At 35.2% G+C, this 72089-nt stretch overlaps 4 protein-coding genes and 2 long non-coding RNA genes across 11 annotated transcripts; 4 read left to right on the top strand and 2 right to left on the bottom strand.

Moving 5' to 3' along the window:
• The first annotated feature begins 3756 nt into the window (after nt 1–3756).
• LOC147077515 (uncharacterized) lies at nt 3757–12370 on the top strand. The gene is made up of 3 exons (XM_085940845.1): nt 3757–4595; nt 5861–5995; nt 11942–12370. The coding sequence occupies exons 1-3, from the start codon at nt 4458–4460 to the stop codon at nt 12017–12019; spliced, it is 351 nt and encodes a 116-aa protein (XP_085796971.1). The 5' UTR covers nt 3757–4457; the 3' UTR covers nt 12020–12370.
• On the top strand, nt 12102–14390 carry LOC147077514 (uncharacterized; the record flags this gene model as incomplete). The annotated part of the gene is made up of 1 exon (XM_085941108.1): nt 12102–14390. A coding segment is annotated over one exon (1761 nt), but the record flags the coding sequence as incomplete, so codon positions are not given.
• Nucleotides 14391–29744: 15354 nt separating this feature from the next.
• Nucleotides 29745–41083, bottom strand: LOC147077513 (uncharacterized). The gene is made up of 3 exons (XR_015069473.1): nt 40831–41083; nt 35010–35162; nt 29745–30953 (listed from the first exon to the last, which is right to left on the bottom strand). It is a non-coding gene; the product is annotated as an uncharacterized LOC147077513 (long non-coding RNA).
• A 620-nt stretch (nt 41084–41703) lies between these two features.
• LOC147077512 (uncharacterized) lies at nt 41704–43522 on the bottom strand. Its single transcript, XR_015069472.1, has 4 exons — nt 43349–43522; nt 42748–42931; nt 42159–42272; nt 41704–41937 (listed from the first exon to the last, which is right to left on the bottom strand). It is a non-coding gene; the product is annotated as an uncharacterized LOC147077512 (long non-coding RNA).
• Nucleotides 43523–48032: 4510 nt separating this feature from the next.
• On the top strand, nt 48033–49499 carry LOC147077511 (uncharacterized). 6 transcript variants are annotated; one of them, XM_085940843.1, is made up of 4 exons: nt 48033–48183; nt 48643–48760; nt 48849–48992; nt 49228–49499. In XM_085940843.1, the coding sequence occupies exons 1-4, from the start codon at nt 48173–48175 to the stop codon at nt 49273–49275; spliced, it is 321 nt and encodes a 106-aa protein (XP_085796969.1). In that variant the 5' UTR covers nt 48033–48172; the 3' UTR covers nt 49276–49499. The 6 variants fall into 6 exon arrangements, 2 of the variants coding, with proteins under 2 accessions (XP_085796969.1, XP_085796970.1); XM_085940844.1 differs by having other exon boundaries at nt 48035–48183; nt 48643–48754; XR_015069468.1 differs by having other exon boundaries at nt 48116–48262; nt 48643–48754.
• A 3688-nt stretch (nt 49500–53187) lies between these two features.
• LOC147077510 (uncharacterized) lies at nt 53188–65272 on the top strand. The gene is made up of 2 exons (XM_085941107.1): nt 53188–53332; nt 63584–65272. Exon 2 carries the CDS (start codon nt 63944–63946, stop codon nt 65270–65272), a length of 1329 nt encoding a protein of 442 aa, XP_085797233.1. The 5' UTR covers nt 53188–53332; nt 63584–63943.
• Nucleotides 65273–72089: the final 6817 nt, after the last annotated feature.

Here is a 72089-nt window from a genome sequence, read left to right as displayed (position 1 = left end):
ACATCTAACAAGCCTGCTTAAAACGCATTCACTGCGGACCTGTTAATTACTAATTAATTTTCGACCATGTCCGATCCTAATCGGATCATATGGGCCTCCACAGAGTAGAGGTTTACTACTACTAAAATTATTATTATATTATTATTTAAATCTACTAAAATTACCACATTTAAATAACATGCTAATTATATCTAATGGCCAGGTAATGGTCTAGCGTTGGACGCACGTAATGAGTTTTAAACATATTAATTTATTTAATAATTACTATTATTATACCGCGGACACCCACGGTGGCCGCGTGGCTTAAGCGTTAGACTATCACGCCGTGAGTCTCAGGTTCGAATCCTAGGTCTGGCAAGTACACAATACATATTGTTTTTCAATTTATGTGCGAGTCAGGGTATGGACCTAATAGATTGAGCAAGTGGCTGACATCCATTTCTCGTAAAAACAAAAAATCTGTTAATACAAACCTCTACCCTATGAGGCCCATATGATCTTATTAGGATCGGACATGGTCGAAAATATTATAGACTTACCATTATCGGTTTTGAACAACGACATCTAGTGAGCGTTTATACTCACCTAGGGGTTATTTGATTTAATGCCCAGTATGTGTATACTAACGCTAATGCATTCACATTTTTTGTAGAACGAAAATTGTACCGCAAAGACGGAATGGGACTGAGTAACCCCGGTCATTGAAAAATAGACGCTAATCCTTTCTTAATTTGTACATAGGTGCCACCATGAAATAGGGCGAATTCAATTAATGATTACTTTAATTCCGCGTAATCATCATTATGTTATTAACTTCTAATGGATTCAAGCTCTGTACTATTCCATTTAAGTCGTTTTTTTGCGACTCGGGTTTCGCCTTTCGGCATCTTCAGGCGCCGTGTACACTCACCAAAGGTAAACACACACTGACAACGAACTCTCTTTACTCTAGCTGATATGATAAATCAATACAATAAAGTAGGTAAAAACTCCATTACCTACCTATCATGTCAAAGGTTACAAAAAATACAATAAACAACTTATGAATGGTTGAAGTGTCAGTAAAAAACCTAATTAGTAAACACCCTATCTTATTTATAACAATACCCTCGATTTTCCCCTCCTTTGGTGAATATACACGGCGCCTGAAGATGCCGAAAGGCGAAACCCGGGTCGCAAAAAACAACTTAAATGGAATAGTATAGAGCTTGAATCCATTAGAATTTAAATTCAAATTCCATCAAGTACCTTCAGTCGATAGTATTAATATTATGTTATTACATAATTTACTATTCTTGCTTTATTTATTTGTATAATAATAAATATCCGTAAAATTGCAACGGGGTTAGATGTATAAAATAAATTAAATAGTTCATTTAATCATCTAATTAAGTGAGTACTAGGTATATTATAACAATGATAAAAATATCGACCATGACCGATCCTAATAGAATCATATGGGCCTCCACAGAGTAGAAGTTTGTATTAACAGATTTTGTTTAAAAAAAATAAAATCGGACGTATATTTTTGAAATGATAATGACGTGGGGATGGTCCCTACGAACCTTATTATTACGAACGAAATGATAATCTTCTTTCTTCTCCTTCGGCCATATCAGCCTGTTAGCTGGAGCATATGGACACCGCGCAGCGCCTCCAAGAGCCATTCTGATTGAGTCGTTCCAGGTCATATGAACATCCCGTAGCTCCGCCATATACACTATACTGCCAACTAAGGCAGTAATTGACTCTCACACACTTTAAAAATACTGACATAATGTTTTTTTGAAAAATTTTAGTACTGTGAATTAATAAAAACGGTGATAATAATAAATAAATACAAACAAGCAGTAACTGCAATAATTAAGTGCAATTAATGCCTTTTTACTAAGAAATGTGTATTATTTTAGCAGACGTCCATTATTTCACTAAGGATTTTAACGGTATTTTAGTGATAATACCTACTGATTTTAAAGTGAACAGAATAGGTATACAGCTTTCAAAATTACCTAACGAATGGCATTTATAACTCAATTTAACAAATTTTGCGAGTTACTGCCTTCTTCCTTGGAAGGGCAGTATATTGATAGTATTAATGGCTTACCAAGACGCTGGAGTCCGGTTGGCTTGAAGAACAGGCAAGTCAGATTGCTGTTCTCTTCAGGCATCTGCAGCACTCGGCCGAGCCAGGTCCAACGTCGCCTATTCACTCTTCTCCGTTCTCTTATCACCTCGTTACTCCTGAGATCATACCACCACACACCCAGTATGCGTCGCAAACATATTCTGTTCTCATATTATATCAGCATACGGTTGCTCTGAGCCTTTGGCAGGTGCCATGACTCGCTACCGTAAAACAGAGTTGAATACTCGGCATTTGGTTTTCACCGAGTACAGTCGTGCGTTCCAGATACTCCGCATCGAGTTGCATGTTCCTCCAGCCTTTCCCATTCGGATAGCGAGCTCTTACTGCAAAATACCATCTCCCGTAATGTGTACCCCTAGGTCTTTGAAGCTGTCGACGCTCTCGATATTTTGCCCGTCACTAATCACAGGGAAATCTGGATCAGGACAAGTGCTACAGCGGTGGCAAATAATGGCATGCGGGCCATAAATGGTTTACTATATCAACACTATGTTGTAACCACTAGCGTACCTATACTACAATAATTAATTATTTGCCTATATTGTGGTTTTGTATTATATGAATAAGTATGTTTTAAAATAAGGTTTTTACCCTTTAATTAAAAATTAAAATAAATGTCAGGTCATGTCAGGTCATGTTGAGGGATGACAGGGCTATAGACTGGGGGCACAGGCTCAGGGGGAGCCCGGCGTGGCATGTCAGTCAGATAAGTGAGATAAACACTACAAAATTGCTCTAACAGTAAAAAAAAAATCGGTGTGTGTACCTACTTATGTACGCGCGTTAGAAGTTACACTTTAGCGTAACAAAACAAAAACAAAACTTGTGATAACCTAGATTCTTCGATTATCTCTTAATTATATTGTTGAATTACACACTCAAGAAAAAGGACCGCTTATTGGAACACCGTTGGTTAATTTCTGTATACGTTAACTTATATAATTAAATTATAATAGTGGTTTCTTGTTATTCAATAGTTTCTTTACGTAAGGAAGGTGTACATTACAAATGGCCGACAGTAAGAAATTCGTTTCCGAGGCAACGGGACAATTCTTTGTACATATAATAATAAATTCGCTGCCTAGGCAACGGAATAAACTATAATATTATACTCTATAATCGTCACGATTGCATTATCATACTGTGGCGTAAAGGCAGTGCGTTTGGCTGATAACCGAACAATCGTGGTTCGAATCCAATCGAGTGCGATGTTTTTCGTGTGAAAAAATAAATTATGTGTTACATGCCACACGCTAAAAATACACTCTGATCTGATTTTCCAAACGCACCTAAAGAAGTACCTGTAACTTCAAAAAATGAGCCAAAGGTGGTGCACTTGCACCACGCTGCCGGCACAGGTTACTCAATGGAATAGCACACAACTTAAATCCAGTAGAATTCAAATTCCATCAAGTACGAACATACCTACCATCGGTCGATAGTAATAATATTAGACACATAATAGTCGTAATAAGTCGTGACAATGTAAAAATCGTGTACTTTCAGTTATTTTAAAAATAATTATGAGAAAGTCCGCGTGACCTTGTATCACTTGATTGCATTACTTGATGGCATATCATATACCAGCGCTCCGTTGGCGAGCCAAAAGTCCGAGGACAATAAATCGTCTGATTTGTCTATGCTCTGCTACTGATCAACGAACGAATAACAAAGTCGAGCTGTCAAACGTTGCGATTATCAAAAAAATCGTAATGTCTTCCGATAATTCTATAATTTTGTGTTATTTATATGACGTAGACCTGCATAAAATAATATAGCAGTGAAAACAACACAAGTTTTACGTTTACTTTTATGAATTTCATAAATACAAATAAAAAAATAATTGATAAATCTCTGTCATTTTGTAATGAGTAAATTAACAAATTAATCAATGAAAATGTTTAAAACAATCACAGATTTTTTTCGGTCCGAATGATTGCATATTACTTAATGTCTAATCGAATTTTCACAGTTATCGACGGACGAAGTCAGGCAACTCGGAGAGTAAAATATCAAACATGTTTGAAATCCAACGAACCTGGATCCGTTTTCGGATTTCGAAAAAAAAGTACGAAGACTGTAAATCGTCTGACTTGCGTGCCAATGGAGCGCCGTCATTTCATTGCGCAGTAGGCTCTTTGCACAATTAAATAATAATTTGAGAGGAATCGCTGTGTATCAAAATTTGTCTATGGATATGGAAACTAATTTTTATTACACTGGCAATGAAACGAACGAAAAAGGCATTTGCGAATCTTCGTTCCATGGCGCAGGTTGTTAGAATAGTATTTCGCAAAAATAAAACACAAAAATGGATATAAAAGTCGAGCAGGAAGAATTTGAAATCGACATAGAAGAACACAAACCTCTTTTAGACGAGAATTTCGTGCTTATTAACCAGCTACAATGTTCAGAAACTGACGTCGGGAATGCAGTTTTTGATTTCGAGGTTAGTTTTGAAGTCCATTGATAATCTGTCAGTGAGCGCAGTGCTGCCAGAAATTTTGAAAAATGGAATTAATTGAATTCGCTGATTAGCATTTTTCGGTCGTAAGAGGTGTTTAAATAAAGCAGAGCATCGGAATTTCTCGAATTCTCCGTTATGTTTATGTGACAAACAAAAAACTTACATTTTCAACACGTCCTATAATTTTTGCCGAAATACTAAGAAGATAGCTGAATTCCAAAATGGCGACTGACAGCTAAAGACGGCGGAGGACCAGTCACAACCACCAACATCAAACTCGCCAGACACCATCGCAGACAGACAAGAATCATTTTCGTGAAGAATGTCTTATCTGTCGTCTATGCTGAAACGTGGCTGTTTTTGTATTTATATTCGGCGCCAATTACGCCGTCACGTGGTTGTTTTTTATGTTTTTATATCGGTGTGTGTACTTATGTCCGCGCGTTAGAAGTTACACTTCTTTGGCATAACAAAACAAAAACATAACTTGTGATAACCTAGATTCTTCGACTAGCTCTTAATTATCTTGTTAAATTACACACTCAAGAAAAAAACCGCTTATTGGAACGCCGTTGGTTTATTTCTATACACTTTAACTTGTATTACAAAATTATATAATGGTTTCTCGTTGTTTTTATTTTTAATGTACCGACTGTCACTGACGTTTAATCGTTTGTTTACGTAATGAATTGCAAATGGCCGAAAATAATAAATTCGTTTCCTAGGCAACAGAACAATTCTAAACTATAATATTTATTAAACGATTGATATTAACCTGTATTTTACATCGTTTTTCTTAGCTCGTATTCTTATTTGTCCGGTGGTTGTTTATTCAGTACAAATCTTGCAATCTTTTTTAAACTAACTTCCCGACTAGCTAGACATTTGAAACTTTTAGAATGTATCAGAACACGATGCCAATGCATTTTTATAATACTTTTAGCCATCTTTAAGAAGAATTTAAAATTCATTTTCAGTTAATTCTGTTTTGTATGAAAAGTTATTTAGATATCATTATTGGTTGCTAGGGGGTCCTAGCAACTAAATTATTAATATATACGTGCGTTACTTTGGAAATCAATTTGAAATGATATTTCATTTTTCAGTATTTCTATCAAGTACTTACAATTTTTTTGATCGTTTATGCTAGTCAAGTCAAGTTTATATGATTCAACAGAAAAGTTAAAAACGTTGAATATAAAAAGTTCTTTTTATCTTGTAATTAATTATTTTATTTACTATTTCAGAATTTGCTTTTACCAAAAGATGAAATAAAATCAGAACCGAACACTCTCGAATGTCAGTCAAAAGATAACTTTATTGAGGGTGGCTCCAATCCTTATGAAGGATGCTCATCCACGACCAGCATGATGTCACAAACGGTAATGTTCACATTGGCTATATTATTATAATATTCAAACTTGTACACTTCCGCGTGGATCGTTATTTGGGAACCATACAGTAGAGGTGAGTTGGAAATACGGTCACCAGTTTCCCAGTTTGTGTACTCAAGTTTCGGATGAAACTACTGTTATGTATACGCCCTTTTATACTATATTTTATTCCTTGTTATATTATTCTTTGTTACCCCTGTATAATATTGAGAAGCCCTGATGTATAATTATCAATACTTATCGTATTTACTCGTCGCGACATTATTTAAACTAACTAAGTGCTTTCCATTGTAATGTAAACAAACAATACTAAATTTCTAGCTAAATTACTTACTATCATAAACATACATCCCTGCATAATAAGTGCAACGTCCAAAACTTTCCTTTGTCTCATTCCATTATAAATTGCTAGATACTCACAAGTATCGACACCTCAGAGGCCAGTAATAATCCTAAGTTCCGACTGTCCAGGTCTATCCAGACTTCTCCGTATTCTGACTTGTAAGTAATGTAAGTGAAAATTATTATAACTGTACGTGTGATTTGTGTTGTGAATTGAATAAATAAACATAAAATAAATTATTAGTGTTTAATTATATTAAATCCATAACATAAAATTTGGTGTCAGTCGTGGGATTTAGCTTAAATAACGTGAAGTGTATTAATTAATATTACTAAACGGTGAATTTTATTCTTTAAAACCAAGCAAGAATCCATTAAAAATAAAAATAAAACACGTAACTATACATAATAATAAATTTTAAAAGTACATCGATTTAGAATCGAACGGAAATTAATCTTACACATTACTCAAGTTTTCAAGTCTTCTTCATTTATAAATAAAACTGCAAGTCTCCAAGAAGCTTCCAAGTCTCCAAATCTCTACATCTTCAATCTTCAAGTCTCCAAGTCTCTGCAAATCTCCAAGAGGTCTCCAAGTCTCCAAATCTACAAGTGTCTGTGTCTCAATCTCTCGTGTCTCCAAATCTCCAAGTGTCTGTGTCTCAATCTCTCGTGTCTCCAAATCTCCAAGTGTCTGTGTCTCAATCTCTCGTGTCTCCAAATCTCCAAGTGTCTGTGTCTCTAGCTCTTGTGTCTCCTAATCTCCAAGAAAGCTCAAACCTCCAAGTCCGGAATCACCTACTCAACAAGATCTACAATGAATCTTTTCCTTATAATCTGTTTGTAAGTAATAATATCTGTTATTATTATAAGTATTATTTTTGTCATAATCTTACTCTCGTTACACAGTGAAAACACACACATAAAATGTCTACACTTACCATTGACACTCTCATGAAATTCATTTCAACTTTTGACGGAGAAAGAAAAAATCTTTATCCATTTTTAAAAGATTGCGACTCTGCATTTGAATTATGTTCCGAACCATTAAAAAATACATTATTAAAATACATGATTCATAGAATAGAAGGTAAAGCCAAATATACTATTGCTAACTTTGCATTCGAAACATACTCAGAATTCAAATCATTTTTAATATCTACATACGGTGACAACAAACATACCTCACAATTAGAATTAGAATTAAGAAATTGTAAACAAAATTATAATGAACCTATAATTAATTTCATTCAACGAGTAGAAGCATGTACTAATAACTTGATAGGCGCAACGCGATTCTCAACTAGTGATGATAATGAGTTGAAAGGTCGAATTAAACAAATAGAAGATAGCGCATTAAATACATTTATTCTAGGTGCAAATACACAAATATCAATGGCGGTCAGACTTTCTAAGCCAAAGACTTTAGTTGAAGCTACAAATATAGCGATAGAAGAGGAAAAAGTATTAAGTGCCATTAAGGAAATGAACATTAATAATTCTAGAAACAATAACTATCATTCTAGACAGCCCAACGTAAATCCTTTTAGAAATTCTCAAATAAAACGGGAACATAACATTAATCAATTTATAGCTGACAACAGCACACCTCGTAATTACGCAAATAATGTAAAATTCTGTAGATATTGTAAAAAATCAGGTCACATATTAGAAGAGTGTAGAAAACGCCAATTCAATAATAAAAATCAAAATTCGCGAAACTTTTCTCCGAACGTTCAGAACAGTCATAACGGTCAAACATCTCAAACCCCGCGAAGTCAGTTTCAAAATCGTCAATCTCCACACAATACACAGAATAATCCTCAAAATAATTTAAACTCCCAGCACTCCCGGAATCCTGCCAATTCCAGGAACGTGCGAAACATTCAGGCAGAATATTCTCACTAGAACCTATTACGGCATATGTGGAATTACCATATGATAGTATAATAAGGAAATCCCTTAGGCTATTGCTTGATACTGGTGCAGATATTTCATTAGTAAAGATGAATTCCCTTAATGAGGAAGAATTGGTCAATGAAACCGAAATAATCACACTTAAAGGTATCGATAACTCTCCAAATCCTGTGAAAACTCTTGGCATAGTTAATTTGTTATTTCCATTGAAATATAAGCAATTAGAGCATACTTTCCATATGATTCCAAATGATGTCACCAATGTTCCATTAGACGGACTATTAGGTCATGATTTTTTCCTAAATAACCACGCGAAAATCGATTATGAAACGAATACGTTGATCATCCACAACAAAATCATTCCTATTTTTAATAATAATACTAATCCTATCTTTTCTCTTAATCCTAGATCCGAAACCCTTATAGAATTAATTGTCCAAAATCCAGAAATCAAACATGGTATAATACCAGATGTCCAAATCCTTCCAGACGTATATCTATCACGAGCTCTTACTACAGTACGTCCAGGAAATAAAGTCTATGCAACTATTCTTAATAATAGTGAAAGGTCAGTTAATATTTTATCGAACGAAATAACTCTTGAACCATTTGACGAGCGTGAAAGTTTTCTATTTTTTACAAACACATCTAGTAAAGATTCCTCTCGCAATCAACGGGTTGAGAAAGAATTACGGCTATCTCATCTGAACAATGAGGAAGCTGATTCAATTATATCATTATGCCACGAGTATAATAATATATTTCATTTAGATGGTGATCTATTAACCCATACCAACTCAACTCATCATAAGATACCTGTTACATCTCAAGTTCCAATATACACTAAATCATATAGGTATCCAGAAGTACATAAAATTGAAGTCCAAGACCAAATAGATAAAATGCTTTCTCAAAATATAATAGAGCATTCTACTTCACCATGGTCCTCACCACTTTGGGTCGTGCCTAAAAAGGACGATGCCTCTGGTAAAAAGAAATGGAGGGTAGTAATAGATTATAGAAAACTCAATGACGTCACTATCAATGATAGCTATCCAATACCTAATATTTCAGACATCTTAGATCAATTAGGTCATTCAAAATATTTTACAACGCTTGACTTAGCCTCCGGTTTTCATCAAATCCCTATGTCACCTGAAGACGCAGATAAAACCGCTTTCTCCACAAATCAAGGACATTATCAATTTTCAAAAATGAGTTTTGGTTTAAAAAATGCACCATCTTGTTTCCAAAGGCTAATGAACAATGTTTTATCCGGTTTACAAGGAATTAAATGCTTTGTGTATTTAGACGATATAGTTATATATGCAGATTCAATCGAATCTCATTCTCGAAAACTGCGCGAGATATTTCAGCGTCTCGATCAACACAACCTAAAGCTACAGCCAGACAAATGCGAATTTATGCGTCACGAAGTCGCATACTTAGGTCATATTATTTCCGAAGAAGGAGTTAAACCAAATCCCTCAAAAATCAATTCTGTTACCAATTTCCCTAGACCTAAGAATCCTAAAGATATCAAATCTTTCCTCGGAATGGTAGGATATTATAGAAAGTTCATTCCTAATTTTTCTAAAATCTCTCAAAATCTCACATGTTTGTTGAAAAAGGATGTAGTTTTCAATTGGACTAAGCTGCAGGAAGATGCTTTCCAATCATTAAAAACCAAATTAACAACAGAACCTATACTTCAATATCCCGATTTCACGCAACCGTTTAACCTCACAACGGATGCTTCTAACTTTGCTATAGGTGCTGTATTATCTCAAGGATCATTAGCAAAAGATTTACCAATTGCATATGCATCTCGTACATTGAATAGAGCTGAATCTAATTACTCCACGACAGAACGAGAACTATTAGCGATCGTATGGGCATGTAAACACTTTAGACCTTATCTATACGGTAGAAAATTTAAAATATTTACTGATCATCGCCCCCTTTCTTGGCTTTTTAACGTAAAAGACCCAGGTTCTAGACTCGTAAGATGGAGATTAAAATTAGAAGAGTATGACTATGAAATTATTTATAAACCAGGTAAACTGAACTCTAATGCTGATGCTCTATCACGAATCGAAAATCAAGGTGTAATCTTAATAAATAACCCTTCTACCTCCACTAGTATTCAATCATACAATGACTTTCTTGAAAAACAAAATGAATCTTTTAATACTAATTTAATTGAAATAGATGAATCAATTCTTAATCAAAAGCAATCCATCGCACACTGTATCTCTAATGATAAGTCTATGTCCAAAGGTCTTGCTCTCGAAATTAGTACCATGATCAATAATTACGATGAATTGTTAGATACACACTCTCAAATAGGTGATGTACTCAAATCAATAGTATCTAAAAACAACATTTACCATTTGATTACGAAACAAAATTTTTGGGAAAAACCAAGTTATATTTCTATTTTTCAAGCAATCTCTAATCTTAAAACTATCCTAATAAATAATAACGAACCATGTATCTCTTTTCCACAACTTGGGTGCGGTTTAGATAATCTTAATTGGGAAAAAATAAAAAAAATTATTCAGTATATTTTCCATAATGTAAATATAGATATCACGATATGTAATAACAAAATAATTAACCCTAAGCATGATGAAATACCCTCAATATTAAAGGAATATCATGACTCTCCTCTTAGCGGACATTCAGGATATCATAGAACTTTAAATCGTGTAAAACTAAAATATAAATGGACCAATATGCAAAAAGATATTAAAACATACATTAAACAATGCGAATCTTGCCAGAAAAATAAAATATCTCGTCAAAATCTTAAACAACCGATAGAAATAACTACAACTAGCCAAAAACCTTTCGAACGTATTGCTTTAGATATAGTAGGTCCCCTTCCTTTAACAGAAAATGGTAATAAGTACATATTAACTCTTCAAGATGACTTAACCAAATATTCTCAATGTTATCCTATTCCTAATCATGAAGCCGTTACTATTGCAACTCAATTGACTTCAAAGTTTATTTGTCAATTTGGAATTCCAGAAAAAATACTTACAGATCAAGGAAAGGATTTTACCTCTAATATTCTTAAGGAAGTAGCCAAACTTTTTAAAATAGAACAAATACAAACAAGCGCATATACTCCTCAAAGCAACGGTTCTTTAGAACGCAGTCATGCTACTTTAGCTGATTATCTAAAACACTATATCTCTCCTAGCCAGACTGATTGGGATGAATGGTTACCCTTTGCTATGTTCAGTTACAACACTACTCCACATACTGCTACAAAATTTACACCATTTGAACTTGTTTATGGAAATCAACCTAAGTTACCAACAGCTATTAAAACATCCGAATTTAAGTACACATACGATTCATTTTTAGACAATCTTAAACTCAAACTTACAAAATCACATGAAATAGCAAGAAAAAATTTAATAAGAGAAAAAGAAAAAACACAAATTAGGCATAATAAAGACAAAACCCTACGAACATTCGAAATTGGCGATAAAATATATCTTACGAATAATGCTTCTAATTTAAATAAATCTAAAAAACTGTCCCCTAATTTCCAAGGACCTTACGAAATCATAAAGGTCAATGGTCCTCTAAATGTTACGATTAAGATAAAAAATAAATTAATTAAGGTACATACTAACCGAGTGAAACATGCTGTTTCAGATCCATCACAGTAAACACATACGCATTAGATTACGACAACCAAAATATCAACAAATCTCCTGGTCTTCTCTACGATAATTTGGGAAAACTTACATTCTACGACTCCAGCTGGAAGCTCATCACACATTACAACATAACCTTTTTAAATGATAAAATCAACCTAGCTGAACAGATCTATATCAAAACGTCTCACATTTGTCATTTCATATCTAGAAAAACCGAAAATAATATTTGCTCTTCTAAACTAGAATACTTAAAAAATAAAATTCCTGTTCTAATCAAACTGGAAAATACTATATCTCAATTGGTAGGACATTCTCAGAACCACACGCGATCAAAACGCGGACTCATAAACGTCATTGGTAGCATTAGTAAAACTCTCTTTGGAACGTTAGATTCTCAAGATGCCAGTTACTATGATGAAGCTATAAAAAAAATATCTAAAGAAGATATCGAAATCTTGCATTTGCTTAAAGATCAAACTCAAGTTATAACAACCACTATCAATAATTTTAATCAAACTATTTCTAATCTTAATGATAATGAAAAAATATTCAATGCTAACATACGAAATTTTAACAAACACATACATACTATTCAATCAACTCAAGATGAAATAAAAACAATAGAATTAGTTTTATCACACTATACCTCATTAACATGTTTTATTAACGAATTGGAAATCGAATTGAATACCATTATATCATTTATCCTTTTTGCTAGATCAAATCAAATCCATCCATCTATTATCTCCCCAAACCAATTACTAGAAGAACTACGTAAAACTCAATCGCTTTTACCAGAAGGTTTTAGCTACCCCGTGTCATTAGATATCGAAAACATTCACTATCTATTAACCATTATTAATATAAAATTATATTATATCAATAAAAACATAATCTACAAAATTTCTATACCATACACTAATAACAATGTCTATGACTTATATCATTTAATTTCTTTACCTGTTTACACTCCAAATGGTTTCATATCTGTTCATCCATCTCAAAAATACCTAGCTTACTCCACAACAAAAATTCAATATACTCTATTACAAACACTAGAAAATTGTTATGAATTATCTAATCAAAATTTTATTTGTAAACAAATGAATGTAATACATACTAGCAATTCCAGACCTATTTGCGAAACAGAGTTAATAAATTCCAATATATTACCTAAATCTTGCATAGTTCAACAAACTTTTGAAAAATTAGACATTTGGTATAAACTATCAACAAATAACCAATGGGTATATGTCTTCTCAGAACCATCTACAATTACTTTAAGTTGTAACTCTAAAATAACCGATGTAACTTTATATAATGTAGGAATACTATCGTTGAAACCTGGATGTAAAGGTTATACAAAAAATGTCATGTTAACCACTGAAATTGTACAAACATATTCTAATTATAATGCTTTTATTCCTAATATAAATATACTAGATGATGATTGTTGTAAAGAAGAAATAAATAAAACAATCCCTTTTCCTCCCTTACAGCCATTACACTATGCTAACGCAGGATTAGAAAATCTGCACTTAATCTCACACAAAATAAACTCTATCTCAGATAATATAGACAATCTGTTAGATCAACCTAAATTCAAACAACAAATGAATACATACCAATATTTCATGTATATTATCTCTATATGTATTGTTATTTACCTCTTGTATAAACTGTATAATTTATGTAATAAGAAATGCTCTAAAATACTATCTATAGAAGGTGCCGATGACACCAATAGACCTGTCAATAATATATTCAATGTCTGCTTCAATAATCAAAATCCTCCAGATGATGTTGAACTAAGTGAAATAACAAATTTAAACCTAACTCAACCAAATGAAGTAAATGTTCACCCATCCACATCAACTGTTAGGAGAAGCGCAAGATTAATAAATAAAATTAATTAATATTATCTAACATAAACTCATGGCAAAATTGTCAACCATAAGTTTATTCTTTTAGGAGGGAGTTGTTATGTATACGCCCTTTTATACTATATTTTATTCCTTGTTATATTATTCTTTGTTACCCCTGTATAATATTGAGAAGCCCTGATGTATAATTATCAATACTTATCGTATTTACTCGTCGCGACATTATTTAAACTAACTAAGTGCTTTCCATTGTAATGTAAACAAACAATACTAAATTTCTAGCTAAATTACTTACTATCATAAACATACATCCCTGCATAATAAGTGCAACGTCCAAAACTTTCCTTTGTCTCATTCCATTATAAATTGCTAGATACTCACAAGTATCGACACCTCAGAGGCCAGTAATAATCCTAAGTTCCGACTGTCCAGGTCTATCCAGACTTCTCCGTATTCTGACTTGTAAGTAATGTAAGTGAAAATTATTATAACTGTACGTGTGATTTGTGTTGTGAATTGAATAAATAAACATAAAATAAATTATTAGTGTTTAATTATATTAAATCCATAACACTACCCATACTAAGTATTTGTGGCCCAATAAACTTATTCCAAAAAACTTGTGAATAAATCATCGCGAGTCGCTGTTCTGTGCACTAGCCAGTTGGCAGACTTTCAATGCGCTCGAACAAAATAGCACTTGAATATAGGTATATTTTAATTTATTAGTCTATTGCGTTCGAATGTATGAATAATAGGTCATACATTTTGTGTCGCAGTACAGTGGTGAGATGACGCATAGGCTTAGGCTTGTTATATACCGCTGAAAACATGTTTAAAATTAAAAAAAATCACTGTTATTCATTTTTGTTAACAATAATATTGTAACCTAACAGGAAAACTACTCATAAATTAAAAAAAATATATAATAAATGGAACTTTTCGACAAGCGGAGCTCAGCGTATTTTTAGCGATTATATTGAAGCCGATACACAGTCTGAGTTCCCTGAGCCGATACGCATTTCAAAATACTAATAATATGGAGTTGGTTTTAGTTTCAGTTGATTATGACACTTTTGTTGCATACGCACGCCAAACGATCTATATAGTATACCAAATACTATTTTGGAGCAAGTTTATATACTAAGTATTTTTTTCATACTGGTAGTAAGTATACTTAGTCTTCAAAATCGACCAGTTTTCCCATCTCTAGTCCTCAGGCTTATGCTAATTAACAAAATGGTTTACGATAATAGGGCAACTGACTCGACTCACATTTTAATTTAAAATTACTAAAACATAATATTCTCTACGGTATTGAAGAAAATGAATACACTGATTCTCCGAGGCGAGACAGCCCTGACGTGGCTTCACTGATTCGTGCTGAACATGTCGTAAGAATTGATGGCTTCGACCAGCGCAATCTTTAGATGAATAAAGCCTGAACATAACTTTTTGCACAAGCAATGAGTGGTCCACTCTTCAGCTTTCAAAATCAGATCCCAGATTGCTTGACATATTGATTCGCCCTTGCTCGTTTCAAATTGAATTCTCAAATAAAATATATCAACTATCAGTGTTATTTATAAATAATTAACATTCCTTTTATTCATCAGCTGTCAAAGTCAGACTAGTCCTTCACAAAAAAACCGGTGGGAATATTGATTTCAAAAAAATATGTAGCATTGATCTATCACTCGACTTAATTAGTCGACCAGTCCGAACCGGCCTTTATTGCTATTAGGTACAGTATTTATATAACATAAATGGGAACTACAGAATAAAAATGAACCACGAGTTGGAAGAGCTGATTGAACAGCAAACAATCATAAGGTACTGTAAGTCCCAAAGACTACGATGGGCGGGACATGTGGAGAGAATGCGTTAAAAGTTAGAGCGCCAAGGATCATGACGAAGTGGCTACCACAACGGAAGAGACCCAGATGCTGTCCAAGAAGGAGATGGGCTGACGCCGTAGATGTGGACTGGCTTCATATAGGAAGACCCGGTAACTGGAGAAGTGTGGCGAGAGACCGGAATGAGTGGAGAGCGGTTGTGGAGGAGGCCAAATCCCACCCCAGGATGTAGCGCCGTGGAAGAAGATTTATATAACATCTTTACCTAAAAATCTTATTCTAATATACAATAAATTTAGGTATGTTAATTTTCACTTTTAACAACCAAAATTATATAAAACTCATGCCATTTGTACTAATTGTTCAGCCAACTCTGATGATATTGGCTATAAAGTACCTCGATACTGGTTCAGGACTTTGGGTACTATGTGAACTAAGTCCCTAAGGCCTATGACGTTACAAAATAATAATTTTGTATTAAATATCTAACATTGAATATACCTACACAAGATATAATAATGCAAGATTGTTTTTATTAAAATACGCAATTTTGAAATAACTCTGAAACATACGACGACGACCAACCGATGCAATGGCCCATAAATGGCCGGTCGATGGATTAACTCATTGCCGACTCAAGTAGAAAGCCGATACATTCACAACGACTAGTCCTACTTTTACCGCCCCTCTCGTTGTTGACTATGGATGACTTGTCATTGTTCTATAGAGTGCTCGTACTGGCGTCTATCGTGTTCACATAGGGAATGGTTTGATTTGGATGGATGAGTTACATGATAAATAATACACTAGTATTGACACACCTCCTACAAATGTAATGCATAGATCAATGCTACATATTTTTTTGGAAATCGATATTACCACCGGTTTTTGTATGAAGGACTAGTATGACTTTGACAGCTGATGAATAAAAGGAATATATATTATGTATAAATAACACTGATAGTTATTATATTTGATTTGAGAAGTTTTTATACTTCAATTTGAAACGAGAAAGGGCGAATATGTCAAGCAATCTGGGATATGATTTTGACAGCTGAACAGTGGACCACTCGGTGCTTGTGCAACAAGATATGCTCAGGCTTTATTAATCTAAAGATGGCGCTGATTAACTACACGACGTTGCGATTCACAGTGACCCCTTCTTGCATCAGTGCGTACGGTACCTCGCCTTTTCGCGAATAAATGTTTACTAGGGACAGATTCTACATAAATATTGGACACTTAACTTTGTCAGTGATACTTATTTATTTTGAACTAAGAATACAAATTGCAGATGTTGCTGTTTAGTCGTTAAATTCAATTACACCCTGCCTAAACCAAACCGTAATAGTTTAGGTATGCTATGGGCGATCTGACAAAATGGTGCACACTTTTCACTCCTACTTATATGTTTACATTGAATTAAGATTATTATAGATGGTGTTTGGATAAAAACCATTATTTTATCTATAAAATGACCAAAATTATGTATGTTTAATTGATTTTTAAAATCTAACTAACATTATCTGCACTTTGTTGCATTTTTTTAAATTTTCCTAATATAAAAATAATTGTCGATACTATACACATCCACGTTGGCCGCGTGGCTTAAAGTGATACAACAGTGAAACGGCAAATAATTTTCAACTATAGGCGCGACTAAATTTTGGACTCGCTCGCATTGTGAGAGAGAACGTCGAGCTGGAAACACGTCACTTTGTTTCGCGATGGCGACGGGCGTATTAATTCTTAAATCGTGTAAAGATGACTAAAAACGTTACTCATTTACTTTAAAAAGAAAACATGTCAATGAATATATTAGTATTGTTACTAATAGAACAATAAACAGAACATAAAATGAACGTATGTTGGATTTATATGACAAATTATATTTCGTTTGGCATGCGTCATTTGCACCCGCGACCTGCAATCTGCGCATCGCCTAGCCACGATCTTTTTAGACCATGCCTCAACTGAGGTATAGCCTTAACCCATTCGTTTCTCTTACGGTCCTTTCGCGTGATGCCTAGCATACACCTCTCCATGCCTCGCTGTGCACTGTACACAGGACGTATGTGTGATGTGAAAACTTCTCCAAATATTTTTAACTTACATATTATCTTCTTCTTATTGTGCCATTCCCTAGCGGAGGTCGGCCACCATCAAGGCGATCTTATCTTTGTCGCCTGCTACCCGGAACAGTTCAGTGGAGCTGCACTCGTATCAATCACGGAGGTTCTTAAGCCACGAAATGCGGCGCCATCCTCTGCTACGCTTCCCATTGATCTTTCCTTTAATGACAAGTTGGGGAATGCCGTATTTTTGTCCTCTCATAATGTGGCCGAGGTACTGTAGAATCCTGGTTTTGATACTACTTAGAACCTCTCGGTCCTTCCCCATTCGATTGAGAACTTCAAAATTTGTCACCCGGTCAGTCCAATGAATTTTGAGGATGCGTCTATACAGCCACATCTCGAAAGCTTCAAGTCTCCGTGACATAATTTACTAATACATTATTTTTTCCTTTTTTACAGGGAGTTTCTGCAAAAAAATACATCGTAAAACCTTCAAAAATAAAAAGTTTTCCGATCCATCGCTCATACGGATCACATATTTATATAAAAAATCCTTCAACTCAAGTTATGCTAAATATAAACACTGATCTATCACCCTTGTTGAAGTGTCCTAGTTGCGACTTCATTTTTCTGTGGGATGATTTATTAAAAAAACATATGAAATCACACATAAGGTCTTTCAAATGTGAATTGTGCAGCTACACAAGCAAATTAGAGTTGAGTCTGAAACGACACATGCTGTCGCATAGCAACGCTATAGATTTCGCGTGTCATATTTGCGAACACAAATCCGACACTAGAGACGATCTCAAGAAACATAAGCTGACGCATGCGTCAAAGTGTAAGTTTACGTGCGACGTGTGCGAACATAATTACACATCAAAAGCCAGTCTAAAAAAGCATAAAGAAACTCATGCGAGTGAGAATAATTACACATGTGATGTGTGCCAATCAAAATTCAAAACTCGCATTTCGATCGTAACGCATATGAAGCGTCATGATCCCAAAAATATCATTAAATGTGAGCAATGTCCATACACTTGTTCGCAAAAATACTATTTAAATAAACACATGGTAATACACACAAGAGAATATAAATACAGATGCGATATGTGTAATTTTTCAACGACTCGCAGCAGCGTCCTAAAGACACACAAAACTGGACATACAAAAAAACTAAAGTGCGACGTTTGTGATTATACATGTAAATATCCGCAGTATATGAGGATGCATGTTGTAAAAAATCACGGCGAAGGTTCCCCATTATTGTGTGATGTATGCTCATTCATGTGTGTAGCCCCTTGCGATATGAAAGAACACAAAATGATCCATACTGGTGAGAAACCGTTTCTTTGTGATATATGTGACTTTAAAGCGAGACGGAAGACCCAGTTGAGATATCATATGATGAAACACACAGGGGAAAAACCTTTTAAATGTAAAATGTGCGACTACAAATGCAGATACTCTTCTAATTTGAGTAAGCATTTGTTGTGTCACAGTGGAGTCACTCCGTATCAATGTAAAGTTTGTCTTAAAAAGTTTAAACGGGCTCATCATCTAAAAGGTCACCTGTTGACACATTCTATAATTTAAAAGTATGAAACCAAGAGTTTACCACGTTTTTATTAGCTCGTATTCTTGTTTGTCCGGTACAAGTCATGCAATCGATTTTTAACTAACATCCCGACCAGCTAGACATTTCAAACTTTTAGAATATATCAGAACACGATGCTAATGCATTCTTTTAATACTTTTGGCCATCTTTAATTGGCAGCAGCGTGCGTGTTGTCAGTTTTTGTACAAAACAACTAACTGATGGTCCCGTTTGTCAGTTTGAGGTTATGTGATTATTATTTCAAGTAGGTTTCAGTAGCGCCGTTTGCGAAGCATCACATTGGTTAGTTTTGAGTTCCATCACCAACCAGTTCCGTCAGATTTCAGTTGCGCCGTGGGAGGAGGGCCTAAGTCCCATGCCTTATGCTTTCGAAGCTGTAAATGTAAGGCATGGATGAAAAAGCTTGTCAGGTGGTATGAATGATGACAGTGGCGCACCCAGGATTTAATATTGGGGGGGGGGGGGGGGCAAGGAGTAGAAGGTAAAAATATTTTGTTTAAAGTATAATTCAGAATAGAGAAAGATTATCCTACGACAAAAAAGTACCTATATGCATTTGAATCCGTAAGTTGAAATATTTAGTTTTAACTGCCTTTTAAACACTTAGGTTAAACTGACTTACGATATGTTAGAATTAAGCCGAGGATTCACAACGCGACTGGATAAAGCTGCGAGGCAGTCAAGATCGGTTGCTCGCTACGGGAGTCGTCATTCGTCTGCCATCGGGAGTAGTCGAAAAATTTCAAAAGCCCACGTCTGGCATCAATATAAACATACAGTATACTCTCAGTAATCCGCCGCTCGATTATTTGACAACTACTATAATCCGCCGTTTTTTTTACTAGTTAAAAGCACAAAATCAAGCTCTATAATTTGCCGGTATTCGATCGTCAAATTTAGTAGTCCGCCGCGTACAAGTATACAACGCAGATGAGACGGGTTTATTTTGGAATCTTCTCCTTCGTAAAACGTACGTTCATCGCAAAGAAAGTAATGTACCAGGGAGGAAAGTGCCCAAAGACCGCATCACAATTATGCCGTGCTCCAATGCTACCGGGACACAAAATGAAGCTTTTGGTCATAGGGAAAGTCAGGTATCCTTAGCCATTCAAGAATATCTAACTGAACTCTGGTTGTTTCAAGTGAGTTACTGTTTAATATTTAGTTAATAAATATGTTTAACTATGATTATAAATAAAACCGTAATTTGCTAGTAAAAAATTCTCAAAAAATAAACTATTTTTACGAAATACCTACCTGTTTTAATTTTTACCATATTTTGTATGTATGCACTATAATCCGCCGATTTCACTAATTGGACACTTGTCTGGTTTTTGGGGTGGCGGATTACTGAGAGAGAATGCGCCGGGTACACGGTAGCGACTTGCCTGCGTGGTTTTGCCTGTGCAAAAAAAAAACGGAACACTCGAATGCCCACATGGCACAAGTAAAACTGCGAAAACCTCATTACGTTACGACAGAAGTCGTCGTCGTGAAAACACTGTTTTTCGGAAACGCAGCAATGTCGTCAAGTGACGATTTGTTTTTGTCACAAGCGTTTTTCTATTGTTTATTGGTTAATAAAAGAGAAATAAATCCTCCAGATCCAAGTGGACCAAACAATGGCTATTGAGAAGAAACATACACTCGCATTTAAATCAGCATTTTTTGCTTAAATATAATATATACTAGTGGCGAAGGGTGGAGATACGCTGTTAAGATCCGCCATAAATGGTGCACACTAAACTTTGTCAGTCATACGTATTTGTTTTCATTGAAATAAGACTACAATTTACAGATGGCGTTGGTTAGTTTTTAAAATAGTTTTGAAAACCAAGCCAAAATAGATAATAGTCAAAAAATACTAGTCTATCTATAAAATATCTAAAATTATGCAATTAAATCATACATAAATATGAATATTTTATAGATATAATATTTTTTTTATCTATTGTGATTTTGTTTAGGCAGAGATTAATGAATTTAAAAAAATGTACCAACAATAATAAATGTGCGATTTTTTGTATTCTTAATTCAACGAAAACAAATAAATATGAATGAAAAAAGACCGTAACCTTCGATGAACTGAGCGCGGCTTGTAAAACTCGGTTTGCGCAGTTAAAATTTCAAGCAAGTTGAATTTTACGCAGGCCGCACTTTTTGGTTTACGCGGTGAACAGTTTTGCCGTCCACACGCCTAACCGATTTTTTTAAACGGTAGGTACATGTTCAATCATGCGCGTTAACATAATTTTACTCCCCACTTCAATTATGGTTTGTCAATTTATGGCTACGGCCGCGTGTTATAGCTTAACCACCGGGGAATGCCAAAAGAAATGGCGTATTTCAAAAAAACACTACCTTATTCTTAGGTCAATAATTATTATAAAGCAATCATTATTCGAAGGATGTTTATCACACTTGAATGGTCAAAGACATAGCTTATAATGAGTATCTTTAGAATTATCTTCAAATGTGTTAATCTTGCCCATTTTTTGAATAATAAAATGCCTGATTCTTGTCAAATTTGGGATCACAGAGATTATCAATATAATTTTTTATCGTAAATATTTCACTGTAATAATGTTGATATAAATAAAATTATACTGATGGTTTTATAAATGCGTTTTAAAATCTTAACACCACTGCACATTTATGTACCGAAATATTGCTATATTCTAAAACGAGCGAGAGGTTTAAAAGAATACTATTTTATGTAATAAAAATACTTTATTCAGTCATTAAATGTTTAAAATAAATATAAAGGATAATAAGGCTTCAAAATTATATAAATTGATTATTTACAACGTTTAAGGTATGTCCAGGATCATGCTTTGAAAATAGAACAAAAGCTCAATTTTGACCTACGCTGAGCATGTCCCCCCTCAAGAATAACTTTTATACTAAACTCGCGTCGACTCTCTCCCCATTTCATATAAAAATAATACTCTAGTAATATAATTGTAAATAAACAAGAAGTACGTAATAGAAATGCTCGCTAGTGCACATCGTCGTCTTTTTTATTTACTGCTATAATACCTGTGTTATCCACTCCAATCCTGGGAAGAACTTAATAATACAGACATTTTTTTGAAGTTATCAGGGCTCGAAATGGACCGGAGCGCCGTTCCTGTTCATTAAATTCCCAAAACTATCGCTTCGTCTCGTGGAACAATTTATTTCACCGTCTGCGCTAGATAGGCCATATAACAAAAAATCTAACTCACTATATCGTCACTGTTCTGGCAGAAGACACTAATTCGAAAAAATGACATATTGAGTTAGTTATACCAAAATGTTCCTTATTTCAAACTTCACCGTCTGGAAACATTCTTAATAAATAAACAGTCTTTATTTTAAAGTCATCCTTTTTATGATTACCTAATAAACTCACATGATAGACCATTTCAAACATTTTAACAACTTCAAAGTCAAATTACCTACTCAAAACTAGTATTCTCCAATTAGTGTGTTCTGCCAGAACAGTGACGATATTTTCATAAAATACATATAAAATTAAATAACTAGGTATGTTAATATTTTCGTAAAATTATCACGCGCTCCGGTTCGTACAATTTTCCATTTCGAGCGCTGGAAGTTATACTTCTTTAGGCGCGTTTGGAAAATCAGAGTGTATTTTCTGCGTGACATGTAACACATAGTTTAGTTTTTCACGCGAAATAATTACAAGATAAAAAGAACTTTTCATATACTTACCACGTTATTACATTTTCTGTTGAATCATATGAACTTGACAATTCTATGTACCTATTACTAAATATAGAATACTGATTTGCATAGTAACGCACGTATATATTAAGGCTATGCCTCAGTTGAGGCATGGTCTAAAAAGATCGTGGCTAGGCGTTGCGCGGCTTGTGCAAATGACGCGTGCCGAACGAAATATAATTTGTCATATAAATCACACATGCGTCCATTTAATGTTCTGTTTATTGTTCTATTAGTAACAATAATAATATATTGACATGTTTTCTTTTTTAAGTAAATGGGTAAGGTTTTTTAGTCATCTTTACACGATTTAAGAATTAATACCCCCGTCGCCATCACGAAACAAATTGACGTGTTCACAGCTCGACTTTGAGAGCGAGTTCAAATTTTCGTCGCACCTATAGTTGAAAATTATTTGCTGTTTCATTGAAGTACCGTCTTAATAATTTAGTTGCTAGGAGTCGCTTAGCAACGAATTTTTTCCGAAATAACTTTCCATAAAAAATAGAATTAACTGAAAATGAATTCAATTCTGTTTAAAGATGGCTAAAAGTATTAAAAGAAGGCAATGATCATATATTTGTACATATTATATTAGTTTCAAATATCTAGCTAGTCGGGAAGTTAGTTAAAAATCGATTGCAAGATTGGAAAAAAATTATACTGGACACAAACAAAAATACGAGCTAATAAAAACGTGATAAAAAATCGCACTCGATTGGATTCGTACCACGATTGTTCGGTTATCAGCCGAACGCACTGCTTTTACGCCACGGTATGATAATGCAATCGTGATGATTAGACAGTATAATATTATTATAGTTTAGAATTGTTCCGTTGCTAGGTAGCGAATTTATTATTGTCGGCCATTTGCAATTCCTTACGTAAACAAACTATTAAACGTCACAGCGGCAGTTGTTAGGTACTTCAAAAATGGGGTAAAAGCTGGGTGTGCATCTGAAGATTTTCAAACTCTTTCAGGTGTTCCCCAAAGATCAAATCTTGGACCAATTATGTTCCTCATATTAATAATTTGTCAATGGTGTTAAAGCCATGGATGTAGTAGATTTTTTTGATAAATGTTTTTGTATTACTTTTTCTAGGTCAACAACCCCGATTAAATACTTACAATTATTAGATTATGTCAAAAAGTTCATTACAGCGTCAATCTGAAGCAAAAGATCTTGGGATAATTTTCGATTCTTCATTATATTTGTTATTAGATTAATTTTAATTTAGATTGTATGATTTAGTTTCAAATAAGCAATTGCAAAATCATAAGGTGTAAATATTATTTTTTAGCACTTAATAAGTACTACACAATGAAATATTACTTTTGTATTTTTGCCTTACTTATTTTTGATTTCAAAAATGTCCCTTTGACGAAAAAGTTTGTGAACCCCCGGCAGCCCGAATTCGTAGCTATCGACTCGTGACAAGTTATTATCGCCCGTTTCATGTCGTATACTATAATAGCTAAGGAAATTACGTATAAATAGTGCATCACTGAGTGAAAAAGCATTTTGTCATAACGTCGGTGTTTTGTAAAAAGGGCGAATTAACCAAAATGCTACTTTACAGGAGGAGGATTTTTAACTTTTAACATTTATTTGTTTTTTACCTGTAGATGATTATAAATATCTAACAAGTTTATAATAAAGCTTAGAAAGAATACTGTAATTATAATAGGTATAATCCAAAGAGATTGGTATTATCATATAATATTTTAAAAGGCCCAATATGTCACATTTGCTTTTTATTTCGTAATTTAAATTATTTTAATTTTAGTCGATTATCGTTTTTAAGTACTTTCCTGTGGAGATAAAAATTCGCCGTTTTTACACAACAAAGCTAGTGGGGTACATATTGTATTTTCATTAAAATCTCGATTTCGCCAAAATGGTTGATTCGCCCTTTTTACAAAACAACGACGATAAGTTAGCATAATTATTTGATCTGTTTGGCGGATGATTACGTGATCCTAAAAGTGCGGCAAAAGTAACTATTTCTGGGATTGACATATTGTACAATAATTGGGTGAACGATACAGATATATAGCAATGCTTTGGCAAAATATAAAATAATAATATGTAATTATTCTCGCGAGCCCAATAATAAAATAGTATCTTTTCGCAGCCTAGCCTTTCACTTTTGACAGCTCAAAACTAAACTACGTTATTGGCGCGAGGCATAAATGCGCATGCCTACAGACTCAAGTCGTATGGGCGACTCTGGTCACGAGTGCCCTTTGGTATGGGCAATAATGTCGACACGGATTATGACTAATTCAGATAGTGATAAAGTTACAACATACCATATTTCGATAACCTACGTCACGTTAGCGAATAACTACGATGTCCCACACGAATCGTTGGTTACGGAATCGGACTGCGGGTCAGTGATGGGAAGTCACCAACCATAGGTACGCCACTGCTTAGATGCGTTAATGATCCGCACACAGAATAGAAAAATTAGAGGGAACGTTGATCAGGAATAATTATCTGCTGTTTGAAGGTTTGCAAAATCGGGAACTAACTTAGACTACATAATGTGAAATTATATACTGTAAAAACGTCGATGGGTAAAAAGTAATTCAATGGTCTTCAAATTACGATCCAAGATCTCGGAATTATGAAATCGGTTATTAATTAATAGAGGGTTACATAAATAAAAGAGAAACGACGGAACAATAGACAATGTACTATATCTATTTAAACAATAAAACATTTTTACTTACAAAGTTAACAAAGCGAACAAAACGAACGTTCCTTTTATAAGCATAATGCTTCATTACTTTTGCTCTAGGATAAAAACTTATTCGTGCGCCGCAGTACGTGAAACATGAGTTCGTATAACATTTTATCAAATAACGAGTTCTTCGTTGAACATTTCACCGTGGAATACATTTGTACGTATCTTACAAAATGCGGCGATAGTAAGTTCGCAAATAGTACTGTTCCAATTAGATTAACACTAAAGACATCTCATAAAATTCGCCACATGTTTTAGCATACGTACGAATATACTCCACGGTGAATTGTTCAACGAAGAACTCGTCATTTGATTAAATGTTACACGAACTCATGTTTCACGTACTGCGGCGCACGAATAAGTGTCCTGCGGTGAACTGTTTACGTGAAAATTTCCGAATACGACATATATTATTACAAGTAAATATAATTTTGATTTAATTTTATGCGTGGTTATCAGGCAAAAAGGCACTAGGTTTAGTAAGGTGTGCAAAAAAGTGCAAAGTTATAAAACGTATACTCTATGAATTCAACGGTTTCGGTTAATTGGTAAACATAAGAATTGAATACAAAATAGAAGCGAGGTAGCATTCCAAACAAAAACTGATATAATTGAAAATTATAAATAAAAAAGACGAGACAATCTTGCAACAATATGGCGTTGATATTCCTCTGGCGTCTGAAGATAGCTGAAGGACGTTTTTTTCTCGCGATGTTACAATGCCAAAAGAATGAATACCGTCACGTTCAAACTTCAATTCCGCCACAGTCTCCAACTTCTCTCAAAATCTATCGCCTGGTACTCAGTGACGTCCCGTGTGGGTATGCAGATTAAGCGTCGCTTTGGGGCGGCAGTTTGTCGAAGGACGGCAAATCGAGGAGAAATAGCTACCTAAACTTAGTAATAACGAAAATATCTTTCCATTAAAAATTCAACACTGGAAATATAATGTATTAATTCGAGGGCTTAGTGTCAAACAACACTATCTACAAAAGTGCAACTTTACAGGAGAGCCAAAAATCGTTATTTTAGATTCTTGTAACTCAACAAGGGAAATGTTTATTTAAAACCTAATGTTAATATTTTATAATTTATTATGTATTGTACATTTATCTTGCTTATGATGATGTTAAAAATTATAGGGATAGTTTTTAAAAAATATGAAAACAAGGGTAACTTGTGTAGTTAGCGTTAAACTTTACTGACGATTTAATAAGAAATTAGAAAAGATTGACATAACGTTGTTTGACTATCATGTAGCCATAAATGTAAAATAACGTTATCTAAAAAAAAAAAAAACACTTTTTTGTAGATAACGTTGTCTGACTTTAAGCACTCGAATTAACATAAAAGGTTTAATAGGATTATATTTTTGTTGGGTTCGCGATGTCTAGTTTACTTCCGTTCCCCTTCGGCGTCCTTGGTGACCAGAAATTACACGGAGCAGATTCGCGAGTAATTATATTATATATTTTGTTAGTAATGTATCAATACAACATATTTCTTAGATATTGAAGTCATGGAAGGATGATAAAAAATACTGTATGAAGATTGAGGTGGCATTTTGGCGCAGCCTAGGGGCGGCCTTCTGTCTAGAGATGCCACTGCTGACACTACAACAGGTCATGAGGCTTGAAAACAGAAGTGTGGTCATACATAGAAGCGAAACAATCACAAACACCCAGGCATTAAGAAAACCACTTAAATAATATTGTGACCTCACTTGGAAACGAACTCAGCGTTCTCGGATTATAAATTAAATAAAAAACTTTCCAGATAAAAGATTAGCACTGAACTACGAAGGCTGCCGAGTTGTTTCTCTCGAAACGGAATGGTCTGTTTGTGGATGTTTTAAAAATTAGATTCAAAACTTAATCAATGAACAATGATTAGGAAACAGTTTATTTAATATCGCATTTTTAAGCGTAAAGCCGCGTATTCATTTGCGAGCCGAAACTGTAACTGTTTATTTCAGATATTGAAACCATCTCTAGATGCAAACTAATTATTTGTCGTCCATAGGTACTGGTTACTGTAACCTCATCGGTCACAGTCACGACTCGTAAATTGGTACATGGCGTAAAATGTTTAAAACAGTTTGTAGCCAAATATTTTTTTAAATTATGAAAATCAATTAATACAGTAAAAACAAATTACATACTATAATACTTAGTCACTAATAAAATTTCAAGAAAATTAAAATTATGCCACATACAGGTTTAAGGCTTTATCATAACTTATTATTAAATAATTACAAGATAAAAAGAAATTTTTATATACAACGTTTTTAAATTTTCTGTTGAATTATTATGCTCAATATGCTCAAACTTGTACTTGATATGAAGAAAATAAAAAGCAAACAAACAAAATATAGAATACTGAAATGTTATTTTGATTTCCATAGTAACGCACGTATATATTAATAATTTAGTTGCTAGAATCCACTTAGTAACCAATAATAGTCTTTTACTTTTTACGGATTTTTCTGAAATAACTTTCCATACAAAACAGAATTAACTGAAAATGAATTCAATTCAGCTTAAAGATGGCTAAAAGTATTAAAAAATGCATTGGCATGTTCTGATATATTCTAAAAGTTTCAAATGTCTATCTAGTCGGGAAGTTAGTTAAAAATCGATTGCATGATTTGTACTGGACAAACAACCACCGGACAAACAAGAAAACGAGCAAATAAAAACGTTGTAATATCAGAGTAGTAGTATAAGATTATTATAAAATATCATTAAAATTAAAGCAAGGGTGGCCAAGTTGTTTCTAGTTGCGATATTTATTAAATGTTAGAAATTAATGGCAAACTAGATTCCTTGTATGTATATCTCAATTTATGTATTTTGAGAAAACACACCACATTTTTAAAAACACACCACATTGGTGTCGTTTTTACCTATTTTGTCAATTCATGTTTTTAAATAACCAATTTGCAGATATTTTTTAAAACGCAACATCGCATTATTGTTGAAAACCAGTATGAGTCATTTTATGCATTTTAAGATTACAACTTCATGTGATTTTTTTAAAATATACATCGCATTGATGTGGTCTTTCACCAGTGTGTGTCATTTTATGTTTCTTCAGTTTACCGATTTTTAGAATTTTTTTAGAACACACATCGCATTAGTGTCATTTTTCACCAGTGTGTGTCATTCTATGTATTTTGATATGACTGATTTGTTTGAACGATTTAAAACAGACCGCATTTATGTGGTTTTTCGCCAGTGTGTATCATTTTATGTTTTTTGAGTTGAGCATTTGCTACGAACTTTTTAAAACACACATCGCATTGATGAGGTTTTTCAGCATTGTGTGTTATTTCGTGTCTTTTGAGATGAGCATTTGACTGAAATTTTTTGAAACATACTTTGCATTGATGTGGTTTTTGAGCGTTGTGTTTCATTTTATGTGTTTTGAGATTACCAATTTCTAGAAATCTTTTAGAACACACATCGCACTGATGTGGTTTTTCCCCGGTATGTGTCATTTTATGTCTTTTGAGATGAGTAATTTGCAGAAAGTTTTTTAAACACACATCGCATTGATATGGTTTTTCACCAGTATGTGTCATTTTATGTATATTGAGATGACCAATTCGAGAGAATATTTTAAAACACACATTTTTTTAGAACACACATCGCATTAGTGTCATTTTTCACCAGTGTGTGTCATTCTATGTATTTTGATATGACTGATTTGTTTGAACGATTTAAAACAGACCGCATTTATGTGGTTTTTCGCCAGTGTGTATCATTCTATGTTTTTTGAGATGAGCATTTGTTGTGAACTTTTTAAAACATAAATCGCATTGATGAGGTTTTTCAGTACCATGTGTTATTTCGTGTCTTTTTAAATAACCAATTAACTGAAATTTTTTGAAACATAATTTGCATTGATGTGGTTTTTGAGCAGTGTGTTTCATTTTATGTCTTTTGAGATTACCAATTTCTAGAAATTTTTTGGAACACATATCGCATTGATGTGGTTTTTCCCCGGTATGTGTCATTTTATGTTTCTTCAGTTTACCGATTTCTAGAAATTTTTTAGAACACACTTCGCATTGGTGTGGTTTTTCACCAGTATGTATCATTCTATGTATTTTGATATGACTGATTTGTCTGAATGATTTAAAACAGACATCGCATTTATGTGGTTTTTCGCCAGTGTGTATCATTTTATGTTTTTTGAGATGAGCATTTGCTATGAACTTTTTAAAACACACATCGCATTGATGAGGTTTTTCAGCACCATGTGTTATTTCGTGTCTTTTGAAATGTCCAATTGACTGAAATTTTTTGAAACATACTTTGCATTGATGTGGTTTTTGAGCAGTGTGTTTCATTTTATGTCTTTTGAGATTCCCAATTTCTAGAAATTTTTTAGAACACATATCGCACTGATGTGGTTTTTTCCCGGTGTGTGTCATTTTATGTCTTTTGAGATTAGTAATTTGCAGAAATTTTTTAAAACACACATCGCATTGATGTGGTTTTTCACCAGTATGTGTCATTTTATGTAATTTGAGATCATTATTTTTGATGAACTTTTTCAAACACACATCGCATTGATGTGGTTTTTCATCAGTATGCGTAGTTTTATGTCGTTTGAGACTTCCAATCAGCCGAAATTTTTTAAAACACACATCGCACTTATGTGGTTTTTCACCAATAAATACCTTGGTTCTACCACGCTGGGAGATTTTATTCGAGCGAACATTACATTCGTATTGTTTTTCACCAGTATGTGTCTTGTATGACTGAATATGCTGAGACTTTTTGCATGAAACATAGTGACTATTCAGATGATTTACAGATTCAAACACTCCGCAACAATCATTGCAAATAAAGTTACGTGGAAAATATGTAACTCTTCTCAACACAATTCGAACCTCCTTTGGCAAGCATAGTTTCTGAACTTCCTGTTTAATATTTTGTTTATTTATAGTTATCTCTGAATGCTGTATCATATTTTCCATTTTGTTGGTTGCATCTGCTATGTTGTGATTGGCCAGGATATTGTCAACTACTGTCTCTTTTTTAAATATGTCCAGTGGTTTATAAGTGAAACATTGCCGAGAAGAAATCTACAAACAGAATAGAGTGGTACATTCAGTTCAACGATATTGTAGTCTATAAAATCTATAAAAACAAATGCCGCCAATTCGACGCTTGCATTCTGACGGTGCTGCTTAACGGTAGCGAATAGGCACCTTATGAAGGTTCAAAACAACCGTATACTGAGCTTCGAAAACAGTTGTTTGTGACTGATACTGGGTGTGCGGTGGTATAACATTAGGAGCAACGAGGAGATAATAGGCTCTCATCATACTGAGAGTGAAGAGGCGAAATTCGAGCTGGCTGGCCACGTGTGGCAGACGCCAGAAGAAAATTTCAACCTGCTTGCCTGTTCTTAAAGCCAACCGGATTTTGGTGTCCCGGAAGGCCGATAAATACTATCTATAGAGTCTATGCGGCGGAGCTACGGGATGCTGGTTTGATATCGAATGATGCAAGAAGACTGGTGAGTGACAGGAATCTTTGGAGGCGCTTCGTGGTATCTATATGCTTTAACTTAGGGGCGGATATGGCCGAAGTAGTGTACGCTCAGCATCTATAAAATCAGTTTTGAGAACATAAGCATGGATACATCCAAACCAATCCGACCCAGACCACACTCGATTTAAATCGAGCGTATCACGATGGCCTACGTTTGGTGTGAAGCATCAGCAGTTTTCCGCATTGGTAATGTATCTAGAGTAGATATCCAAGACCACGGTCGCCACGCTCTCAAGTGATCTTTGGCTAATTTTAATAATTTTACTCTATTATAAAGTGCTTCGGTAGAGAAAGGTACGGATAATTAAAAAAAAAGAAAAGGAATTTATAAACATATATACCAATAAATGAAGCTAATCAATACGGATAGCAAAATTTCTGTGAAGAGATCTTCACGTCCGCAATTTTTTTTTAAATTAAATATAATTGGTCTTTGTTGCGACCAGGTCAGACGGCCCGATGTTCCCAACAGCTGGTTAGACCAACGTAAGCATATCTTCCCTCTCGGAGCACATCCTCGACATTTTGAGAGGATGTAGTTTGCATCCTGTAGTTCTCCGCCATATGAACAAGTCCAACCAGAGGATATAGTTTGCATCCTGTAGGTCTCCGCCACCTGAACAAGTCCAAGCTCAAATAGCTTGGCAATGAATCTACCATGGCCTGTCTAAACTCACTGGTGTAGTGGTCAGAAGTCAATTTGGTTATCTCCAATCGCCATCGTATATTCGGAAAGAACAAAGATGTGTGCCTGCACTTGATCGAAGCATCCCACTTTCACTGCCAGAAGGGCAATTCACGAACGAAGCAGTGAAAAACACCATTGAAGCACGTAGAGTTTTTAGTTTTACAGGAGATATTGTGTGTATAGAGCTTCGAACGACATGGATACGTGCGAGTGAGAAAGGATTCAGCATGCTTATACCTCATGCCCATGCGTTCGAGTAAGATAGAAAGTAAACATGCCAAAACGGATCGTTTGTGAATTTCATAGAAATTAAATAACATTTTTATCCATTTTGGTAATGACTTCATATTTAATCAGTACTTACCGTTAACGTTGCATGATTAAATCATTCATTGTTGAAGTACGTAGCCAATTAATCTTTAAACAAGGTAGTTACGTCTACAATATAACAATATTACAACACGGAATTTCCGTTGTATTCTGCAAACAAACATGTGTGTTTCTGTATTACAAAATCAAAATACATATTTAAGTGAGAATTTTAACACAAACTAATACTTTCAGCGGTAATAGTTATGTAAAAGATAGAAAAAAATAGAATAACAGCCTGTTCACTACGTACGAATTTTTTACGTTTAATAATATGTTGCTAGCGCCTCTACCGGCAAAGCGTGTATAGTTAAATTGCATACTGTACACGACACCACCGGTCGACTTTTGATATACTTCGTTGTAGTAGGTTTGCGCTTAGGTTGCGCAACCGGTAATACTGCTTCATTCGTGAATCGCCCTCCAGGTCTTCGATGCCGCATGTGATTTGACAGTTAAATAGCATAAAGATTCAGTGTTTATTTCTTAGATAGAACTTACGAAAGGGTTAACTGTCAAACCGATCTGTAATACTGCGATGACTTTTAGACATTTATCATAGTATAGTTTGGCAAAGCAACATGTCACATATTATATCATACGTTATTTGACATAATCAATAACAGTCGTCGATTCGTGAAAGTTAAAATTGCATTATAACGCGAAATTGCATTTAGCGATTTGGCTCATGTTTGCTTATCGGGTATGTCGGTATGGAAAATTGCCGCATGTGATGTGATACCAATATTGACGAGGCCCTAGACTTCATTACATCCACAAAATAGCAGTCTTTGGTTCGGTTTACACGTTGGTGGCATCATCGGACAATATTTCTTCGAAAATGAGGCTGGAGCTCGCGTTAGCGAATCATGTTTAATAATTTTTATTTGAAAATTTGGATGACATTCATCCGGACGAGATGATGGTTTAAACAGGATAGCGCTTGTACTATCGACTTACAAGATGTGACGTTGTAGACGTCACCAACGGGCTAATTAACAATTGTAATAAGTGGAGAGGTTTTTCTCTCGCGGGCAACACAAAAATCCTGCGGTTGGCACTTTAAGCTTCCGGGTTTGATAAGTGGTGGGGGGAATCGATGTCAGGCGATCGAATTTCGTTCGAATCTATTCCTTTTCTGGTTGACCCTTGGGTACGAGAGTACGTGGGAGGAGCGAGTCCCGCTTGACAATCGCCAAGCGGCTGTAAATACATTTCAATTTCATTTTTTAGTATTAATTAATTTTAAGTATTTGTTTTAATTATAACCTCACTCACATGTGGATATTTTGGTTTAAGCTAGGTTAAGTTGCTGAGGACTTATTGTATTAATATCTTAGTTTGCAGACGATAATACGTCTTATGTGTAACGTAAATGTTCGTTTATGTATTATAACATCGTCGTTTATGAACGATGGTGATTTCACTTCGGCGTTATATCGCCATTTTTATACCTTCGTAATTAATTGTTATTACGATTTCGTACCATTGACTTTTAATTACAATGTCATTAAATACAGTGAGGTTAAATTATCACGGTGTTTCATTTAATTTAATTGTATCCTATAATAGTATTATGTTCTTTTACGTTCTTTTCTTTCACAGAAAAGGCTTTGGCGTCCAATTCGAGTTTAGTTTTCAATGCTCGCAATTAACCGCTGCAGCGGTATGGTGGAAATGTCCATCGGATACCAATTGATTCCGATGATCCTTTCCGTAACAGGATTGGAATTCATCAGAGAGATAGTGCGAAAACCCAGTACCCTGAGCTAGCGGTGCCTGTTATCCACATAGCTTGGATAACAGTGTTGGATGAATCGTAGGTTTTATGTGGCCTAGAAGTTATAATTCATTTAACAAAGATGATTTCTTTAGATGAATCTATCAAATAATGGCCTCCAAGGTCAAGCAATTTGACACATCTGAAATATTTCCTTTGGGGCTCTTGAAGTCACTGATGTTGATAAACTAGCATCAATTGGCATATTGAAAGCTAAAATTATTCGTAATATTAAACTCATGACCCCTCTAGCCTGGGGCCCGGGCTCAGGAAGGGCCCGGCGTCACGAGTCGACCAGATAACTGAGATAAACACAAATCAGAAATTTGCTCAAAACATCTGATTTTTAATTGTGTGCTGATACTCGACAACTCCATAATTCAAATGGATTTACATGGGTATTAAAAATACAAAAAATCTCTAAAAATACACCTTAATTTTACCGCGTACAACATTTGGAAAACTTTACTACAGTGCGTCACACTGCCTTTATTCTGAGCGATAGGTAGGGGGGCCACCAAACATCTTAGCCTGAGCAAATAATAAATATATAATAATAAATTGGACGCCCAGATTTTTTTTCGTTTAAAGCAGCTGCGGTGGTTATAGATTGTACGAAAAAATTTTAAATAGTTAATGTCATGTATATTTATATATCTTTCAAATAAAAAATATCTAGAGTTAACATGTGTTATTTTGTACAAGTTCCATCGGTCTTAAAAAAACAGCCTTTGTTATTAAACGTACCTGGTCTAATGGCTTGTATTGTAGATCAGAGCAGCCAGGTTGAGTTAATTCATCATAAATTTGGTGGATTGCATTTTCAACAAATTCTTCTTTCATGAGAACTCCCTCATCATTTTTCTCATGCTTAATATTGATCACAACGTTTTCACTCTCCTGAAAATAAAATCATTATTAATAATAATATTATGTAATAGTATCACCATTAGGCGGCCATATACGTACAGTTTTCGTAAGAGGTTGAACATGCCAGTTAATACGTAATGGCGGCCGTACAGTTATCTTTGGTAGCTAATGCTGCGCCCATAGACGGACAGTTTTCGACCTGTCAGATGTGTGCCATGTTCAAACAGCCAGCGACCCCCCACTCCCGTGTTTTTGTAAAACTGTTGGAATTTCAACTCACCGAAAGTTTTCGGGTGACGTTAGCTAGCTGTGTCATAAAGTAGGAGTAGCTGGCGCGATTTGGCGGCAAATTTTGACAGTTCTGTCATAATCTTCTAAGTTCGGTCGATAAGAAGTATATTATTTTTGTTGCGTATTCTTTTGCTACTCATATTATATAATTACGAATATTGTGAAGTGTCAACTAGGTACGGCAAACAATATTTTCCACTACTTAAATACAAAAATATGTCTAGGTATCATGGAAACAGACGCCAACTTGCAATTGCATGTTGTGCAATGTATGTCCATGACAGGGCGATGATGGCTAATACTATGACTAATTTATTCAAAATAAAAGAATCTGGACATATATTTACACAAACAATAAATTGTAATCATAATAAATCTAACAAAATCAATATCGTTCAACATACCCTACATAAAACTAGTTTAACACTAGGTAGGTACCCATGTGTATGATCTCCGCGAACATAACTTCCACAGTTTTTGACACTTGATCTGCCACAGACAATAACTGCACGTACGTCTGTTGACAGTTCGACAGATTTAAATGGGGTAGTTAAACTGATCTGTGGTGTGGCCACTAACGTACAGTTATTGAACAGTTATTGTCTGTGCCATGTTCAACCTGTTACGAGAACTGTCCGTTTATGGCCGCCTATTATGATCAGCAAGAGCCGAGCCAACTGCTGGAGAAGGCCTACAAAAGCTTTTTCTTCTGCAATCAGTGGCAGCCAGTGAATGACTGCATTCGGCAAGTGATTTCATACTATCGTAATAGATTTTTGGGTTTCCATCGCGTGTTTTTCTTCATTCTTTCCTCGACATTTCGGGCTCGTTGCAGAGGCCATTATCAAGAGAAAATCTATCTTAGAGAACTGCTAAAATCTCGAAAAGAGAAGGAAGAACACGCGGTGGCAACCAAAAATCTGGTTAATATACAGATTGTCGCGATACCAATGGTTATACGTGTTCAAACCCGTCGAGTTTCGTATTTTTTTCCATGATTTTTTCTAGTGGGTATATATAAATCTGAGGTGTTTCTATGTGATGTATGTTCAATATATGGAATGTTACATTCTCAAAATATTGTGAATTGAGGCGTCTAATTTCAAAAAGCGATAAATCCACATTTGGTCAAATCGAGAAAAAAATACGCACGTATTCTTTGTATAATTTTACACAATTGAATGAGTATTGATCTATAAATTCCAAAACGCGACATAACCCTACGAATAAAAAATTAAGTCTCGATTTATTACAAAAAGCGCCAAGTTCGTGTATCATATTATTTAAAGCTTGGTTGATTTCGCGCGTGTTTAAGTCAACCAATAAGAGAACGTTCAATATTGAAAAGAGCGTATTCCATGCTGTAGCATCTGGTAAACTCATGACAGTGCCATGGAAATATGTACCTTATGCGGCATAAATTAAAAAGTGAGGTACAAGTAGCGCCATGTCCAATTTTATTTTGCCTATATTTATTACATTTAAGAGTTTATCGGCTGAAATAAATTGCTATTTGGTTCTAATTTCGACATGGAATACAACGGAAAAAATAATCTCACGTTAAAACAAATAATTGAAGCTTGAAACATAAAAACGTTCTTTCCCGAAAATATTGAATTGTGGACTTGTCGCTTTTTGTAATTAGACGCCTCAATTATTCATGGAATAAAAGAAATGGTTTACTAAGAAGAAATCAAATCAAGCATCAACAAGATCGAGTTGGTAACCGAACCATTCCGTTTAATTGCTATAATTTATTGACGATGATAGCTCGCCACGATCATTGAATCTGGTTGGATCTGCGAGTCTGATGGTGTAATCAGGCCTTTGCAACACAACGATCGTCGCCGAATTCAGCGGTGATAAAATCATTTGTATTCGCTACTAAATAACAAACAGATACAGATAGCATTTTCAAAACCCAATGTCCTTATTCGTTGATAAAAAAATAATACTAAAATGATGAAGGACAATATTTTGATATAAGTACTTACGAATTCCATAAGCTCGCGGAATCGTAGTGAAAGTAGCAAGTATTGGGATTTTTATTGTGCTATTGTTAGGCCACCCGCTCGCGTGAATACTCAAAAAAGACGAGAGTGAAACTCCAGTATCTAGATAATGTAGGTATTTCAATGGAGGCTCGCTAACGGAAAGACTGGAATCTCGCGACCGAAATCGAAGAAGCGCGACAAATGCTAGCCTCAGTCTCTCAGTTTCGAGTTACCAATAACACAGTGGTAGGTATAGGTAAATCATTCTACAGTGGCACCATAGGCGATTTGCGCGTGTATTGAATTGCTTGCGACAATGCCTGTTTCAATGCTAGCAAACAATACCACTACAACTGCAAACCGCATTTGCCGTACCCATGGTGCCACTGTAAAACGATTTACCTATACCAATATCAGTGGATTCGATGACAAAACATATTTTCTTTTCTTACCAAAATTGGTAGCACTGAACTGAACAAGAAATAACAAGCCATGACGTCATAAGTTAAGACCATACTTCACCGGGGCTCTGTCTAAAACGATGATACTCAACCTTTTTTTTCTTCGGGCCAAATACATTTACTTGTAAAGTAACGTGGGCCGCATCACTACTGGTGTGACGACAAAAATCATGAAAGCCCCCTTTTTTTACAAAACATTTTTGAGATTTAAAAAATTATGCGTGTTTTTTAAATTAATCGTGTGCAATAGCAACACTCTTATACCAGATCTGATGTGGACCATAATGACAATCCTCTTCGGGTGTCGAAAAAGTCGAAACGAATCTCAAGATATACGAAATTCCTGATAATAAATGTGTTTCGGGCCGCACATAAAAGCTTAAAGAGCCGCATGTGGCCCGCGGGCCGCAGGTTGAGTATCGCTGGTCTAAAAAGATCGTGACTGCGCGACGCGAAGATTGTGCAAACGACGCGTGCAGAACAAAACATAATTTGTCATAAAAATACAACATGCGTCCATTTAGTGTTATGTTTGTTGTTCTATTTGTAATAATAATTATATATTCATTGATATGTTTTCTTTTTCAAGTAAATGGGTAACGTTTTCTAGTCATATTTACACGATTTAAAAATTAATTTACCCGACGCCATCACATGTTGACAGCTCGACTTTCGCTCTTTGATTGGCAGCCAGTCCGAAATTTCGTCGCACCTATAGTGGAAAATTATTTGCCGTTTCACTGGAGTATGCTCTTAAAGATGGGCGAACCGATTTTCAATTTAAAATATATGGCAGATGTTGAAAAATACTTCTTCCACGGCGCTACATCCTGGGGTGGGATTTCGCGAGTGGAGAACTACAAGGTTCTAAGTGTTTGTCCTTGGAGAAACAAAAGTAACAATGAGGCAGCTTAGAATACTACTTCATTGTTGGGTTTGCTTTTTTAAGGACGAACACTTAGAACCTTGTAGTATTCGGTTCGCGATTTGGCCTCCTCCACAACCGCTCTCCACTCACTCCGGTCTCTCACACTTCTCCAGTTACCGGGTTTTCCTATATGAAGCCAGTCCACTTCTACGGCGTCAGCCCATCTCCTTCTTGGACGGCCTCTGGGACTCTTCCGTTGGGGTAGCCACTTTGTCATGATCCTTGGCGCTCTAACTTCAGGCATTCTCTCCACATGTCCCGCCCATCGTAGTCTTTGGGACTTACAGTATCTTATGATTGTTTGTCAGTATAATTACAGGCTGTCAGAATATTCCCGTAAAGATATTACGGAAAAACTTAGAATGAAGTAGGTAAGACAATGGGTTTGACAGTTTGTATCTAGGGGCGGCATGGTATATGAAAGTATGGTGAAGCCGGCATGTATGGTGAAAAAGTATGGTGAAACAGGTTGGTAATCAATTTGCGGGAAATTTCCACGTTAACATTATGTTATATGGGTACGTTACAGTGACCAAAGTAAATCCTCCGTGATGCCCTGCATTTTTTTATCACGTCGCCATTTCTCGTGAGTTATCGGCTGTGGTAGGCATGCTTCATTCAGTTGTATGAGGAAGCCAAATCGTTGCCTATCTTTACTTTTAATACATATATGGTTTGTATTTATGAGATAATTAGTTTTCGGTATCGCCGTGTGCGAAGCATGTCACTGGCCAGTTTGTCAGATTTTAGTTCGTGCGTGAGCAGATGGCTTTTTTATGTAAGTATACTCTCGTGCAATGTCAACTTGATTGTTCTATTAAATTGCTTCCAATCTTAATTCTATGATGATTATTTAAAAAAAATGTCACGTATTGAGCTCCGTGTAGTAATTAAATTCCTCACAAAATAGGGAAAAAGTGTGGAAAGTAGCCAACATGAAATGAAATTGGTTTATTGCACTATGTTGTGGTAAAACCGTGATTTACAAATGGTCACGTTTATTTAGAAGGTTGAAGTTGAATCCTGGGACTGGCAAGTACACATATTGTTTTTCAATATGTAGGTAGTATGTCAGGAATGGCGCCCTCAAATTACAATTATTGAATTCACGAGTGCACGAATTGTACCAAGGCATACCGCGTAGAGATCAGATTTTCACGCCCTATTATTCAGTTACTCTTTATGTCTCATTTTTGCTCTATTCTTTACCCAGGACTTGAGTTTAGTCGTTTGTAAAGGTGGATGTGGGTAGTACTTTATTACAAACTTGCGGGGTAAAAGCGAGTGAGTGTATACTTTGACTATTACTTTTACTATTATTTCATCATATTACATTATACCCAGTTTACCTTACAATTGTGCAAACGACGCGTGCAGAACAAAACATAATTTGTCATCAAAATCCATTTCTCCTAAAAAACAAAATCTGTTAATACAAACCTCTAGTGGAGACCCATATGATCCTATTAGGATCGGACATGGTATCTAGGAAAGAAGTTGGTGACCGCTGTGGAAGGTCAAGTGACGTCACTACACATGAAATGGTACTAAAAAACGACGTGGTTTTTCAGTTCCAACACAAAACAGAACAGTGACAAAACAGAATGTGACAAAACAGAACATGACATGACACCTCTCCATACCGCATTGTGCTACTCTAAGTTTCTGAATCTCTCTTTTACTTAGCCCCATGCTTCACACGCATATGTGATTACGGGAAGCACACACTGGTTGAACACTTCGCGCTTTAGGCACAGTGGAAGGTCACTTTTGAAGACATTATTCAGGCGGCCAAAAGCACTACAGCCTAGCTTTACTCTGCGAACAATTTCATCAAATATACATCCATCTATAGACACTTGTTGTCCCAGATAGATGTAGGTTCTCACCTGTTCGAGCTGAATGTTATTGAATATAACATTAGTAATTGTTGTTCATTTAGAAGAATAGTCGTGCTTACTTCCGTTTAGAATTCGACTTCGCATTTGCCAACAACCTAAAGAAATTATTAGGAATCTACTTACCTCTTTGAAGTGGATAATATTGCTGTCATCCTCGATATTTTCCTGTTTGACTGACACGTCAAATCGACTTTCGCTCTTGAAGTGATTTGGGTCAATTCTTTGACATTTGCTATCGCTGATTAACTCCGCGGTTTCTTCAGGCAATATTTCATCGATTGTTTCGGTTTTTACTTCCATTTTATGCGACATTTTACATCAAAATCTGTCAATACCTTCACAACACCGTCGCATGTCACTGTCTATGCCATAGACTAATAAGCTATTGCAGTCTACCATAGACATTAAGATATGGACTAAGTGTTGGCATTTTTTATAACCACGCAGACCAAATAAATTATAGAATTCCTGTAAATATTATTATAGCAGCTATCAATGACATTATTAATGGACAAGTACAGTAGCCAGCAAGCAAGTTCGCGCACAGCGACATTCGCACATGTATAGGTTGACGTCACGCAATTATCTCCATTATGCGATATCACCATAGATAAGATACTTATAGATTCGCAAGAGTCGAACAAAATTATTCCCGCTAAACAGCGCCATCTCTGAGCTGTACCTGAACTACGATCGAAAAAGCCCGCCAATTTTGAAAATATATTTTAATTAAAAATTGGATTATAAAATAACATACACTCAATTATTATCGAAGTTATATATTTTTATTTTTCGTACTTATTTCTACAGTCATATTTAAATTGAGTATGTCATAAAGACAAACCCGATATTAAATATAATTGTGGAAATAAGTAAGAAAATTTAAAATATATAATTACATAATAATTAAGTGTATGTTATTTTATAATTCAAAGTCTTCAAGTAAATAATAGCAGTGAAAATAATAAAAGACGATTATTTAAATTACTTCATAAATATTATATTCTTCACATACATAAATTGGAACATCTCAGACACAAACCTATTGAAAACATATTCATAATATTATGTAGGTATTATACAAATAATATGGATAGTATTTATGTCGGGTTGAACAGGCAAACAGCTTGTAACTCTTTTGATGCATCAGCTGTAGCGCGTAGTCGAGTCAGGTCCATTTGGATGTGATGAGAAGATGCATGAACGGTCGCATTCTTGAACTCCTTGTTACTAGAAAAAAATGTAAACAAATAATAATAACTCACTTCGTAAGAAAGGTGATCATGGTAAATACTAAGAGAAGAAAAAGCGAGACTTGAAAACGCAAGTACTAAACGATTAAAGAATACGTAAAAACTATTCGCCGGTACGTACGTATTACATTAAATAAAATGCACAAATTAATGATGCAATCGCTAAACCGTAGACATTATAAAAAAGGCCATCTTTACCTATCTTAATGTTTTTGAAATTCCACAGCTTAGTGGCCAAAACCGGCCAATGCCGCCCCTCTGAATTGGATCTGACTAAAGGCTGCCCGGACCATTTTCTTGAACTCCTTGTTACTAGAAAAATATGTAAACAAATAATAATAACTCACTTCGTAAGAAAGTTGATCATGGTAAATACTAAGAGAAGAAAAAGCGAGACTTGAAAACGCAAGTACTAAACGATTAATGAATACGTAAATACTAATCGCCAGTACGTACGTATTACATTAAATTCTTTTTTCTTTTTCTTTCGACCACGTCCGATCTTAATAGGATCATATGGGCCTCCACAGAGTGGAGGTTTGTATTGACAGATTACGAGAAATGGATGTCAGTCATTTGCTCAACCTATTAGGTCCATACCCTGACACACACACAAATTGAAAAACAATATGTGTACTTGCCAGACCCAGGATTCCAACTTGGGACCCATGGCGTTATAGTCCAACGGTTAAGCCTCTCGGCCACCGTGGGCGTTACATTAAATAAAATGTACAAATTAATAATTCTAACGCTAAAACGTAAACATTATAAAAAAGGCCATCTTTACTTATCTTAATGTTTTTGAAATTCCACAGCTTAGTGTTGACCGTTGACGGTGGTTTGCCTAAAAGTTTAAGTTTTCTATTCGCGATTAAACGGATCCATTGCCGTCGTTCATAATCTGCCTTCGGTAGGATGTAACAAGGCACACCCTTCACCTCACAGCCAGGCACCCAACAACTTCGAGGCACCTGGAATTTTTTGAATGACAATAGGATCATCATGTAGGTAACCTATAATTGGTTTGAAGTACACTTTTCATGGACTATTTTTTTATGACATAACATAACGAATAAAAGAGAATGATTACATAATTTATTAACATGCTTCAAACGACAGTTACGTGTGATAACGCAATGAATTTTTTTGGTTTAGTGAACTCTAATGACTCTAATGCTTGATTGAATTCTTAATATTAAGATAACAGTTACTGGCTATCGTTTTTATATCAGGATAAAATTAATGCATATAAGACGATGTTTCGTATTTTTAAGAATAGAATATCAGTCTGGAAGTCTATTGGTTTATATTCGTAAAATTATTACAATAGTCAGTATGCCAAATGGTTTGTCATGTAAGTATAATAAACACAATGCCAAAATACATACCGATATAATATTAATTCAGGGCAGTCGAATACTATAATCACAGATAACTATAATAACACAATTTAATTGATTGTATTGATAAGTAATATGTAGATATCATAAGATTTTTTAGAGCTGAAATAGTGAAAACGTATATCTTTGAGTGAAATGACAGTTTGACGTTTGACAGTTATTTTTAAATAACTTCAGTAGCTAGAGTATGGTATTTGCAAAGACTTCATACTAATCAAATCCGTTAATTTGATTGGCTTTCACTAATCTGAGTATCGTACTAGCAAATCATAGGGATGGGCGAAAATAGAGATGGGCGAACGATTTTTTGTTAATTTACGGCCGTCATACAGCCATCTATGAGCTGTACATGGTACTATAGACTGATCAGCGGGTATAATTTTTGTATGGCTCTTTCGCCCCCCTGGATATCACGCATCGGGAATTTATAGCAATATCACTTTTAATGTAATGGCTTTAGAACAGTGTGTCTAGTGTCAATGTTCGCTATTTTAAAGTCGACAATTGCTCACAACGATCGTCGAATCTGGTTGGGACTTGGGAAATCATCAGCCGGAGTCAATCCACTGCTGGATGAAGGCCTTCCCAAGTTTCCTCCAACTCTCTCGGTCCTGTGTCGTTCGAAGCCACGCATTTCCGCCAAACTTTTAGGGCGACCGTGTGGCCGTTTCGTGCCCATTTGGTACCATTGGATGACGGCAGTCAAGCGGCCGTCCTTTCGTGCATCTACATCGTCCCGCCCATCTCCATTTCGGCTCTTTGGCAACGTCTATTACATCGCGTACACCTGTCTGCTTCCTAACCCATTCGTTTCTCTTACGGTCCTTTCGCATGATTCTCAACATACACCTCTCCATGTCTCGCTGTGCGACTCTTAAGCCGGCGCTCCATTGGCACGCAAGTCAGACAATTTACAGTCTTCGGACTTTTTTTTCGCGTGGAGCACCCCAGGTCTGCGGACTTTTTAATCCGCAGACCAGGCTCGTTGGATTTCAAACATGTTTGATATTTTACTCGCCGAGCCGCTGAAATTCGTACGTTCACCACGCTTTACCGTCACATTATTTATATCTATGCCGACGGACGACAGCGCCATCAACTGTCATTCAAAGTGTTCGGACATCTCACATCGATAACAACAATGGTAGATCTACGAGTGCATTCGAAAAGTTTCTTGGAAGATTTTATTAGTTGTTTTAAAGACAACCCATCGTTGTGGAAGACGACCAGCCCACTATACAAGAATCGTGATGCCAAGTCCTTGGCGTATGCGGAACTTTTGGAGATTTTAATCAAGGTGGAGCCGCAGGCAAGGGTCGACGATGTTAAAAAGAAAATACAGACATTGAGGTCGGGTTACAGAAAGGAGAGAAATAAAGTAAGGACATCATATCGAAGCGGAGCCGGCACAGACGCAGTTTATCTACCCAAACTGTGGTACTATAAAAATTTGGAGTTCTTGAACGACCAAATGGAAGGTACGTAGGAATGCTTTAAAGCTATTTATTATACACGTGCAGATTTTGAAATTGTCGTACCTAGCTCTGAAAGTGACATCGCATTAGATTAGCTACTATTAAGCAATTAAAACATACAGCTATGAATCATTTCTAGTCACAATAAAATTTCTTATTCTTTGCCGAGGTAGGTAATAAATAATAATAATATATAGGTACGAGGGAATGCTTTAAAGCTATTTATTATACACGTGCAGACTATGACATTGTCGTATCTCTGAAAGTGACATCGCATTAGATTAGCTACTATTAAGCAATTAAAACATACAGCTATGAATCATTTCTAGTCACAATAAAATTATTTATTCTTTGCTGAGGTAGGTAAGAAATAATAATATATAGGTACGATCATGGCGGTGGAAGCGCGGCTTATTGAGTCGTGGTCGGGTCCCAGGTTCAAATCCTGGGTCTGACAAGTACACATTGAATTTCAATTTGTGTATGAGTCAGAGTATGGACCTAATATGTTGAGCAAGTGGCTGACATCCATTTCTCGTAAAAACAAAATCTGTCAATACAAACCTCCACTCCGTGGAGGTCCATATTATGATCGGACATGGTCGAAAGAAGAAGAAAAGAAATGATCATAAAATCAAAAATCGCTCGAGTTAGGTTCCTTCAGAGACAATCAATAAATCGTCAATCATCAATCAAAACTAATGGTACAGTTTGGTTATGAGGAATACAGCGGAAAACACATTTTGAAAATACCCGATATACTGGATTACACCAATTATACCAATATCAATATTAACCGTATGAAGGAATGGGTACTTAGGGGAGAGATAATAAAAAACAAGTTTGAGTATTATGTTGTATTTTAACAATTTACATTTTGTTTTACAGAATCGAGCTCAATATCCAGCATGGTGGACGATTTGGAAAACATGTCTCCTGATGAGAGTTACTCCAACTCGTTAAACAACGAATATTGTATTGAGGTAAAACATTTTAACTAAATTGTTACATTGGTTTAATTTATCTATTGCTTATCATACTTTCTTGCCATGTGACAGCCCCGATAGTATTAAAATATTTTTTTGGTGCAGGTATTTTTAATCTGCCTTCGTCTAAACGTTTGAAAAAATCAGATTTTCTCAGTACGCCTCCATCAGAAATACGTCCATTTGTTCCAACATCAACATAAATAAATTCATAATTAGCATTTGCAATCGCCATCAAAACAATGCTGTGGAAATGTTTGTAATTATAAAAGTGGGAGCCGGCGCCTGCAGGTGGCACGATTGCAATGTGTTTCCCATCAACTGCGCCCAGGCAATTTGGAAATTGCCATTTACTATTAAATTCTTCTGCAATCGTCTCCATTTCTTCGTGCGTATCAGGGAACTGCAACAAAAAATAATCAACATTTTATTTACAGATAGAATATTCGCCTTCAACATCCACGTTGTCGACTACTCCAAGGTCGAATCTCAATAGAGCACCAGAACCCCCATCGTTCAAACGAAAAAAATCGAATGATAGCGCCAACAAAGTGTTAGAATTAATCACCGACAAACTAAGCAAGACTGAAGATGAATTTGATGTTTTTGGCAAAATGATGGCCATGAAACTACGATCGATGTCACAGGGACAAAGATTGCTGGCCGAGAAGCTGATGCATGAAGTTGCCTTTATGGGACAAAGTGACAAAATAATGCCAGCAACTACTGTTCATACTCAACCAGTTTATCGTATATTAAGCAAAAATGTACAAAAGCCGGTATAATAAATTAATGTTTTTTGTATGAATAAATATCTTGTAAAAATATTTGTTTTTTTGTTTGTTTTTATGCCTATAAACCTTAGCTTAAGCGATACAACAAATGGTAAGTATTTGAGCTATGTTAGCAAACCTATATTATTATGTGGCCTCATTTAGAAATCAAATTCCATGCTTGCTTTTCGAAGAATATGACTAGTATTACAATACATTCAACAGGAATAATTAAGCAGCTTGCTTACAGCCTATATGGAGAGTCCTGGCTAGGTACAGCATTCTAATGGTCTATTGAATATTTAGCATGTCAACGATGGCCTTATTTGTGACTATATATATACCTATCTCAAATGCATATTGTCTGCCATTCTTATGATGTTGCCGTCTATGATTTATATAGGTAAAACAATCCACTAAACGTTCACTTTATAAGACCAACCAATGTCTACTTGTTAATGATATATTTGTAAATTTGCCCAACTTTATTAGATGACGTATAATATAATACACACCTTGAAATATTCTCCTTTCAAAACGTCAATGATGACTTGGCAAGTTTCGGGAATTATCTTGCCCAGAGTTTGTCTTCCAATCGCAGTTCTATAATGCAAGTCAGTGAATGTTCCGCCGGCAGCCAAAAATCGCAGGGTTGCACATAATCTATCATGAGGAGAAATAGCTTCCCTCATCATAGTATTTTTTTTTTTAATAAATGGGGAGACCAAATTATACAGTTCTGTGTATACATCCTCCGACATTCGCAAATAATTGCGGAAATCGCTCGGTTGCAAACGCAATTCTCGTATTAAATTTGTGTGGGATAATGTCGTTCGTTTCCTTATCCAATGTTTCACCCAGTATTTGTGTACCCTTTGCTTCGTTATTACATTATCTGCCACCCAATAACCCAAAAAACATAAAACGTCGGTATCATTTAACGCCATCACGATTTAACTGTCAGATATACGTATATTATCTATGCTGTCAAAGTCGACTGTTTTACTCGTCAAATTAATTATATACTCGTTTCGTTGAACGTCTGTTGGCCAGTAGCAGAACGTAGAAAAATCTGAAGACTTAAGCCTCCCCCAAACCAAAGCGAATATTCGCAGCGAATTCGCAACGCCCTCGCTGTCGCTGTCGCTACCGCTTGGATTTGATGCGAATTTCGCGCTTGGCCCCACACCAAAGCGTCAGCGACGCAGCCATAGACTAAATAATTTTATTTACGCGCCAGATTTAAAAATTGTAAATAATATTAATATTTTACGCCAAATATTCTATAATTTTTATGAATTAAATATGAAAAATATACGTACACTATAGCGCTTTCAGAATTGCTACAACTTTTACCCACTTTGCGTAAAGTGTATTTTAATTATCTGAAACAAGGTGGCAGCATTGGATGCAGCCATAGACTAAATACATATACGAATGTCAAAGTGACAGTTGTGTGTTGACAAAATGTACACGTCTTCTGAATGCTTATTACACGCTGAAGATATAATGAGATGGCGTGCGACAAATTACATAGACATTTAATATAACCTTACTTTATGACAGGGCAAGATTGCCATGGCTCATAGGTAAGATAGATTTACTCAGTTTCATAACTGCACATATTATAAATAAGCATTTACCATGAAGGGTTAACAGGATTTGAAGGTAATATGCTATTGAAATAACATGTCTCCGTTATTTGAATTGTAGGTTTTGACTATTTTGCGTTTCTACGCAGAGGGAGCGTACCAAAAACGGGTAGGCCAAGTCTTCTGCGCAATGAGCCAGGCATCAGTAAGCAGATGCATAGGAAACGTGTCCGATGCTATAATAGCAGTGCTTAGTAATACTTACATACAGTCGCCATACAGCGCTGACAGTCTTTAGTGTTGTGTTGATACCCTCTGATCAATTTATACAATATTACAATGTACATGTCATGTAACTAGAGTAACTGCGCATAGACACAACAAGTAAATTACCTACTCAATAAGAATTTAACGGGAATATTATTTTGTGTCGGTAAAAATATTTTTTAATTTCAGACTTCAAGAAAGGGCAGGTTTCCCGAAAATCATTGGGTGCATTAACTGCACCCATGTGCGAATATACCCGTCATACTTGGAGACTTTCAAAAATGAGCGCAGGAAATTTTCTGTAAATGTAAAATTCGTAATAAAATCTATGTTGTTTCTGATACATTCATATTCATTACGTATAATATCATAACATGACATTTATTTTTATGCAGGTATCTGACATGGACATTCTGGCAGTGAGTGCCAGATTTCCTTTGAGTGTTTATGACCAATTCATATTTAATGGATCGTTGGTAAAAACTGAAATGAAACATCTACAGAACGACAAGAATTGGGAATTTTGTTCTATTAGGGAAGTATGTTAAACTTTACTTTACTATGGCAGTACCAGTAACAAATATTTTTGTTTGGTTTATATTCATCCGTATTTTGTATAGGTACTTCAAAGGAATCAAAATTTTGCATAGGTATGAATATGATATTTAATGAAACAGTTTTTTAATTATTTAAATCCTGATTTCTAATATTTTTACAACTTTCAGTCGAAAACATATTCAAATTAACAGACTGTGTATATTGAAATCATTCTAGTGCCACCATAGGCCAGCCAGACTCACTACACGGCTGCCCGCTGTTTGACCAGGGATGTGATTGAGTGTTTTTGGATAATGGACCACACCAGATCGCATAGCTACAGCAACAAGTGCAAGACCAACCGTGGCTATACATACAGTATACATGTATATATTAAATATAATTTATGTATATTTATTTATGGCTTATACACCGAAACAAAATATGTCACTTAACTGTACTTGAATATTTTTGCAGGATCATTCAATAAAAAATACTTGGTTTAGGTTAAGAAAGTTTTAATAATCATTTTTGCACAGAATACAAGAAAAATATTTATATAATTATTAGAATTACAATGAGCTTTAAAAGTAACACGATATTGTAATAAAATGGACAAATATGAAAAAAAATAACAATAAATTGTATATAGATAGGTAGACAGGGTTCAGATGATTCTGGCAGTGCAGGCGACTCATTTAGGTGTCAGTATTGTTACTTTCAAATGACAATAACACCGTTCCAATGTGATTCGGTCGTGCCAGAAGACTCTGTCCTTCCTCTATTTAGTAACCGGGCGTTTTACAACTTTAAATGAAAATTAAGTGGGTATATAGATAGTATATTTTTTCTAGTATAATATTATTTAATTAGGTGACTTTTTATTTCTTTATTACTTGAAATGGTGTTTACATGGTAGATGGATTATAATGGTTTTGAAATATAGTTATTTTTGTTAATTCTACTTTAACTGAGTCATTTACCTTGACAGCTGTTTCGGCACATAAACTCATTTTCGGAACATTCAACAATAATTTGTGATTATAAAAGAGCTACAGGTCACGTAGCAAATTAAATACGCTTAGTTAAATAATAAATACATACCAAATATTTTACAAAATACACCACATACATCCATCGAATATGGTATATAAAATACAGATTCAAGTATCAAATAATTCTTGGATAAATAGATGTTTATGTAAGTATATGTTTTTTTAAATACTTACATGATACTGTGTTGTATAACATTTAAATTTATATTTTTGATTTTGATTTACATACTTAAATGTACCTACATAAATTTGTAATGTACAGTAGGTACTTAATTACATTTTTAACATTAGGAAATTACCATTATTCGATTCTATCCACCCGCCATGTCTATAATCACCCCAACGCTGGATAGAAAGAGACATCACACAAAATTGGCTGTTTGATAATAAATGGTAGTTGAAAAATATTTTAGAGTATGATTATGTCCATAGAAACAGGTTTTAAGTCATTCATATTTGTCCGAATAATGTGTAGCAGAAAAATAGAAATTTTAAAAAGGGTCTATTCAGTATTCACCCCATTCTACGGCAAACATTTTTCTTAATAAAAATAGGTACATCAATAGAGGAATCATAAAATGGACCTTGGCCCTCGCCCACGCCTTATTCATCCTTGTATATTATATTATCACACTTAATGTTTTGGAAAATTCATTAACATTGTGCACAAATGCCACTTTTGTTGATTGACACTTCACTTAGTTGATCTCTTTGTTCACGTGAAGTACAATAAAAGTATGTAGCAGCGAAGAACTAGAGACCGAAAATAGTAGAAGGAGCTAGAAGAGGCTTTCATCTAGCAGTGGAATGACCCCGACTGATGTTGATGATGAAATATTATTTTATTCCTGTTAATGCCGGGGATTTCATTTTTAATTTCTTCTGGTGCTTTGTACCTACGTTGAAAGGTTGAAGATCTTTGCTAAAATTAAATTCATCACAAAGCATTAGTATATCTCCAACATCATTCAGGTAGGTATCCATGATGATAATATAATATTATGTACTTAGAGGAGGTACCTGACCTTTATATTTACATGCACATAAAATTATTAATCTTATTGCCTAATGCAGACCAAGATATACCTACCTACATAATGTTACATGAACAGAAGTTTAAGAACATCTCAATTAAGTTTAAAATGTTTGTAGGTAGGTATACAAATTAATGTGAAACAGAAAACATTGGTTATGTTAGGTAGGTACATGGAACATGTAGATATTATCTTGGTTCGCGGTCGGCACTGGGCAAAACCAGTTTATTAGCTCAATATACCTATACATAATGAAGGAAATATATACCTAGTAGGTATATAGGTACATAATATCGTTTTTGTGATTGAGGTCTCTTGAGATCAAAAAACAAACAACCTAGGTACCTATGTCCTACTGTAAATAACCCGATAGTAAGTAGTATGTAAGGTTTTTGGTCTAAAACCTTACAAAATACCACAATGACGACATGGAGTACCTACTTATCTACCTATATGTATATTATATCTTTAGCTACAATAGAAATGCTATGCTGCATAATGTTAGATGCAAAAAAATAATCTTAAAGACTACCTATCTAACCTAAAAAAATATTATCAACGAATATAAAATGGGTATTTACGTGACCGATACCGAATATGATTGAAGTAGGTATTGTAAATGATACCTAATTATAACATTATTGATATGACTGCTCGAAAGTCGAAACCAAAACGTCAAACGATCGCAATAAGTTAGAACTGTCAGTGCCCTAACAATCAAAGTTATAAAGTTTCTGTTATTAAAGGCTGTGCATGACGCAAATTAATAATATGTATTTTTTAAATATCGGGACCTTAGATTAAAGTTATTTATTTATAATAGCGTATTCATCCTGTCAAAAAACTTTACATACTTTGGTTAGACAAAGATAAAAGATATTATTATGACGACCTTCATACCATTTTCAACAATTTCCCTGCCAATTTCATCCCATATCTTATCTTTCTTTCTCATGTTTTGTAGTCACTGTCAGAGAAATTATAAAGGATTGGATATTTCCGGACCAACTCGATCAGCTGCTCAATGTCTTCGCCATTTTGATTTTACTAATTCCCTTGGCGAAATTGTCCGCCGCGAATAAATTCGCTGTCGACAGAGTTCCCGAAAATCGCAGCGAATATTCGCTGCAAATTCGCACTCAAGACGCAAGGCGGTCGCGCAAGCGTGCTTTGTCCCGTAAGCCAATACGAGCTTGATTGGCGAATAATTCGCTGCGAATATTCGCCGCGAATATTCGCTTTGGTTTGGGGGAGGCTTTATTGTCGTCGGACTTTTGGCTCGCCAATGGAGCGCTGGCATTAGCCTTTGGACATCTCTCGTGTTGAGGGTCCACGTCTCGCAGCCATACGTTAGCACGAGCAGCACACGTCGGTTGAACAATTTGGTGTTATTAACAATAAAGTATATCAATAATATTATAGGTACATATCGATTGAGATATTTTATTTCACCGGATAAAAAATATTATAACGAAATAGGATTTTAATTTTCGATGATGGTATTATCGGATTCGTCTTTTATTATCTATGGTCGCAAACAGCTGGAGCAGTGTTGCTAACTGTACTATAATTAAATTACAATAATATAATTTTGATTCGGCGAAAAATGTAAAATACTATAATTTTACGCCAAATATGCCAAAATACTATAATTTCAAGGGATTAAATCTAGGGGTGCAGGTTATATGAAAGTATGGTGAGGCGGGCTGGTAATCAATTTGTGGCAAAATTTCCACGTTAACATTATATTATATGGGTACGTTATAATGACCAAAGTAAATCCTCTGTGATGCCCTGAATTTTTGTTATCGCGTCGCTATTTCTCGTAAGTTGTCAGCTATTGTTGGCCTGCTTCATTAACTTGTATGAGAAAGCTGATTTCTTACCCCTGTTTTTATTTAATACCTCTATGGAGTCAATCGAAAAATGTTCCTGTCTATAATTATTGTTATCAGAAAAACTATAATTTTTACGCCTTTATACACTATAATCAGCATCGAAAAAGATGGCAGCACTGAGCTGGAGAATAATAATACTATTATTATCACGCCAGCTGTCATTCTGACATCTCGTACACGTATGTTTACAGCTTTTAAAAGAAAAATGGATATAAAACGCGAGCCGGAAAATGACGATTCTAATGTAGACAGAAAACCAAGTCCCGTTTGGTTTGATGTACCATTAAAGGTGTCAAACGGCCCAGATCACCATGCTCATATAAAAGAAGAATTAGCTGATGATACACTTGTGGAGGTAAGTCATATTATAACAATAATTAGTTATATAGTTGAGAATTTACCGATAAAATGTTAAGTACAGTCGAACTCGGTTATTACGATCACGCATATAGCGAGATCTCGGATGTAACTAGGAGACATTCGTTGAGATTTTAGTTTATGATTTTCTCCATACAATTATTCACTTTTATAACGAGCTACTTATCGGTTATACCGAACTAAAATGTGGTCAAACTTTTCCTAAAACTGTTCATGTGTCAATCGTTTAAAAATACTTCGACCCAAAGCAATAAAATCCCACCAGAATCGGATTACGTTTATGACACTAGTTAAGTGTTAACCTAACTAATTGGTGGTTTTCGCCGACAATATTGAAAAAGTATACACGCATATAGTTGAAATTGCATGTTAAAAATCCAAGGTTTGTGAAGTCACTAGGTACCTACCAGCGTTCATTACAATAAACAACTTATTTTGAAGTTTAAGAATGCCATGCTTGTTTCGGAGAAAAATTCTATTTGTGTATTTTTGTTTGAATTGTGACTTTTTGTGTTATGTGACCGCTCATTTAAAAATACCTATATTCTGATATTACGAGTAACGGTTATAACGAGCAAATTCAGTCGGTCCATTGCCCACTGAAGAAGGAAGCCGATACATTACACGACTGGTCCTTCATTTCGCCACTCCCGTCAACAAGTAATGTCCTGTCATTGTCTATAGAGTGCTCATACTGACGCGTCTGTTCATTTGTCGGAGTATTCTTAGTTTTAGATTATTTTAACGTATCTTGGAAACCTTGGAGTTCATCTGATTTAGTTGTTCTGTGTTATTAATAATTGGAAGTGACGATCAAACTACATAAACTTCTGTGTATAATAATTTATCATAATACACTAGCACGTTTGTCAATGTGACAGTCGATTCTAAACGATAATAACTTATAACTTGTTTATACTCTTCAGTCATTATAGAATACCAAACTCTGCTTGCAAGTACGTTATAAATAAATAGTATGGCAGTGGACCACTCGTTGCTTGTGCAAAAAGTTATGCTCAGGCTTTATTATTCTAAAGATAGTGGTGGGTATACCCAACGCGCATGTGGGAATCAGTCAGCTGTATACAAACGCAAGGTACCCAGCATAACATGTGGTTATTTTTAAAATCCATAGTGAAGCAATTCATGTATTAATTTTATTCGTATTTATTAATTGTCAATAATTATCTATATACTCATATATATATATATATATATATATATATATATATATATATTATTAAGTATTGAAGTTATACTTCTTTTAAAGCGTTTGGTAGAGAGTGAAATTGAGAGCTGCGCGCGCACACCGACTCCGACCCATCTAACAAAAATTTCCAATCTTGGGACCCACCTCTTAGCTGTCTTCCCTAGTGGCGAGTCGTGGAACTATTTAATGCTGTCTTATTTGTTCTAATTGATTGTTACCAATATGAATGAAAAACTGTTGAAATAAGAAATACAACTTAAATAAAGAAAATATATTACTTAAATACCTACACCTGCAAGGTTTTTTTACAAAAGTTATTTCAATGGGAAAGGATGTATTTGTTTCTTATTTTCTTCATTACAGTTTTAGCATCAACTTCAACTTTAGTTACTTTTAATCGCAGTGAGTTTGATATATCCAATTTATTTCGGCATTAGTTTTAATCTTAACCATAGCCGAAAATCCGACCTCACATAGATATGTGGTAGTAAAGAGGAGGAGGACTTTCATAGCTTCATCGAACAGGCAAGGATAATTATCAGCAACTGAGAGCCAGAATTTCGTTAACTGTTTACGATTGAGACTACTTTCAGTAACGTATCTTCTGATAAATCAATGAGTTCTTCACTTGCTTTTGTTGACATACTAGTTGGTAAGTCGTCTTGAAATGGGTTACAAATCCAACGCAACGAATCAAACTTTTTCATCTCTTCCCCAAAATAGTCGTCAAAGTTATTTATAAACAGCGATAAATGACTGGAAATTTCAGACAGTGCGTTCATCTTAGGCTGCACTTGGTTTTCAATAATAAAAGTATTATTTTTTATATTTCATGTATACAGTGGCGAGGGCCCACTCAATATTTGCTCGCGACCCATAGTTTGGGAAACCATGCATTAGTCGGTTCCACAATACATAATTGTCGGGCGGAGAGTAAAGGTTAGGTAGGTAATTTTAAGTGACGTGTAAGTAAAATCAAAGCCATTGAAAGTCGACATGCGCATCAATTCTATACAAAAGACTGCTTTCGGCCGCTATGGCAGTTATCTAGGGCAGGCTTGTATCGAACCATTAGCACTTATTGTAACAATTACTATAAGTTAGCCGTCTAAACTGTCTATCTCGCTCTAAAATTTACCACATCCAAAAGAGGTGCTGTTGAAACATAGCACTTATTGTAACAATAAATTATTACTACTAATTTATTGTAATTGTTACAATGACACGCTAGATTTAAAATAACCATGCTGAATTGTTGAAATGAGCGTCTGGAAACATGTAGGTATGCAGTTCACCGTATCACACTTAATCGTGAAATGCCCTATCGGAAATAATATATGGCCGTATATTAAAAACCGTCCAACCTCTTTGGGTTGTATAGTACTGAGATAAAATTCCTGTCTAAATAAAACACGGTTCTTGTCGGTTTGCACTTTACAGTAAGCCAGCAGCAAACAAAATTTGAATATTGCCTATATACTGGATTATTACAGCGTTTTTATTAGCTCGTATTCTTATATGTCTGGTGGTTGTTTATCCAGTAAAAATCTTGTAATCGATTTTTAACTAACTTCCCGACTAGCTAGACATTTGAAACTTTTAGAATATATCAGAACACGATGCCAATGCATTTAAGCCAAGTAGAATTGAATTCATTTTCATTTAATTCTGTTTTGTATAAAAAGTTATTTCGGAAGAAATCCGTAATCCAATCCACTATTATTGGTTTCTAAGTGGGTGGTCCTAGCAACCAAATTATTAATATATACGTGCGTTTTATATATTTGTTTGTTTGTTTTTTATTTACTTCATATCAAGTACAAGTTTGAGCATATTGAGCATAATAATCGGACAGAAAATTTAAAAACGTTGTATATATAAAGTTCTTTTTATCTTGTAATTATTCGTTAGTTTAGATTAGGTTTTTATTCTTGAATTCGTGAATTATGCCAAAATCGGCTATGAAAATTGAATTAATGTTCATATTGAATCTAATAAAATTGTAGACCGTATAGTGTACGGTCGTCTCTTTCCGATAAGAATGCTCACGGCGAACTGTACCACGGTGAAATGTTTCACGTACAATTTACATGCAACTGTTGAAATGTACTTCGTTACTGAACATACATATTTTTGAAAAACACTTTTTGAGAAAATATATTATAACCAATAGAAAAAATCTTTTTGACAAAAGTAAGCCACCCCGGCAGGGGATCGAACCCTGCATCTTCGGAGTTTACGTCCCATACCCGCATTACCTATATGCTACGCAGTGCTAATTGTCGCAATTAGTACATACTAATTGCGACAATTTTTAACCATTGGCTACTTTTAATATCCACTTATCAGCGCTCTTTTAAATCAAGCTACTTTGGCAATTGATTTTTGTTTATTAAATCAAAGTAGATACCTATTACTTCAATTACTAACCGACGTCGTGGATTTCTCCATTATTTTTTATGATGTAACTTACTTGCACTTGCTAATAATTTACTGTTTCTTAGATTCTTAGTTTCTATGATTTAAGAATGTACCATTCTAATTATTGAACATGCATAATTTTGAAAAACACTTTCTGAGAAAATATATTATAACCAATAGAAAAAATCTTTTTGAAAAAAGTAAGCCACCCCGGCAGGGAATCGAACCCTGCATCTCCCGGGCTTACGTCCCATCCGTGCATTACCTATATACTACGCAGTGACATACTAATCGACATTTTAACTATTGGCCACTTTTAATACCCACTCATCAGCGCTCTTCTAACATTATTGTCGGTGTAATTTTGCATGACGATAATATGAGGCGTCTAATTACAAAAAGCGACAAGTCCACAATTCAATATTTTCGGGAATTTACGTTTTTATGTTTCAAGCTTCAATTATTTGTTTTAATGTGAGATTATTTTTCCGTTGTATTCTATGTCGAAATTAGAACCAAATGGCAATTTCTTTCAGCCGATAGACTCTTGAATGTAATAAATATAGGCAAAATAAAATTGGACGTAGCGCTATTTGTAGATCACTTTTTAATTTACTCCGCATAAGGCACATATTTCCGTGGCACTGTCATGGGTTTACCAGATGCTACAGCATGGGAGACGCCTTTTTCAATATTGAACGTTCCCTTATTGGTTGACTTAAACACGCGCGAAATCAACCAAGCTTTAAATAATATGAAACACGGACTTGGCGCTTTTTGTAATAAATCGTTACTTGAAATTTTTTTTTTCGTAGGGTTATGTCGCTATTAGGAATTTATAGATCAATACATATTGTGAAAAATTATACAAAGAATACGTGCGTATTTTTTTTCTCGATTTTGACAAAATGTGGACTTATCGCTTTTTGGAATTAGACGCCTCATATGTAATAAAATGTTCCTATATTATAATATATTTTATAGTCAGGCAATTCAAGACCCATTTCACTAAATAAAGCAACTCCTAACATTGGGTAGGTACCTAATTTATGTTTTCTTACAGAATAGCACGTTAGATATCTCAAAAATAAAAACTGAATGGAACTCAAATGGAAATGTTCCTGAAGATGGCATGCTTCCATTTAAATATGAGGAACCAATAGCTGGATGTTCCTATTCTCAATGTGGGCCAGGGCCAGTCAGTGAGGTAAACATTTTATTTTTTATTTCTATTATCTTCACATTTTTTGTTGTTGACAGGAATTGATACAGGACATTGATAGGAATATGCTTCCACCAATCATGGCCCCCAAAAGGGGGGCTGACGGAGTCCTAGCCTGGGGGCCCGGCGATGCGAGTTGACCAGATAAGTGAGATAAACTCACTAATTTGCTTCACTAGTAAAAAAGTCGCCCGTGGCGCTATTTTCCTTCAATAATATCATTAAATAAAATTATATGGTTGTACGATACAATTTTTATATGTGTATTAATACTCGACAACTCCATAATTCAAATGGAAATATAATAATATACAATAAAACACAAAATATAAACACTAATTTTACCGCGTAAACCATTTGGAAAACGCTACTGTAGAGCATCACACTGCCTTTATCCTAAGGAATAGGTAGGGGGGGCCGACAAAGATCCTAGCCTGGGGGCAAACTTCAGGATATGGGGGCCATGTCACCAATAATAGATATTAGATCATTAGAAAAAAAGCATAGAATATTTTGTTTCAACTTATTTTTTTAAAGCTTGACATTTACCATTTTTTTAGAAAATGTCCGATTGTAATAAAATCATATGGGACTTCACAGAGTAGACGTTTGTATTGATTTTTTTTTACGGGAAATGGATGTCAGCCACTTGCTCAACCTATAAGGCCCATACTTTGACTCAAACACAAATTGAAAAACAATATGTGTATTTGTCAGACCCAAGATTCGGACGTGGGACCCAAGACGCTATAGGCCGACGCTTATGTACTTATCTTGTGTACTTATCATGGTCTCCACATCCTGAAGCGGGCCCGCAGGCTAGAATCTTTGCAGCCCCCCCCTAAGTATCGCTAAGGATAAAAGCACTGTGATGCTCTACAGTAGCGTTTTTCAAATGGAGTTCGTGGTAAAATTAATGTGTATATTTAGTGTTTTTGTTGTTGTAATACATCCATTTGAATTATAGAATAGTCGAGTAGCGATACACAATTAAAAATGGTATCGTACAAGCACATACTTTTAAATAATGACACCATTGAAGAAAATAGCCCGCAGTTGACTTTTTTGACTGTTAGAGCAAATTTGTTATGTGTGTTTATATCACTTATCTGGTCGACTCGCCACGCCGGGGCCACGAGTTCAGGCCCTCGGGTTAGAGCCCTGTCAGCCCCCCTTTGTGAGGACCATGGTACTTATATTAGTGATATATCTCTTTAGTTAATTCCATTTATTTTCCGTTAATTGCCATTGTTTTCCCAGTATTGACGATTTTGTAGTAATATTATTGATTATTATCAAATGATCTGTTATTAGGAGTTGACGATTTTAGTTAGGGAATTTTTACAAACACTTCAACCGTTCATAATTTGTTTGTTATATTTTTTATTGTGATTCTTGAGTTAAAAGGTAGGTGATAAAATTTTTACCTACTTTATTGTGAGGTAAGGGAGGAGTGGTGAAGATGAGTAGAAGGATTTGTGCGTGACAAAGTAGTCCCAGTTTATTTCCCTTAACCATCAAAAAGATACAATCGTTAATACAGATTAGTACAATGAGATTAATGAAATTTACAATTAATAATTACGGAGATTGTGTTGCGGGAAAGATTACTAAACGTTGAATCGTAGAGGCGTCTAGAAAGTTGAACGGCGTTAATACGTATGTGTTATCGATGTCTCGCTTCCTTGAGTTTGTCATGTTATACATGCCACACTGAGGCAATTCGAGGTTTTTACGCGGGCATTACCAAAATGGGCCTGAACAAGGTGGCGGCGAGCGAAAGGAAGTGAGACTTGGTTTTTTGTGATTGGCGTATCAAGCGAAGTTAATTAAAACGTGATTAAGAAGAAGACAGTTTTTTTGTGGGGCTTACGTGGTGAACTACGATAGAGGACAGACGTGCCCGGGTCGGTTCGCAAATTGCAACCGTTCGACCATGGCGGAACGTCGATTGAGTGCTATGTACACTAAATATCACTGGCGATTACTTCGGTCCACCGATTTAACAATGGAAAAACCGTACGCCGTATCGTTCCATTTTTAATTCCATTATGTATTAAAGCCCTTCCGCAAGATTGCCGGGGCCTCATGTTTTTCTCCAGATAGTGTTTGATCCACTCTTAAATTCTTTTGTTACGCCTGTGAAATACAGCTGTCAACACATTTTAAACGTCACAATATAGGGGAGAGCAGGTAGGATTCGTACACTTTTTACTCTGAGCCGTATAAAAACAAAACTGTAAGATATTTTAAAATATCTTCAATTCTGCCATATATCCAATATATTTGGCTTTAATAATAGTGAAGTGTAGTTAAGAGACAAATCAGCATGGCGAAGCTACGGTAACTTTTCTGAAAAATGGAAAACGTACGAAACTACCCCACACGTGGGGTAGCTTCGTACATAGTGTGGGGCACATTCGTACATAATGGGAAACCTTCGTACAGTCAAAGAAAATGCTATTTATTCAATGTAATATAATCATGTATTGAGATCAAAGCTAACACAGAGTCAGCCTTCATGTAATAATAATTAACAGTTTTTGTTTTTAAAGTGCTTATAACTACTTAGTCATAAAAACATAACACTTTTATTTATTTTTTTGTTAATAAAGGAACGAATAAATCAACATTATAAAATTTACCATTAGAGTAATAGGACTTAATCTTATGTATTTAATAGTTGTACTATCCAACATTATACATAGATAGGTCTTTTTCGAAGCTAAATATTATCCGGGCTGTTCTTGCTGTAAAAGCACAAAAACAAATACCACATCTGATATGTAAACTGTGCCTTCATCTTTGGTAGTGGGAAAGACAAATTTCCAGGTATGAGGCTTCTTCCTCAAAAATGAAACTTTGTATTCAACGGGACTATATTTTTTAAGCACCTGCCCAAGATAATATAAAACGGTCTTTGTTTTCTTGAACTCTACTATCATAAAGCGTTCTTCTTTGATGTTCTCTGACGTAACTGGAGTTTCATTCTCAGTATCCGATCCTTCAGACATCTCTTCGATGGGAGAACAAGAACTTTCTCTTAAACTCATATTAGCCTCATCCTCACAATCAGTTTCATCCTGACTATCAGTCTTTACAGTTTTATTTTGCCTCTTTGGTTTAGTAGTCCCTGAAGTTTTCTTCTGTCTCTTTGTCTTGGTTCTTGTATCTGACAGTAAATGTAATGCTCGCTTTATCTCCTTAGCCCTTTGTTTCTTCTCTTGCTCTTGCTTCTTCAACTTTTTTGCTTTTTCTATTTCTTTTAGTCTATTTTTTTCAGGGGTATCTGCATATATTCTCGATTTTCCTGGTATTTTTCCTTTCTTCGACTTTTTTAACGCATTTCTGTCCACTTTGGGATAGGGCCGGATAATTTCTGAAGTTATTAATCCTACAGTTGATGAAGATGCAGTCGCAGTTGTAGGTGATAGCAAGGAGGGTGATACTGGCGCTGAGCTCCATGGAAGATCTTGTTGAGTAATCTCTGTTTCTGCAAGTAGAGTTTCTGGCACATTGGCATCTTGGCCCGCTGTAGAAGTTGATTGTCCACCTTACGTGGATTCTAACGACTGCATCTGGCATCATTGCATTTCATCAACGTCTCCTGTTCTTGTCCCCTTTTTCACATATATTCGCGGCATGGTTCTGTAACAATAATATTTTTGGTGAACAATCTTTCTACTGCCACGCAGTTAGGAATGGGGAGCATTCGTACAGTACGAATCTACCCCACTCATAACTGCACGAAGGTACCCCAAACCGAGAAATCAACAAAATAATTTAAAATAAAAATAACCGCTATAGTTAGCCTAAAATGACTATTTACATATTAAACGAAGTTATCACTTCATAAACTATACTAAGTCACTTATAACATTCGTGCAAAACTTATAACAGTTAAGCGTGTTCAAAAGTGAATACAAAAAATACTTACGTAGAGCGAAAACACGTATCGGCGTGCTCCGTCGAAGCGGTTGGCCGCACTGATGCCCTGCCCCGCGGTTACACTATGCGTATGAGCGGGAGTCACACACACAAACGCGAGCACGCCAATGAATTGGATAGTGAAGATATCGCCACTGTACGAATGCTCCCTGTGTACGAATCCTACCTGCTCTCCCCTAACCTCTTTGTTGAACGTAAACTAACTTTTATTTGCTCCTACTTTCCTATATATAATTACTTCAGATTTTGGAGTTGGCGCACACCTTACTTACTATATCTTTTGCTTCTTAGTTATGGTCCACACAGGGTATGAATTCCGCCGGAGGATGGAGATCTCAGGGTTCGTGGTACTCGAAAAACCTCATGGCCCGAGTTATTAGTCTCTTATATGTGCTAGCCGGCATTTATTTTTATACCTTACCTTATTAAATTCTTTATTATCCAGCTCACAATCATTATGTGACAGGTTTTATAGTGAATTGAGACAAAGGAAACGTAAAGTTGGCTTGGGATGAATGACCTATGGTGGGTTCATGCCCTGTAAACCATTTCGTAGAATTCTGTCTCTGTTTGGATTATGACACAACGTTATCAATTAATTTATAATGTATTTCTTGTTACAATGTTGCGCTATCGCATTTTTGCATGCTTGCTCTAAATTTCTTCGCAATAACGATTGGCTTGAAATTGATGCGTCGACATTCCATACATTCTTATGAATGGTGAATTTAGCAAGAAATATAATTTACATGTTTTTGTGAGGCGGTTTCTCAACCGGGTTCACTGACCGCAGAATATATCATTGACAATTGGTTTGAGATTGATTTGAAAGACACTTAATATTAGTTTTACAACGTAACATAATTTTAGAGTATTAAAACAAGCTTAAGATGCTTACTAAAAAGGTACACTCTGTCTGGAAATCCTTGTCACTCCTACAATTGTATTAATTTATTTCTTAGTGTATTGTATTCTTTGTCAGTGTGTATTTACCTTTGGGTGAGTGCGCATAGTGCTTGAAGATGCCCAAAGGCGAAATCTGGGTCGTAAAAAACGTTACTTTATTTAAGTCAACAGATCATCATCATCATAATTATCATCAGCATGAATCTATCTAATGGAGGCCTCTCCAAGCAGATTCCACTTCTCTTATTCCTGTGAATTGCGTTGACACATGCCTACTACCGCAGAACTTTATCATTTCATCGCCTTTAGGTCTGCCTTGCGTGCGCATTGTACCTCATGGATACCACTGGACGACTAAATTTGTCCAACGATCGTCTGTTCTTCGAGCTATGTGTCCAGCCCATTTCTATTTGAATTTTTTTGCAAACTCTATTATATTGCAAACATTTTTCTGTTTCGTTATCCAACATATATTAAATCTAAATGTTTTTCTTAAAAATATATTTTTTGTCTTAATTTAGGTATGTTCCAGAGTTCATCTAAACATTCAAGATATTCCTCTGACTTGCACGGATTCCAGTAAGGTTACTGATGAAGAATATCCATTAAAAGACGTAAAATTGTCAACAGATGAATTCGTCGGCTCCAAGATAAAGAATGTAGATATAATCATACACGAAAAAGACATCAAACAAGAAATAGTTTTATTTAATTCACCAAAGGTGGTTAAAATTGTTTTAACAAAAGTTAGAAGTTTTCCACGTAATTTTATTTGTAATATTTGTGATAAAGTGTTTGGTTCTATCTATGCTCAAAGTCGTCATAAAAATATTCATAATCGCTTTGTTGCTGATAACAGTAAAAGTCAATCGATCAAAGACATGAAACAATCAAATATAATTGAAATTGAAAAAAATCGTTATAAATGCGACATATGTTCATATAAATGTTCACAAATCGGTCGTCTAAAAACGCATATGATGACACATACTGGTGAAAAACCATACAGTAGCGACGTGTGTTCATATAGATGTTCGCATTCTAGTAACCTCAAAAAACATAAAATGAAACACACTGGTGAAAGGCCATATAAATGTGACGTTTGTGCATATACGTGTAGGACATTGAAAGATTTAAATGATCATAAAATGACACATACTGGTGAAAGACCTTTTAAATGCAGTATTTGTTCATTTACATCTATAACAGCTCAGTATCTGAAAAAGCATCAAAGGAAACACACTGGTGAAAAACCATATAAATGCGACTTGTGTTCATTTACATTTTCGCAGATCAGTAATCTTAAAATTCATAAAATGAGACATATTGGATTAAAACCATATGCATGCGATGTTTGTTCGTATAGTTGCACAACGGTGAATGACTTAAAAAAACATAAAATGATACATGGTGGCGAGAAACCTTACAATTGCGACATTTGTTCTTATAAATGCTCGCAACGGGGGAATCTGAAACTTCATAAAATGAAACATTCTGGTGAAAAACCGTATAGTTGCGACGTATGTTCATTTAAATGCTCGCAGTCCAGTGGTCTCAAAATTCACAAAATGAGACATTCCGGCGAAAAACCATACAATTGTCATATATGCGCTTATGCGTGTGTAAGCTTGAAAGAATTGAATGATCATAAAATGACTCATACCGGTGAACGTCCATTTAAATGCGACATTTGTCAATATACATCTATAAGAGCTCAAAATTTGAAAACACATAAAATGAATCATATCAATGAAAAACCTTTTAAATGTGAGGTTTGCTCATATAAATGCACGTCACTCGGTAATCTAAAACTGCATACAATGAGACACACCGGAGAAAAACCAAATAAATGCGACTTGTGCGATTATTCATGCATAAGATCAAAAGATTTAAAAGAACATAGAATGATACACACTGGCGAAAGACCATTTGAGTGCGACGTATGTTCATTCACATCGATAACGGCAAAGCACTTAAAGAAACACAAAATGAAACATAATGGAGAAAAACCGTTGAAATGCGATATTTGTGCTTATTCGTGCATAATGTTGAATGACTTAACAAAACATAAAAATAAACATACTGGCAAAGCAGCTTATAAATGCGATGTATGTAATTGTACCTTCATAAAGTTGAAAGATTTTAAAAAACATAAAAATACACATTCTGGTGACCATTTTAAGTCGATGATTGACACACATAACGCATAATATAAAATTATACATGTTTGATAATAAGAATAGATAAATCTATATATGTAATCTATATATGAGATCTTAACCCAGGTCTGAGACTGCGTATGGTACGTTGTTATGTTCTCTCAATTCTTTTGTATGGTATGGAAGTATAGACGCTAAACCAAGAGATGTCACGGAGACTTGAAGTTTTCGAGATGTGGCTGTATAGACGCATCCTCAAAATTCCTTGGACTGACCGGGTGACAAATGTCGAATTTCTCAATCGAATGGGGAAGAACCGAGAAGTTCTACGTAGTATCAAAACCAGAAAACTACCGTACCTCGGCCACATTATGAGATGACAAAAATACAGCATTCCCCAATTTGTCATTCAAGGAAAGATCAATGGGGAGCGTTGTAGAGAACGGCGCCGCATTTCGTGGCTTAAGACCGTCCGTGATTAGTACGAGTGCAGCTCCACTGAACTGTTCCGGGTAGTAGACGACACAGATAAGATCGCCTTGATGGTTGCCGACCTCCGCTAGGGGATGGCACAATAAGAAGAAGATAGATAAATATTAATTTTAAATTAAATTCTACACTAGATATTATTAATGGCAGACATTCGTTTTATTTTTGGCGCGAGAGTTCCCGGTCTCAATTTTGCATCCGCTCATAACTACGTGTTTTCTTTTGACTGATCATTCAGCGTGTACAGTTATCGCAAAAGAAAATTCATGATATCTCTCTTCCACTCTTGCATCTTTTACATCTATCTCTTTTAAACTCATAAAAAAAATCTTACATAGATTTACAAGCTATTCCTATTACAAAATGAATTACAATTTTAATGCTATGAATCCTAATATGATACTTAAAGCTATTAGTTTGAATTTTTATATCTAGGTTCATACCTATTATAGTTAGCATTCTAAATTTTACATTTTCCCTTTTATCCAGATAGCCAAGTGATACGTCATAAGTCTTTCCTATTCCGTTAATTGACTATGTGGCCAAGCTGCACTTTAAGGCCTACAAAACTTTATTCCAGCTCCCCATTGAAGACGGGAAGTCCAGCAGGCCTATGTTATAACTGGTGATATGAAGTCACTCGACGACAACACGTAATTGTGACGTAAGCCAATACACGCTCGAGGCAAGCCGCCCAACACACACTGCTCACCATAGATATTATGCTGAAACACCTATTTGTGTATGGGGACAATGAATAACGCCGGTATTTGACTAGCGTTAATTTTTCGAATGCTATTATCACTCCGGTAGTACGTCACAATGATGTCATATGACGTCATGTAGACCGGACGACTACAACTCGCAAGTTCTAACATAAGGCCCCAGCACCGCGATTTCCTAACTATCGACTCGTGTGGAACCAGACGACATGACGTAATTGTGACGTCAGCCAATACACGCTCGAGGCATGCCGCCCGCGCACAGTGCTCACCGTAGATATTATTACGATGAAACACCTATATGTGTATGGTGACAATGAATAGCGCCGCTGTCTGAGTAGCGTTATTTTCTCGAATGCTATTATCACTCCGGTAGTACGTCACAATGATGTCATATGACGTCATGTAGACCGGGCGACTACAACTCGCAAGTTCTAACATAAGGCCCCAGGAGTAAGTCAGTACCAATACATATTCAATATTATAAAGTGTTACATTCTCAAATCTTGTGATTATTTTGTTGAATACGAGAAATCGTTTAAGTATACAATTATTATAACTTATATAAGTATATCTGTATTTCTGGCACCCAACTCGAGCAAGTCAGCAGCTACATCTATCTCGGACAGCAGGTGTCGATAGACGGAAGCATGCACGATGAAATTGCTTGAAGAACAAAGCTGAGATGGAGTGCTTTCGGACGTCTGAATAGTATCTTCAAAAGTGACCTACCATTATGTCTAAAGCGTAGGGTGTTCAACCAATGTGTGCTACCCGTGCTCACGTATGGCCGCGAGACGTGGACCCTCAACACGAGAGATGTCCAAAAGCTAAGAGTCACACAGCGAGGCATGGAGAGGTGCATGTTGGGCATCACGCGAAAGGACCGTAAGAGAAACGAATGGGTTAGGAAGCAGACAAGAGTACGCGATGTAATAGACGTTGCCAAACACCTGAAATGTAGATAGGCGGGGCACATTGCTCTGGCCGCTGGACAAATGCCGTCATCCAATGGTACCCAAGGGGCACGAAACGGCCACAGGGTCGCCCTAAAAGCCGCTAGATTGACGAACTGGTAAAGTTCGGCGGAAATACGTGGCAGCGAACGACACAGGACCGAGAGAGTTGGAGAAAGCTTGGGGATGCCTTCATCCAGCAGTGAATTGACTCCGGCTGATGATGATATAAGTATATTATAGCAGATATTTCACTCTATAGCGCATGGTTTTTTTTACATTCACTCGCACGTGTACTACGCGTTTAAATCGCTTTAGATATATTACTCACGTCGCATAGCGACTATTACCCGACCATGTCCGATCCTGATAGGATCATATGGGCCTCCACAGAGTGGAGGTTTGTATTGACAGATTTTATTTGTATTGACAGACTATACCTATAGTTTATTCACTGCAATTTAGTACCTACCTAATCTGTTCATTTATATTTTCTTTGATATTATGAATGAATAAATGTAATTAAGACAGATACCTACTGTTTTTTTTATTCAGGACGAGTTGGTATTTAAACAAATTCCTTTTCAAGAAATCCTGCAGCTAAACACCATGTTTCGTACTAGAACCTTGGATTATTATAACATACCTAGAGGGATTAAGATGCTATACACTGAATCAAATGAGAAATAGGACAACTGGGCGCCGTACTATCGAATAAAATAAATTTACGTTCTCTACGATTTTATACAGAAAGTAGACGGGGAATTTGAATCAGTTTCTATCAAAAGGTACCTAGTACCTACCTAGTTTTAATTAATTTTGCCCTTCACATGTTTTTTATTGCGGATTGAGGCATTATATAAAAATAAAAGAACTCTCATCTCGTTGGAACATAAATATATGCTCAATTAAATCATTTACAAAGTATTAAATATTAATATCATAATATATAATAAGAATGTCCATATCCAGGGCTCGAAATGGACCGGAACGCACCGGAGCGCCGTTCCGGTTCGTGCAATCTGTAAAGTTATCGCTCCGTCTCACCTACAAAATAATTTTACCGTCTGAGGTAGATATGCCATAGATATAACAAAAAATCTAACATACACATACTTAAAATTTGATAAGCTTGTTAATGTCCTCGGAAAATTTTCGAGCGATCCGGTTCGTAAACTTTTCCATTTCGAGCGCTGCCGTATCCACAGGGGAGGGGGGGTCTGACAGGACTCTAGCCTGGGGGGCCGAGCTCAGGAGAGGCCCGCCGGGGCAAGTCCACCAGATAATTGAGATGAGCACACATGGAGCGCCTAGTGTCAAAAGCCCCTAAAATGATTTAAGGTAGTTCTGAGAAAAATATGGAAAACGATTTTAGGTAGTTTTGAGAAAAATGAGAAAAACTCATATCTATTAAATCTGTGAACTTATGTATTTATTTTTTAATTCGTTACATTCTAAAGAGTATTCTGGCTTTACATTTTAGGGGTGTTTGAAAAGCACATTCAACCATTTTAGCGGATTTTGAAATTTACCCTAATTTTTGATCATACGTATTGACGGTTTTTGCCGTTTTTTTAAAGTCAATCTTTGGCCATCATATAGGTAGGTAACAACATCAATCTGAATACATTTCTTCTTCTTCCACGGCGCTACATCACAAATTTGCTTTAATAGTAAAAAAAAGTCGTCTGCTTCCTTCAATAATGTTATTATTTAAAATTATCTGGAGTAACGATAAAGATTTTAAGTTGTGTATCGATGCTAGACAACTCCATGATTCAAATGGATGTATTGAAATATGAAAAAAAAAACACTAAATATACCTACATATTAATTTTACCGCGTACACCAATTGGAAAACGCTATGTAGAGCGTCAAACTGTCTTTGTCTTTAGTGATAGGTAGGGCAGCCCACCAAAGATCCTAGCCTAGGGGCCCGGTTCAGGATGTAGGGGCCTTGGGAACCTCTATTTATTTTAGAATTTCATTCGATTGCGTGCGGTCAGTTGTCTCGGCGCCGAATTGTCTTGGACTTGAATCCAAAAATTGAATTGACTTCAATTTATATTCAATATTTAAACTCAGGTAAATGATAAAACCAAGTTTATAATATAATAATATGTGTATACAGCAAAAGTATCCTCTATAATAATTATATTCGCCATTCTCTTGCTTTCAATTTATTTATTTTTTCACATATTGTAGACATTACAAATTATAAGTTTAAGACGTTCACAACATGACATTTAGAAACAACGAAATATAAAACAGTATTACATAAAAAAGATATACCTAGATCAGTATATCAGAGATAGATAGTATGTTATTAAACAGTAGAAATGTGTACATACATATAAATTAGATAGGTACAAGTACACCGGATGAGTTAAGCAGACCCTATTTTAAGAATTTATATAACCTTTACTCATTCTCACGTAGGTGGAATATATCATCACCCGAAGCAATTTCGTTGAACATAGTAATCGCCATCCCAATTGGCATTACCAGTGACAGGTTGGATCTGCACCTTGGGAGAATAAACAACTGATGGTCTCTATTTCAAAGATAGTTATCAGGGACACACAGGTCAACACTGCCCAGAATGGCAGAGTTCTTATTTATACCTCGTATAAGTCGAAAAAAATACGTAGCCAAATAAAGATTTTTTTCTAAATTGCAGACTGCAGTATGTAAGCATGCCTATGATAAAGTCAGTTGGATAAAGCCACGGATAGTATCCATTTAACCTTTATATAAGTACGGCCGTCAGGACTTCTTGAACGATTAAATGGACACATCAACCCAAACAAGATTTGGCGAATTTATCTCTAAATGAATGCTGACTTCATTAGGTTCTTGTTTTTTAGATACGCATACGATAGGCACGGCAAAGAAACGAATCGCAATGCAACGATGCAACGTCCATAGACACAAATTATTTTATTTTTCAGTGCTGCCATCTTTTCATGGTAAGCAATCCAAGAAAATAACAGACAAAAAAATTGTTCAAAAGAGGTAAAGATGCCCTTGACTTTGATTTAATTAAAATTAAATATCGTAAATTAGCTGTTTTTGGTCATTTTTGGTCGAAAGCCGTAACTAGGTACCTAAATAAAAAAGTGACTCAAAATTTTCTGTATTTTTAATTAACTATCTATTTCTTTTGTTCAACGAATAATTCATAAAATTAAAGAATTCATAATTCTAATTATTGAACATACCTACATAATTTTTGAAAAATACTTTACAAGAAACACATTTTTTTTTATAATTATAACCAATAGAATGGTACTGTTCGGTTATTAGGAATACAGCGGAAAACACATTTTGAAAATAGCCAATAAACTGGATTATTTGTTAGGTTAACCTAACCAAACCTAACCTAACCTAACCTAATCCAACCTAACCTAAACTAGCCCAAACCAACAAATAATCCAGTATAATATCGGATATTTTTAAAATGTGTTTTCCGCTGCCTTCTTTTTAATCTCTTTAAAAAGGTAAGACACCGGGTCCTGTCGGATATGTATTTCCTCATAAGTGTTTTCAAAATTATGTATTTTCCGTATTTTTGTTTTGTTTATCTGTATTACAAAAAACCTTTGCATTTTTATTCGAAGACAATGCGTAGCTGTACCATATATTTTTTGTCAATATACTATAATATTATGGCTTCAAATTGAAGATCTTGGCATAAAAACATCAAATGTCCACTTTTTTCCATTTTCATTTTATTGTATTTCTATATTCCCTGTGTATGATTACATACAACTGTGCAAAGATATATTTAAAAAAAAAATCATAAGTCCCTCAAATCTGCTCTCCAAAATATGCCACTTTTCTAAAAACAGCAATAGTCCAGGCATTTTTGTGTGAAAACAGCAAAGGTCCAGTAGTTCTACACTTTTATCACCAGGCGGCGTTAATAATGTTAGTATACATTCCATACAATTTAGTGTCTGAGCTGTCAAATTATCCTTGATTCTTTTAATTATTGCTTTTTATAACGTTTTCTTATGATTTTTTTTAAATATTTTATCATGGATATTACTAGCATAGACATCTGAAACGTCTCGAAAGAGAAAAATTAACAACACCAAGCAACGTTTTTACCAAAACGGTGACTTTCATTATTGTTCAGTTGATAGTTCGGATCAGTTGAATAGGGTGGTATTGGATGCAATAAAGAAAATTCTAGGCCCTTCATTATAAAATCTAAAAAGACCGGAAAAGAGATTTTTTTAATATCAAATATAGGTTAAAACTTTGGCATTTTTCGGTAAAAATTTGTAGGCTAGCTTTGCGAACATTTCAGTTTCTCTCTGGGTTGTGGGATAGATTTAATGTAGTGAAGAAAAATCAAATGCAAGTCACGATTGCATTTAAAACAACATAATGGTGGATTAATTCCATTGAAAGGAGCTAAAAAAAATATATTTTAAAATGAGCTAAATATTTACAAAACTCAATAAATGCATCGTTTAATTTGTTGATAGTGAAGGTGTCAGACGAAGCTAATCGGTTTTCTTTTTTCGTGTTAACTATCAATTCATGGTGGAAATCCATTGTGTTAATGATTTAATTTAATAAAACACATTTTTTTAGTACTTATTCCACTTTTAATAAATAAATCTGGACAGGTTTCGTCCGCCTTAGAGGGACATTTTCAACTGTTGAAAACAGTTGGCAGAAAAACAGAGA

The sequence above is a fragment of the Rhyacophila brunnea genome, unplaced genomic scaffold (assembly GCF_057557595.1).
Source record: "Rhyacophila brunnea isolate RB1 unplaced genomic scaffold, BYU_Rbru_1.0 scaffold_13, whole genome shotgun sequence".
In the NCBI taxonomy this organism is placed as follows: Eukaryota; Metazoa; Arthropoda; class Insecta; order Trichoptera; family Rhyacophilidae; genus Rhyacophila; species Rhyacophila brunnea.
The sequence above is the reverse complement of the archived record's forward strand: the minus strand, read 5'-3'. Positions and strand labels throughout refer to the sequence as shown.

Coding starts and splice junctions, on each gene's coding strand:
- LOC147077510 (XM_085941107.1), top strand. CDS start 63,944: ATGAAACAATCAAATATAATTGAAATTGAAAAAAATCGTTATAAATGC.
- LOC147077515 (XM_085940845.1), top strand. CDS start 4,458: ATGGATATAAAAGTCGAGCAGGAAGAATTTGAAATCGACATAGAAGAA. Junction 4,596..5,860: donor ATGCAGTTTTTGATTTCGAG/GTTAGTTTTGAA, acceptor TTACTATTTCAG/AATTTGCTTTTACCAAAAGA. Junction 5,996..11,941: donor CCAGCATGATGTCACAAACG/GTAATGTTCACA, acceptor ATGCTGTTTCAG/ATCCATCACAGTAAACACAT.
- LOC147077511 (XM_085940843.1), top strand. Junction 48,761..48,848: donor GCAGGAAATTTTCTGTAAAT/GTAAAATTCGTA, acceptor ATTTTTATGCAG/GTATCTGACATGGACATTCT. Junction 48,993..49,227: donor AATTTTGTTCTATTAGGGAA/GTATGTTAAACT, acceptor AAATCATTCTAG/TGCCACCATAGGCCAGCCAG.